The 70,502-nt window shown below is 44.6% G+C and overlaps 1 protein-coding gene, 2 long non-coding RNA genes, 1 other non-coding gene and 2 pseudogenes across 4 annotated transcripts; 3 read left to right on the forward strand and 3 right to left on the reverse strand.

The window, feature by feature from the left end:
* The first annotated feature begins 17,503 nt into the window (after positions 1 to 17,503).
* Positions 17,504 to 18,607, forward strand: LOC116560474. The gene is made up of 2 exons (XR_004272983.1): positions 17,504 to 18,115; positions 18,360 to 18,607. It is a non-coding gene; the product is annotated as an uncharacterized LOC116560474 (long non-coding RNA).
* A 1,290-nt stretch (positions 18,608 to 19,897) lies between these two features.
* On the forward strand, positions 19,898 to 20,001 carry LOC116560688. Its single transcript, XR_004273083.1, has one exon. It is a non-coding gene; the product is annotated as a small nucleolar RNA U13 (small nucleolar RNA).
* A 3,465-nt stretch (positions 20,002 to 23,466) lies between these two features.
* Positions 23,467 to 25,547, reverse strand: PCBP1 (poly(rC) binding protein 1). Its single transcript, XM_032291848.1, has one exon. The coding sequence runs from the start codon at positions 24,926 to 24,928 to the stop codon at positions 23,858 to 23,860; it is 1,071 nt and encodes a 356-aa protein (XP_032147739.1). The 5' UTR covers positions 24,929 to 25,547; the 3' UTR covers positions 23,467 to 23,857.
* Positions 25,548 to 37,233: 11,686 nt separating this feature from the next.
* Positions 37,234 to 38,763, reverse strand: LOC116560473 (annotated as a pseudogene).
* Positions 38,764 to 57,781: 19,018 nt separating this feature from the next.
* Positions 57,782 to 59,697, forward strand: LOC116560475. The gene is made up of 2 exons (XR_004272984.1): positions 57,782 to 57,854; positions 59,581 to 59,697. It is a non-coding gene; the product is annotated as an uncharacterized LOC116560475 (long non-coding RNA).
* A 2,447-nt stretch (positions 59,698 to 62,144) lies between these two features.
* LOC116560717 lies at positions 62,145 to 62,242 on the reverse strand (annotated as a pseudogene).
* Between the last annotated feature and the right edge of the window lie 8,260 nt (positions 62,243 to 70,502).

Raw genomic sequence — 70,502 nt, forward strand, 5'->3', positions numbered from 1 at the left:
TTCCCTTCTCCTGATTGTAACCTGTGTCTTAAAAAATAAAATAAAAGGCCGGGTATGGAGGCTCACCCCTGTAATCCCAGCAGTTTGGGATGCCAAGGCGGGTGGATCACGAGGTCAGGAGTTTAAGACCAGCCTGACCAACATGTTGAAACCCCAACTCTACTAAAAATACAAAATTTAGTTGGGTGTGGTGGCACACACCTGTAGTCCCAGCTACTTGGGAGGCTGAGGCAGGAGAATCGCTTGAACCTGGGAGGCAGAGGTTGCAGTGAGCCGAGATTGCGCCACTGCACTCCAGCCTGGGCGACAGAATGCATCTCAATAAAATAAAATAAAATAAATATACAACGTAAGTGTTTCTGAGGATGGATTTTTAACTTGAATGTTTTCAGCCCAGCTCCTTGTATTGGCAGCCTCTATTGTATTAGGACATATGTCTGTGGTGCCCCCCAATTAGACCCTAAGGTCTTTGCCATTAGGGAGGAAGTTTGGCCTAATGGCTAACAGGGAGTTCTGGAAGCCAACAGACAGGGGTTCTGACCTAGGGCAAGTTACTAAATCAGTGCTAAGTATCTCACAAGTAGTCAACCTTATAAAAACTGGAGCTGCTGTTATTTTTATATATAGCTTTGTATTTCATGTTTCCTTGGGCAAAGTGGTTGTCCAATAAAAGTTCATTGGCTGATGGGCTTAGTGCAGCACTATCCAATATAAATATAAAAAGCCATATATATAATTTCAAATTTTCTAGTGGCCATATTGTAAAAAGTAAAATGAAACAAGGGAAATTAATTTTTTTTTTTTTTTTTTTTGAGACGGAGTTTTGCTCTTGTTACCCAGGCTGGAGTGCAATGGCGTGATCTCGGCTCACCACCACCTCTGCCTCCTGGGTTCAGGCAATTCTCCTGCCCCAGCCTCCTGAGTCGCTGGGATTACAGGCACGTGCCACCATGCCTAGCTAATTTTTTGTATTTTTAGTAGAGATGGGGTTTCACCATGTTGACCAGGATGGTCTCGATCTCTTGAGCTTGTGATCCACCCGCCTCGGCCTCCCAAAGTGCTGGGATTACAGGCTTGAGCCACCGCGCCCGGCCGGGAAATTAATTTTAATAGTACAGTTCCTTTAACTCCATATCCAAATACATTTCAACATGTAGTCAGTATTTTTAAAGTATTAATACATTATTGATTTTGGCCAGGTAGGGTGGTTAATACCTATAATCCCAGCACTTTGGAAGGCCAAGGCAGGAGGATCACTTGAGCCCAGGAGCTCCAGAGCAGCCTGGACATCATAGCAAGAACCTATCTCTGCAAAAATATAGAAGATTAGCTTGGCATTGTGGCACGTGCCTGTGGTCCCAGCTGCTCAGGAGGCTGAGGCAGGAGGAACACTTGAGCCCAGAGGTTTGAGGCTGCAGTGACCCGTGATCATGTAAGACCCCCATCTCAAAAAAAAAAAAAATATATATATATATATATATATATATGGAGAGAGAGAGCTTTTTTTTTTTTTTCTTTTTGAGACAGAGTCTCTCTTTGTCACCCAGGCTAGAGTGCAGTGGCACCATCTCAGCTCACTGCAACCTCCACCTCCCAGTTCAAGCGATTCTCCTGCCTCAGCCTCCCAAGTGGCTGAGAGTACGGGCGCCCGCCACCACTCCCATCTAATTCTTGTAATTTTAGTAGAGATGGGGTGTTGCCATGTTAGCCAGGCTAGTCTCGAACTCCTGACCTCAGGTGATTCACCCACCTTGGACTCCCAAAGTACTGGGATTACAGGCGTGAGCCACAGCACCCAGCCTATAATGAGCTATTTTAAAATCTTTCCCACCCCCGTACTAAGTTTAAGATCCAGCATATGTTTTACATCTTTATTCAGACTAACCATATTCCAAGTCTTCAACCGCCGCATGTGACAAGTGGCTGCTGTGTTGGACAGGACAGGTTAAATGTTTCCTTCATGTCCCCAAACCTGCACATTATAAGTTTCTACTAAATGTGCACCCCCTGGGCTGCCCTGTCTCTTGCTGAGGAACCCTCCTTACAGTTCATGCACATGCTCTGCTTAGGCCTTCTCTTTCAGCTTGGGCCCACTGGAAAAAGCCCACATTTTTTTAGCTTACTGTATCCCATCCTTGTGCAAACATTGCCATGCCTTTGCAAGATCCATTGGCTTCAACTTCACTTGGATTTATCTGCTTACACCAGATTTGGGACCATAGGAAGAAAGTTACATTTTTTTGTCTTAATTTATTTTTTTGAGACAGAGTCTTGTTCTGTCACCAGGCTGAAGTGCACTGGGATGATCTCAGCTCACTGCAACCTACACTTCCCGGGTTCAATTGATGTTCCTGCCTCAGCTTCTAGAGTAGCTGAGAGCATGCCCAGTTAATTTTTGTATTTTTAGTAGAGATGGGATTTCACCATGTGGGCCAGGATAGTCTCGATCTCTTGACCTCGTGATCTGCCAACCTTGGCCTCCCAAAGTGCTGGGATTTCTGGCGTAAGCCATTGCGCCTGGCCTTTTGTCTTACTTTTTTTTTTTTTTTTTTTTTTTTTGAGACGGAGTTTCGCTCTTGTTACTCAGGCTGGAGTGCAATGGCGCGATCCGGTTCACCGCAACCTCCGCCTCCTGGGTTCAGGCAATTCTCCTGCCTCATTACAGCCGAGGAGGTCAAGAGATTGTCTTACTTTTTACAAAAGTATTTGGTTGGCCCCAAAGGCAGCCTATGCAGGGGCAGAGTAGGAATGTTACAGGAGCCTCTGTACCTGTGACTCTTCCCACCCAGGCCCCGCCCCTCTGGGGGTGGCAGCCCTGTGGCCTTTGCAGCCAGGCAGCATGAGTCATTTTGGTCACTTGTTAAACCTTAGCTTCAGACTCAGAGCTGCTTTTGTTTTTCAGCTGAATAGGCAGCCCTGAAAACACACACACACACACACACACACACACACACACACACACACACACGAAGAGAACGAGGCTGAGGGCTTGGTTCTTAAGTGGGAGAACATACTGATTGTCATAATTAATATCACATTCCTGAACCTGGCCTTTCGCTGACACCCTAGGGGCCGATGGTCTCTGTCTGGGAAGCTCTCTATTCTTTCACTTAGGGCAGGAGGTTGGGGAAGAATTCAGATTCTGACCAAAGGAACAAGGCAGGAATTCATCCTCCTATCACTGAGGGGACGTCCACAACCCAGACAGGGCCCCACTCCTCCAGCCAGGGCAGCAGAGCCTCTCCTTGTCCTTGCACCCAGGGTTGGAGATTGTCTCCATACATCTCAATTAACGTCTTAACCCCAGTGGTTCTCAACCATGGCTGCATGTTAGACTCACCCAGGGAGCTTTAAAAATTCCCGATGTTCAGGTCAAAAACCAGACCAATTAACTCAGAACCTTTGAGGCCTTTACCCTTTGACCAGGTGGATTTATGACTTACAGGCTCAGACAGAGCCATAGGCTCCGTCCAGCAGTCCTTTAGTACCCTGGAGTCCAAGCCCCAACAGTTTCCAGGCCCAAGGACATTGAGTGGACACCCTCACTGTTCTCTGGGTCCCCTCTGTCCTTCCTCAGCCAGTCTGGTTGAGAAAGTGCAGAGAATGGAATACTCGTTTTTTCCCACTTCAGAGAAAGCTAGCAGTGTCCCCACCACGGCTGGCCACGCACTCTGTACTCTGCTCCGTATGCTTTTCCCTCTGTCTCTTTCTCAAAACTTTAGTCTGTTTTCTGGTCTTTTCTCCTTAAGCTTATGAACACCCTTGTGTCACTACCACCTAAAAATCCCAAATCCTTACCTCTACCCTGTCTCCCCTTCAACTTACCTCTTAGCTTAGCTGTTTCTTTTCTTCCTTTTCTTTTTTTTTTTTTTTTTTTTGAGACAAGGTCTCGCTCTGTTGCCCAGGCTAGAGTGCAGTGGTGCAATCACAGTCCACTGCAGCCTCAAACTCTCAGGCTAAAGCAAGCCTCCTGCCTCAGCCCCTGGAGTAGCTGGGACTACAGGTGCCAGCCACCGCACTCAGTTGATTTTTTTTTTGGAGACGGAGTCTCACTCTTTCGCCCAGGCTGGAGTGCAGCGGTGCAGTCTCGGCTGACTGCACCCTCTGCATCCTGGATTCAAGTGATTCTCCTGCCTCAGTCTCCCGAGTAGCTGGGATCACAGGTGCCCGCCACCACGCCCGGCTAATATTTGTATTTTTAGTAGAGACGGGGTTTCACCATGTTGGTCAGGCTCTTCTCGAACTCCTGACCTCAGGTGATTTGCCTGCCTCGGCCTCCCAGATTGCTAGGAATACAGGCGTGAGCCACAGTGCCCGGCCCTTCCTTACCTGTTTTCCGTCTCTCCGCTGTTTGCTATGTGGCTGTATAGATCACTTCCTCTCCCTTGAAATTCATCTTTGGTTCTGGTGACTCCGTTTTTTTACTAATTCCACTTATTTTTGTGATGTTTCTTCCTAGCTTCCTCTTCCTCAGCTAAGCCTTGAGATTACTGTTCCCCAGTTCTTATCTTTGGCCTTCTCTCCAGTTGGAATTTATCCATCCCAAGGCTTTAACTACTATCTATCTGATGTTAACTCCCAAATCGTTGTCGCTAGTTCAGATTTCTTTTATGTCCATCCAACTACTGGACACTTCCACACTAATATCTTTCTAATCCTGTCCAAAATGGAACCCATTATTTTCTTCCCATCAGATTCGTTCTCCTTCTAGTCATCAGACTTGACAATGAAACACTTAGAAGCATTACCATAAAAGTTAGGAATAAGAAAAGGTGCCTGCTGCCATCACTGTTATTTAGAATTATTCTGGAAGATCTATTCAATTAGATAAAATCTTGTTGTTTTTTTTTTCTTTTTCTTCTTTTTTTTTTTTTTAGATAAAATCTTATAAGAAAAAGAAATAAGGCTGAGCATGGTGGCTCATGCCTGTATTCTTAGTAATCTGGGAGGCTGAGGCAGGAGGATTGCCTGATGTCAGGAGTTTGGGACCATCCTGGCCAACATGGAGAAACCCCGTCTCTACTAAAAATACAAAAATGAGCCAGGCATGGTGGTGCGTGCCTGTATTTCCAGCTCCTTGGAAGCTGAGGCAGGAGAATTGCTTGAACCTGGTACACGGAGGTTGCAGTGAGCCAAGATTGTGCCACCGCACTGCAGCCTGGGTGACAGAGTGAGACTCCATCTCCAAAAAAAAAAAAGCAACACTTGCTAGAAAGATACCAATATTTGTAGTTGTGGAAAATACCAGAGAATCACATGAAAAACAGAACTAATCAAAGAACAAAAACTAATAAAAAAAACAGTAAGGTTTCCTGTTATAAATTAATAACACTAAGATAATAGCATTGCTTCATGCCATTATTCCTTCATTCATATAAAAACTTTTATTGAGAACCTACAATGTGGAGGCACTGTTTCTTAGGCTCTGTGGCTATTTTTTTTGAGACAGAGTCTTGCTCTGTTGCCAGGTACCAGGCTGGAGTGCAGTGGCACAATCTCGGCTCACTGCAACTTCCGCCTCCCAGGTTCAAGCAATTCTCCTGCCTCAGCCTCCTGAATAGCTGGGACTACAGGCGCACGCCACCATGCCCAGCTAATTTTTGTATTTGTCAGTAGAGACAGGGTTTCACCATGTTGGTCAGGAGGGTTTCAATTTCTTGACCTTGTGATCCGCCTCAGCCACCTAAAGTGCTGGGATTACAGGGCTCTGTGGCTATTATGAACAAAAGTTATGTGGTCTCTGCTCTCATGAAGTTTACATTCTAGTAATAAGAAACAAAGCTGGGCACGGTGGTTCATATCTGTAATCCCAACACTTTGGGAGGCAGAGGCGGGAGGATCACTTGAGGTCAGGAGTTCAAGACCAGCCTGGCCAACATGGTGAAACCCCATCTCTACTAAAAATATAAAAATTAGCCCGGCATGGTGGCACACACCTGTAATCCCAGCAACTCGGGAGGCTGAGGCAGGAGAAATTGCTTCAACCTGGGAGGTGAAGGTTGCAGTGAGCCAAGATTGCACTATTGCACTCCAGCCTCGGTGACAGAGTGGGAAATAAGATATTGTATTGGAAAAATTTCCACTTCTTTTACTTTTTTATTTTCTTAATTAATTAATTAATTAATTATTTTGAGACAGAGTCTCGCTCTGTCGCCCAGGCTGCAGTGCAATGGCACAATCTCAGCTTGCTGCAACCTCTGGTTCCTGGGTTCAAGAGATTCTTCCACCTCAGCCTCCTCAATACTGGGATTACAGGCACCCACCATCATGCCTGGCTAATTTTTGTATTTTTGTAGAGACAGGGTTTCTCCATGTTGGCCAGGCTTGTCTTTAACTCCTGACCTCAAGTGATCCACCCACCTCAGCCTCCCAAAATGCTGGATTACAGGCATGAGCCACCTCGCCCAGCTATTTATTTATTTTTTTTGAGACAGTCTCTCTCTGTCACCCAGGCTGGAGTGCAGTGGTGCAATCTCAGCTCACTGCAACCTCCACCTCCTGGTAAATTTAAGCCATTCTCCTACCTCAGCTTCCCTAGCAGCTGGGATTAGAGATGCCCACCACCATGCCCAGATAATTTTTGTATTTTTAGTAGAGATGGGGTTTCACCATGTTGGCCAGGCTGGTCTCAAACTCCTGACCTCAAGTGATCCACCCACCTTGGCCTCCAAAAGTGCTGGGATTACAGGCGTGAGTCACCACATCCTGCCAAAACTTCCACTTCTAATAACAACCACAAATAAAAAATATGCAGGAAAAAACTCAACCAGTAACATGAACGACATTGTAAAGAAACCATTCAGAGCCATAAAGGGAATCTTTAAAAATGAAAAGAGGCTGGGCACGGTGGCTCATGCCTGTTATCCTGGTACTTTGGGAGGCCGAGGCAGGAGGATCACGAAGTTGGGAGTTCAAGACCAGACAGGATGGTGAAACCCCGTCTCTACTAAAAATACAAAAAAATTGGCTGGTGAAGTGGCTCATGACTGTAAACCTGGCACTTTGGGAGGCCGAGGCAGGTGGATCCTCTGAGGTCAGGAGTTCGAGACCAGCCTAGCCAACATGGTGAATCCTGGTCTCTACTAAAAATACAAAAATCAGCCAGTCATAGTGGTGGGTGCCTGTAATCCCAGCTACTCAGGAGGCTGAGGCAGGGGAATCACTTGAACCTGGAATGCAGAGGTTGCAGTGTGCCAAGATTGCACCATTGTACTTCAGCCTGGGCTGAACAGAGTCAGACTCCGTCTCAAAAAAAGAAAAAAACAATTTGCCGGTCATGGTGGTACACACCTGTAATCCGGCTACTCAGGAGGCTGAGGCAGAGAATTGCATGAACTCGGGAGGCAGCGATTGCAGTGAGCCAAGATCATGCCACTGCATTCCAGCTCCGGTAACAGAGAAAGACTCCATCTCAAAAAATAAATAAATAAAATAAAATAAATACTATGTACTTAGGTTGGAAAATGTAGTATGAATTTTAAATTTTAATTAATTTATTTTGGCAGTACTTTGATGTAATAAGAATCAAAAGTTTAAATGAAAAAAATAATTTTATTTTGTATTTAAAAATATTTTCTGATATATTCTGAGGCAGACTTCTGTTTGAGCCCGCATTTTGGGTAAAAAGTTTCTTATACTGTAAAACTTCCGTTTGAGGAAATAATTTTAAAATGTTGAAAAATGATAAAAGGCTAGTACTACCGGTCATTACCATTTAGTCCTCAGAATGAATAACCAAACAGTGTGGAGCTGGCACAGGAAAAGACAGATATGTCAATAACACAGAAAAGTCTAGAATAAAAAAGGTGTTATAAAAGCATCACACATCAATAGGGAAAAGGATAGACTACTTAGGGAAAGACAAAATCTTTCATCTTGATGACAAATCTCATTAAGGTAGTTGCTTGCAGTTCTAATCGGGCTGTGTTGCCTAGTCTAGGTTTTACCAAGAGTTCTGCATTTGATTAGAAATGTCTTCCTGGGGCCCGGGATGGGGAGACAGATTTACTCAGGCCACATATTTTCCCTTCCTGGATTATTCAATAAAAATCACTGGGACAACAAACTCACATTTTGGGTAAAAAAATTATTAGCTCTTCCCGTTGTATATAATATATACCCAAGTAAATTTCAGATGGTTTAGAGTTAAATGGTATATATATATATATAAAAGAAACACAAAATACTAGGAGGAAAGAAGAGGAAATTTTGAAAAAAAATTATTGAAGTTAGGGAAGGACTTTCCAAGCCTGACTTTCAAGACAGAAATGATAAAGCTAAAGATTGATAGATTTAGCTACTTAATCATTAGATACTTCTGCAGAGCAGAAGTTAAAAGAAAACTGATGCATTAAAAAAGTGCACTATATAAGATAAAGGGTTAATATTTTACTATATAATGAGATGCTCAATCAGTAGGAAAAATATGAACACCCCAATAGAAAAAGGTGACAAAGATATGAATAGACAGACAATTCACCAAAGGAGAAATGCAAACAGCTGAGAGATACATAACATTTCTTTTTACTCACCAGTAATCCAAAAAATGAAAATTAAAACAATGCTATTCCATTCTTTTCACCTGCCAGACTGACGAAGAAAAATCTCTAGTGTGCTTAAGGATGTGGGAAACGACACTGACATGGAGAAAATCCCAGCTAATTGGGCCTAGTCACGCTGGACACAAATTCTACTTTATAATGCTTTCCTATTTCAGAAAGCAGTCAAGCAGTAGAGGCATTTGCTGGTGAGATCTGCAGAAAATTGAGAAAGGAGGAGACCTCTATAGCTAAACTATAATTCTATAAATTTGTGGTTAGCAAGAATATCCTGTCAGACTGTTAATTCTAGTTTCCTTTTCTTATTCTAAAACGTCTATTCTGAAGAAATGGGTCATGAGGGCTTAGCCTATTTTCCCCTAACAAAGCTTTAACATCTTGGATACCCAAATCCCGTGCTAAAATTTTGGGTATAAACTGGCTCCATCTTAGGGTACAGTGAGACAGCCCCCTGTTGGGCATCACAGCATTGGCTTGAGGCCAAGAGGCCCACCCAGATGGGCCACTTCCTCCCCTGTGAGGAACCGGGAACTCACAGGTCTCCAGTCTTCTAATCCTGATCTGACACAGGTACAATAAACTTCATGTTTGTCATCTTGTTCTCGGTGGTGAGCTACAAAAATTAGCTGGGTGTGGTGTTGGGTGCCTGTAGTCCCAGCTACTCAGGAGGCTGAGGCAGGAGAATCCTTCGAACCTGGGAGGCAGAGGTTACAGCGAGCCGAGAACAAGCCACTGCACTCTGCACTCCAGCCCGGGGTAAAAAACCAAAACGCAATTTCAAAAAAAAAAAAAAAAAAAAAACGGAAAGAAAAAGAATGCTCTTGCAATAAATAAGACAAAATGCCCATAATCAGGAAGAAAGGATGCAAAGGATATAAAGAGGCAGTTTATAAAAGAAAAAATATAAATTCAAAAATCATGAACCTTTCAGAATGCAAATTAAAATCACAAAGAGATCCTGCTTTTTGCTTAACAAATTAGCAAAGGCTAAAAAAAAAAAAAAAAGCAATATGATGCCCAGTGTTGGTGAAGGCACAGAAGCACAGTGATAAGAGGACACTTTGGTAAATCTTTCTGTAGAGAAGTGTTTCTCAAAGAGTAGTCGGGGCCTGTAGGGCTTCCTGAGATCCTTTCAGGGGTCTGAGAGGTCAAAACTATTTTCATAGTAATACGAAGATGTGGTTGGCTGTGGTGGCTCACGCCTATAATCCCATCACTTTGGGAGGTTGAGGCGAGTGGATCACCTGAGATCAAGAGTTCGAGATCAGCCTGGCCAACATGGTGCGACCCTGTCTTTACTAAAAAAAAAAAAAAAAAAAAAAATTCAGCTGGGTATGGCGGTGCACACCTGTAGTCCCAGCTACTTGGGACACTGAGGTAGGAGAATCGCTTGAACCTGGGAGGCAGAGGTTGCAGTGAGCTGAGATTGCACCACTGCACTCCAGCCTGGAAGACAGACAAGACTCCATCTCAAAAAAGAAACTAAGATGTTGTTTGCCTTTTTCACTCTCATTCGATTACTGGCATAGAATGTAATTATCCAGAGGTTAGATGATTTGTGATATCACATGTGATTAATGCAGAAACAAACATGAGAGTGTATTCTACTGTCAGACATTAAGGAGATTTGCAAAAATGTAAATGCCACTAAATATTTTCTCACACTAAGTAATTTTTGTTTTGGAAAATTGTTTCCTTTTTTTTTTTGAGATGGAGTCTCGCTCTTGTTACCCAGGCTGGAGTGCAATGGCACAATCTTGGCTCACCACAACCTCCACCTCCTGGGTTCAAGCGATTCTCCCGCCTCATACTCCTGAGTAGCTGGGATCACAGGCATGCGCCACCATGCCTGGCTAATTTTGTATTTTTAGTAGAGACAGGGTTTCTCCATGTTGGTCAGGCTGGTCTCAAATTCCCAACCTCAGGTGATCTGCCTACCCCAGCCTCCAAAAGTGCTGGGATTACAGGCATGAGCCACTGCGCCCAGCCAGAAAACAGTTGTTTGTTTATTTTGAGATGGAGTTTTGCTTTTGTTGCCCAGACTGGAGTGCAATGGCATGATCTCAGCTCACCACAATCTCTGCCTCCTGTATTCAAGTGATTCTCCTGCCTAAGCCTCCTGAGTAGCTGGGTTACAGGCATGTGCCACTATACTTGGCTAATTTCCCATTTTTAGTGGAGACGGGGTTTCTCCATGTTGGACAGGTTGTTCTTGAACTCCCGATCTCAGGTGATCCGCCCGCCTCAGCCACCCAAAGTGCTGGAATTACAGGCGAAAGCCACCATGCCCAGCCAAATAACTTTTAAGAAAATGAGGCAGTGGATCACGAGGTCAGGAGTTCGAGACCAGCCTGACCAACATGGTGAAACCCTGTCTCTACTAAAAATACAAAAATTAGCCAGACGTGGTGGCATGTGTCTGTAATCTCAGCTACTCAAGAGGCTGAGGCAGGAGAATTGATCCAACCCAGGAGGCAGAGGTTGCAGTGAGCCAAGATCGTGCCACTGCACTCCATCCTGGGCAACAGAGCGATTCCATCTCAAAAACAAAAACAGAATGCAACAATCTTGCATGTTCTTCACATGTACCCCAAAACCTAAAATGCAATAAAATAAATAAATGGGGGGAAAAAAAACAGAAACAAAAACCAAGGCTGGGTGCTATGACTCAGGTTTGTAATCCCAGCACTCTGGGAGGCCAAAGTAGGTGGATCACCTGAAGTCAGGAGTTCAAGACCAGCCTGGCCAACATGGCAAAACCCAGTCTACTAAAAACACAAAAATTAGCACACACCAGTAATCCTATCTACTCGGGAGGCTGAGGCAGGAGAGTCACCTGAACCTGGGAGGCAGAGGTTGCAGTAAGTGGAGACTGCGCCACTGCACTGCACTTTATCCTGGATGACAGGATGAGACTCCATTTCAAGAAAAGAAAAAAAAAAAAAAAAAAAAAGAAAAGAATCAAGGCCAGGTTTTGTGGCTCACACCTGTAATCCCAGCACTTTGGGTGGCTGAGGCGGGCCAGTCACTTGAAGTCAGGAGTTCTAGACCAGCCTGGCCCACGTGGAGAAACCTCATCTCTACTAAAAATACAAATATCTGGGTGTGGTGGCGGGTGCCTGTAGTTCTAGCTACTAGGGAGGCTGAGGCAGGAGAATCTCTTGAACTCAGGTAAGCTGATATTGCGCCACTGCACTCCAGCCTGGGTGACAGAGCGAGACTGAGTTAAAAAAAAAAAGAAAAATGTACAAACAAATGTACATAAACAGGAGAGAGGTTTAAAAAATGACATATGATTAACAAATAAAAAGACCACAAAATTGTAGTATTTATTGTAGTGAAAATGTTCACAGATTTTTAAGGTAAAAAATGGGGAAAAAATAGAAGATAATGAAAGAATAGTCTTTTCAACAAATGATGTTGGCACAACTGGATATCCACATGCAACAGAACGAATTTGGACTCTTACGCCATATACAAAAATTAACATAAAATGAATCAAAGACTTAAAGCTGAGATCATGAAGATTTATATTTTTATTTTCTTTCTTTGTGTTTTCGTCTAAGAGTTTTGTAGTTCTAGTTCTTACACTATAAAACTCATAAAAGAAAACATGAGTATAAATCTTCATGACCTAAATTAGGCAATGGTTTCTTACATATGACAATAAAAGCACAAGCAGCCACTACCAAAAAAAAAAAAAGAAGAAAAGAAAAGGGAAAAAGAAAAAATTGGTCTTTATTAAAATTAAAAACGTTTGTGCTTCAAGGACATTATCAAGAAAGTTATGACAACTCACAGAATGGGAGAAAATATTTACAAATTATATGTCTAATAAGGTTCTAGCACATAGAATATATAAAGAACTCTTATAATTCAACACTAAAATAGGCAAAGGATTTTATTTATTTATTTATTTTTTGAGATGGAGTCTTGCTCTGTTGCCCAGACTGGAGTGTGCTGACATGATCTCGGTTCACTGCACTCTCCATTTCCTGGGTTCAAGCAATTCTTCTGCCTCAGCCTCCTGAGTAGCTGGGACTACAGGCACATACCATGGCACTTAGCTAATTTTTTTTTTTTTTTTTTTTTTTTACTTTTAGCATTTTTAGTAGAGATGGGTTTTCACTATGTTGCCCAACCTGGGGAGGATGTTAATAAACATTTCTCCAAAGAATATACATAAATTGGCTGGGCATGGTGGCTTATGCCTATAATCCCAGCACTTTGGGAGGTTGAGGTGGGTGGATCACCTGAGGTCAGGAGTTTGAGACCAGCCTGGTCAACATGGTAAAACCCCGTCTCCACTAAAAATACAAAAATTAGCTGGGTGTGGTGGAAGGTGCCTGTAATCCCAGCTACTTGGGAGGCTAAGACAGGAGAATCGCTTGAACCTGGCAGGCAGAGGTTGCAGTGAGCTGAGATTGTGCCTTTGTCCTCCAGCCTTGTGGACAATAGTGAGACTGAGTAAAAAAAAAAAAAAAAAAAAAAAAGGTATATAAATGGCCAATAAGCAAATGAAAAGACACTCAATTAGGGAACTGCAGGTCAAAACCACAGTGAGGTGTCACTTTATACCCCCAAAAATGGCTACAGGAAAAAAAAGAAAAAAGAAAAAAAAGTGGTGGGGCATGGTGGCTTAAGCTTGTAATCCCAGCACTTTGGGAGACTAAGGTAGGCGGATCATTTAAGCCAGGAGTTTGAGACCAGCCTGGGCAACATGGCAAAACCTCAACTCTATTAAAAATTCAAAAAATTAGGCCAGGCGTGGTGGCTCATGCCTGTAATCCCAGTACTTTGGAAGGCTAAGGTGGGCGATCACCAGGTCAAGTGATAGAGACCATCCTGGCCAACATGGTGAAACCCTATCTCTACTAAAAAAGCAAAAATTAGCTGGGCGAGGTGGCTCACACCTGTAATCCCAGCACTTTGGGAGGCTGAGGTGGGTGGATCACCTGAGGTTCTGAGTTCGATACCAGCCTGACCAACATGGAGAAACCCTGTCTCTACTAAAATATAAAACTAGTGGGCTGTGGTAGCATATGCCTGTAATCCCAGCTACTGGGGAGGCTGAGGAAGGAGAATCGCTTGAACCTGGGAGGCAGAGACAGACTGTGCCATTGCACTCAAGCCTGGGCAAGAAGAGCGAAACTCCATCTCAAAAAAAAAGAAAGAAAGAAGTCCAGGCAAGGTGGCTCACGCCTGTAATCCCAGCACACTTTGGGAGGCCGAGGCGGGAGGATCACCTGAGGTCAGGAGTTCGAGACCAGCCTGGCTAACATGGTGAAATCCCATCTAAAAAAAAAAGAAAGAAAGAAAAGTACTGAATCATGCTGCTACAACATGGACAAACCTTGAAAACTTATATTAAATGAAAGAAGTCAGACACAAAAGGCCACCTATTATATAATTCTATTTATATGAAATGTGCAGAATAAACAAATTCATAGAGCCAGAAAGTAGACTAGTGCTTGCCAGAGACTCGAGGGTGGAGACGGGAGGTGACGGAGGATGGAAGGGACTGGTAATAGATGAAAAGGTTACTTTTCGGGGTGATGAAAATGATTGACATAAGATAGTGGTGATGATTACACAATCTTGTGAATATACTAAAAACCACTAAACTGTACATTTTAAAATGGCGAATTTGGCTGGGCACGGTGGCTCACACCTGTAATCCCAGCACTTGGTAGGCCAAGGTGGGCGGATCACTTGAGGTCAGGAGTTCGAGATCAGCCTGGCCAACATGGTAAAATCCCATCTCTCCTAAAAATACAAAAATTAGCTAGATGGGGTGGTGAGCAGCTGTAATCGCAGCTACTCAGGAGGGTGAGGCAGGAGAATTGCTTGAACCTGGGAGGTGGAGATTGCAGTGAGCCAAGATTGCACCACTGCACTCCAGCCTGGGTGATGGAGCGAGACTCTGTCTCACCATCCTGAAAAGCAGCGATTTCTGCATATATATATATATTTATATACTCTCTCTCTCGCTCTCTCTCTCTCTCTATATATATATATGTGCATATATATAGACACATAAACTATGTCTATATATATTGAAAAGTAGTATATTTATATATGCATACAACAAAGAATAGAGGATGTTAATAGCAACAAGAATTTTTTTTTTTTTTTTTTTGAGGGGGAGTTTTGCTCTGTCCCCCAGGCTGGAGTGCAATGGTGCAATCTCGGCTTACTGCGACCTCTGCCTCCCAGGTTCAAGCAATTCTCCTGCCTCAGCCTCCGGAAGCTGGGACTACAGGCTCACGCTGCCACACCCAGCTAATTTTTGTATTTTAGTAGAGAGAGGGTTTCACCATGTTGCCCAGGCTGGTCTCAAACGCCTGAGCTCAGGCAATCTGCCCACCTCGGCCTCCCAGAGTGCTAGGATTATGGGCGTGAGCCACTGTGCCTGGCCTACCAATAAGGATTTTTATATGTGTTAGATATTCATGTACGCTCTATAAAGATATATATTGCTTTCTTTTTATTTTTTATTTATTCTTTTTTTTTGGGACAGGGTCTCTCTCACCCAGGCTGGAGTGCAGTGGTGTGGTCACAGCTCATTACAGCCTGGACCTCCTGGACTCAGGTGATCCTCCCACCTCAGCCTTCTAAGTAGCTGGGACTATAGGTGTGTACTACCAAGTCCAGCTATTTTTTTTTTTTTTTTTTTTTTTTGTATTTTTGGTAGAGACAGGGTTTTGGCATGTTGCCCAGGCTAGTCTCAAACTCATAGGCTCAAGCAATCTTCACACCTTGGCTTCCCAAAGTGCTGGGATTACAGGCATGAGCCACCATTCCTGGCCTTTAAATTTTTTGTTGTTGTTGTTGTTTTTGTTTTTTGAGACAGAGTCTTGCTCTGTCGCACCAGGCTGGAGTGCTGTGGTCCGATCTTGGCTTACTGCAACCTCTGCCTCCTGGGTTCACGAGATTCTCCTGCCCTCAGCCTCCCAAGTAGCTGGGAATACAGGTGCTCGCCACCACACCCAGCTAATTTTTTTGTATTGTTAGTAGAGACAGGGTTTCATCATGTTGTCTAGGATGGTCTTGATCTCCTGACCTTGTAATCCACCCTCCTTGGCTCCAAAAGTGCTGGGATTACAGGCATGAGCCACGGTGCCCGGCTTTTTTTTTTTTTTTTTTTTTTTTTAATATAATAGAGACAAGGTCTATTCCTGGCCTTAACTGATCTTCTTGCCGTGGCCTCCCAAAGCGCTGGGATTATAGGCATAAACCACTGTTCCTGGCCTTTAAATTTTTGTTTTTGTTTCTTTTTTTTTTTTTTTCTGAGACGCAGTTTCGCTGTTGTTACCCAGGCTGGAGTGCAATGGCGCGATCTCGGCTCATCGCAACCTCCGCTTCCTGGGTTCAGGCAATTCTCCTGCCTCAGCCTCCTGAGTAACTGGGATTACAGGCACGTGTCACCATGCCCAGCTGATTTTTTGTATTTTTAGTAGAGACGGGGTTTCACCATGTTGACCAGGATGGTCTTGATCTCTTGACCTCGTGATCCACCCGCCTCGGCCTCCCAAAGTGCTGGGATTACAGGCTTGAGCCACCACGCCCGGCCCGTTTTTCTTAACTATAATAGAGACAAGGTCTCACTATGTTGCCCAGACTGGTCTCTAACTCCTGGCCTCAACTGATCCTCCTGCCTTCACCTTCCAAAGTGCTGGGAGTATAGGTGTCAATCCACCATGCCAGGCTTCATATATTGCTTCCTTGATTGAAAAATTGGGCAGGCTGGGCATGGTGGCTTACACATATAATCCTAGCACTTTGAGAGGCTGAGGCAGGTGGATCGCTTAAGCCCAGAAGTTCGAGACCAGCCTGGGTAACATGGTAAAACCCTGTCTCTATAAAAAGTACAGAAAAACCCAGCCACTGTGGTGCCTCACAACTGTAGTCCCAACTACTCGGGAGGCTGAGGTGGGAGGATTGCTTGAACCTGGGAGGCGGAGGTTACAGTGAACCTAGATTGTGCCACTGAACTCCAGCCAGTGTGACAGAGTGACGCCCTGCCTCTAAATAAACAAGAAAAAAGGCTGGCGAGGTGGCTCACGGCTGTAATTCTAGCATTTTGGGAGGCCGAGGCAGGTGGATCACCCGAGGTCAGGAGTTTGAGAACAGCCTGGCCAATATCATGAAACCCCATCTCTACTAAAAATACAAAAATTAGCCAGGCGTGGTGGCACATGCCTGTATTTCCAGCTACTTGGGAGACAGAGACAGGAGAATTGCTTGAACCTGGGAGGCAGAGGTTTCAGTGAGCCAAGATCATGCCACTGCATTCCAGTCTGGCGACAGAGTGAGCCTCTGTCTCAAAAAAGAAAAAAAAATAATAAATTAAAATTAAAAATAAATAAATAAAATAAGAAAAAGTCTAAAGTGACAGGCACGATAGATCAGGTATGTTCCGAGCAAATCTCTCTGAAGTTCTTCCTTTCTACTTCCTCCTCAATCAAGTGCCCATGAATAGTTACCCAAAATGCCAAGCTGGGGCTTGTTGCTGCCAGTTTTTTGTCAACTTCCGCTTTTCTCTCTTAGAGTGCTTACAGAAGGCCTGTGTGTCAGAAGTCAGCCCTGTGGCAGGAGGCAGAAGCTGGGATGGGTGCCCACAAAGGAAGCCTTATTTTCCAAAGCAGCCAGAGAATCATGGGTCCGAACTTACCCCGTCTTCTCAGATGGAGGACTAAGACCCAGAAAGATGGAGGAATTTGTCCAAGCTCTCCCAGTGAGCTGATACCAGAGCCAGGACTAGAACTCAGGTCTCCCAGTCTCAGCACAGAGTGATTTTCCTTGCAGAATGTTGCTGCTGAAACATTAGACTCCCCCAGTCCCCAATCCCCTCCTTTGCCTCACGCAAATATAGACACACACACGCACACACACACACTCGTACATGACCAGCTGGGGAGCCCTAGCACCCCAGGCAGGTAAGGAAGAAAAGCACAGCCAGGATCAGAAGGGTGAAGAAATAATGATGTCCCACAGGCAAGGATGCCCACACAGAATGGCTTTGGGGGAACTGCCAGTTATTTTGTACGGAAAGCTGAAGGTAGTGGCAGGAGAGTGGTGGGCCTTGCACTGGTGAGGCTGGGGGGGATCAGATGTTCAAGGGCCTGGAAAGCTGTGCTGAACAGTTTGGGTTTTCTTTCATAGACCACTGGGGTGAGGAGGGACTGGAAAGCCTTTGATCGGGGGACACATGTGTTTAGATTTGAATATTAGGAAGGCCCCTCAGGTGGCCAGGCTAGGTGAAGTGACCCGAGGACTTGGTAGTGGAAGGCTTCTCTTGCTGCGACTGCCTATGTGTACGTCTGGCTGGGCACTGTCTCACTAGCAGGAGGTGGCCGGCAGGGATGCTGGACAGTATGTAGTTCACCACTTGGGATAGCCAAGAGTAGCAAGGGTGAGGTGGGTTCAACTCACGAACTTCATGCTCTTGGTAAATACTGCTTACTTTTCAGAGTAAGCAGCTGCTCTAGGGGTGAACCCAAGGGTGGTGATTCACTGTCCAAACTACTGGCTGGAGGGGAGCACATGGTGGTCATGTACGCGCGCGCACGCGCACATGTGTGTGTATGTGTGTCTATATTTGCGTGGGGCAAAGGAGGGGATTGGGGACTGGGGGAGTCTAAACACATGATACAACTACTATGGCTGTGACACAACAGGTGTTTGTCAACCTGTTTGGGTTCTTCCCAACTATGGCAGTGGCTGTGGCCTAACAGCTGGTAGCAGGAACAAGGCTGTGACAAGAAACAGCAACTGCATAGGGGCCTCATCAATTTCCAGCCCTCCATCCAGAAGAGAACAGGACATGCTCAAGCTGCGCCAAAGAGAAAGGACAAAGGAGAGGAATTCTGAGATGCAAGTTCCTATGGAAGAGGGGACAGAGTTCAATTCCAACAGTCCAACAGACTAGGGCTAGAGCCATAGTCTTCTGTTACCTGTACCTTTAACATTCAGCTTACTATTGATTCCTTATTATCTGCCTTTAGTGAGGTTCCTTTCAAAACCAATAAAACAAAACAATCTTGTCCTCAATTCTCCCAGTCAAGTTTTTGACTTATTTCTTTCCCTCCTTTGCACCATCAAGTATTTGAGCAGTGGATACCCTTGCCTCCCTTCCCTCACCCACCATGCCCTCCTCTCCTGCTGCAAATTACCTTCCCCACATCACTCTTCTGAAATTCTGCTTCCCAAGCATACTCATTCCAGTGAAATTGTTTTCTCCAGAATTCCTTTGGTGTCTGAAAGGACGGGGGTGAAGGGGTAAAAAAACTATAAAGATTGGCCAGGCATGGTGGTTCATGCCTGTAATCCCAGCACTTTGGGAGGCCGAGACAAGCGGATAACCTGAGGTCAGAGGTTTGAGACCAGCCTGGCTAACATGGTGAAACCTCATCTCTACTAAAAATACAAAAATTAGCCAAATGTGGTGGTGTGCACCTGTAATCCCCACTACTTGGGAGGCTGAGGCAGAATTGCTGGAACCCGGGAGGCAGAGGTTGCAGTGAGCCAGGATTGCACCACTGCACTCGGGCCTGGGACATAGAGCTAGACTCATTCTGAAAAACGACAATGACAACAACAATGACAACAACAAAACTATTAAGATTTAGATACTGGGCTGGGAGTGGTGGCTCACGCCTGTAATCCCAGCACTTTGGGAAGCCGAGGTGGGTGGATCACGAGGTTAGGAGTTCAAGGCCACCTGGACAAGATGGTGAAACCCCGTCTCTACTAAAAATACAAAAATTAGCTGGGTGTGCTGGCAGGCACCTGTAATCCCAGCTACTCTGGGTGGCTGAGGCAGAGAACTGCTTGAACCCGTGAGGTGGAGGTTGCAGTGAGCTGAGATTGCACCACTGCACTCCAACCTGGCCAACAGAGAAAGACTCCATCTAAAAAAAATAATTCCAGCACTTTGGGAAGCTACGGCGGGTGGATTGCTTGAGCCCAGGAGTTCAAGACCAGCCTGAGCAACATAGTGAGACCCTGTTTCTACAAAAAAATACAAAAATTAGCCAGGCATGTTGGCACACACTTGTAGTCCCAGCTACCCAGGAGGCTGAGGTGGGAGGATCAGCTAAATCTGGGAGGTTGAGGTTGCAGTGAGCCGTGACTATGCCACTGAACTCCAGTGTGCATGACAGAGTGATAACTTGTCTCAAAATAAATAAAATAATTTAGGCCAGTTAAGGTGGCTCACAACTGTAATCCCAGCACTTTTGGAGGCTGAGGCCAGGCAGATCACCTGAGGTCAGAGGTTCAAGACCAGCCTGGCCAACATGGTGAAACCCCGTTTCTACTAAAAATACAAAAATTAGATCCTGTTGTAGTTCATGAGCATAACGATTGGGTGTTCATGTGCTTGTGTAAGATGTGCCACCCTTAAACCTTGTTACAACGTTGGCACATTACCCATCTGACATGAAAAAAATAAAAATACAAAAATTAGCTGGGCGTGGCGGCAAGAACCTGTCATCTCAGCTACTTGGGAGGCTGAGGCAGGAGAACTGCTTGAAGCCAGGAGGCAGAGGTTGCAGTGAGCTGAGGCACTTGTCTGGGTAAGAGTGAGACTCTGCCTCAGAATAAATAAATAAATAAATAAAGATTTCAATTAGAAAAATTTCTCTTGTCTGATTCATAAGAGATTTCACTTGTTTTTAAATATTTAATTTTTGTTTATATTTAATATTTAAATTTTGTGTTTATAATGCATATCATATGTAGAATTCTGCTTATATATAGCTTATAGATAAGCATGAGGATTAGCCTACATATATAATTTATAAGTAAACAAACATGTTATAAAGGTATATGCTAAAGACTTGCTATTGAAGGCCTACACTTTAAGAAAATGTTTGGAGACCACTGATTTTCAGTACGAAGCTCAAAGCCTTTGTTATGGCATTCAAGGCTGGTGATAATTTAGCCCCAGATAATTTTATGGCTTTTTCCACCTCCTCTGCCTCCCACTATCAAAGATCATATTCTAACTGTAATCAGCTACTAGACATCTTCCAAGTGCACCACAACAGCACGCTGTAGTTCAGAGTACTTTGCCCACAGTAGGTGTTCGATCAAGTCCATGGAATAACCACCTTACAGCATTATTGTCACTCCGTCAGCCCTGGACTGTTCCTCCCTGACTTCTCTCAAGGGCACCCTCCTGATATCTCTCCTGCTGCTTCAACTATTCCTTCGGTCCTCACTGGCTGCCTCTTCCATACACACTTTACAAATATTTGAGTCCCTGCTGTGGGTCAAGTATGGTGACAGGTACTAGAATATGCAGTGACCAAGAAAACCAGTTTCTTTGACCCAATAAGATACCCCAAAACTTCATCTCTAGTCCCTTCCCCTCATTTACCTCTGTCCTTATGCAGCTCTGACTTCGAGTCAGAGTCTTGTCTCCTGTTTCTAGCTATTTGTGGAATATTTCTGTCTGCATCTACTTCTATCACCATGCCTGAATTCACTGTTCCCTGTCTTTACATGTTTCTCTGGCCTCCACACCTAGTTTCATTTCATTTTTATTTTTTATTTTTACCTAGTTTCAATTTCTCTGCATTGACTAGCTCCTTTCCTTGCATTCCTATTGATATTGCTTGCCAGCCTGTATTAGAGCCTGCTTCTTCCTTGAGGGACTTTGGCAACTGCTATTCCTGCCTTTCATCTCTCCAAGTAGCAATTCATTTTGCCTTGCTGCCTTAAATCATTATTTTACAAATTACTGCCAGCTTTCCCCAATATAAGATGCAGTGAGGAAGAGGTTCAGGAAAGTTTGAGGCCCACTTTTCTTTTTTGAGACAGGTTCTTGCTCTCTTGCCCAGGTTGACTGCACTGGTGTGATCATAGCTCAATGCAGCCTTGACCTACCTTCCAGGTGCAGGGTGATCTTCTACCTCAGCCTCCCAAGTAGCTGGGACTACAGGTGCACACCACCACACTTGGCTAATACTTTTCTTTTTTTTTTTTTTCTTGTAGAGACAAGGTTTTGCCATGTTGCCCAGGTTCGTCTCAAACTCCTGAGTTCAAATGATCTGCCCACTTCGGCCTCCCAAAGTGTTGGAATTATAGGCATGAGCCACCACACCCAGCCTAATTTTTCGTATTAAGGCCTGCTTTTCATAAGGTGTTTGAACTGCTTCACCCAGCGTTTCAGGGGTTCTTTACAGACTATTCAGCTTGGTGTTTGAGGGTTCAAGCTTACTATCCACTCCTGCCTTGATATGGATTTGTGCTCATTGTTCCCAGAAAGCACGGTTCCCACTTCTGGGTCTTCACTAGGTCCCCCTCCCTCCCCACCTGTCTTGGCCTCTCAGTTCAACTCATTTAATACACATTGCTCTGTTCCTTACCTTTTAATCTTGTCTTCTCTGCCCAGATGTTGTGGCCTACCCTCGGCCCCCAGAAATGGGCCTTTTGGCTCTTTATAATCCAGAGCACACTGAAATTTAGTGTTCTAAGCACTGTTCTGTCCTACATACATGCTTTCATCTTATTTTCACAAGCCTAGGAGGTACTTTTAACATCTTTGTTTACAGAGATTAAATAATTTGCCCAAAGCCATGAATGAGAGGCAGAACTCAAATGTGAGAGCAAATTTGGGTTCCTTTCAGTGACTGCTTGCCTAATCCTGCATGGCCACAGTGTGAGGTGCATGGCAGGCCCCAATCTTAACCTCCACTCTCAGAACCAGGGATGTACCTCAGGAAGATGTCCTGTAGAGAATAAGCCTCAACAAATATTTACTGCAGATAATACTTCCCTCCCACAAGAACTCCTCTTTGCCATGAGTGATCTCCCATATCGGCTGGGGTTTGAACTACCCACTTTGGCACCTAGTGGTCTATTGTTTGATTCTATTGTTTTTTCTTTCCCTCATCTCAGGCTCTATTTTCGTGTACTATTGTTTCTAATGTTGCCTTTGCCTAGCAGAGTTTTCCTTCTCTCATCAGGTCAGGTCCCTCCCATTGGCTGATGTGGGTGAGGTTGCTCCGCCTTCACAGCAGGATCTTCCTCCACTGATGACAATCAGTGGCATTCAAATCTAAGACTCCTTTGGGAGTGTTAAAAATGCAGCTGATTAGTTTTGGGGTGGGACACAGGAATCTGCATCTTTTAACACCCAGATCTTCTTAGGTTATAGTCACTACATCAGTCTACATTCCTGCCTGTTAAGACTGACCCATTAAGGCAGGATTATTTCCTGGTATAGCGATTCTCTAAACATTGCACACAGCTGAAGAACTGGAAACTGGGCCTCTTTTGTTTCTGGAACACCACTTGGCAGGTGTAATAACATCCTCTGACAGGCTGCTTGCCACAGGTGCATGCTTGACACGTGCGTCTTGTTGGTACCATCCCCTCCCCCTTCCCACCCCTGCTGCCCAACCAAGACCCCTCCATTCCCACCACCACCCTGCAGCTGTTGCCCTTCTCCAAGCCCCCAATACCACCCCCCCATTGCCCTCCCTTCTCTTCCTTTCCCTCCCCCATAACCCTTCCCCAGGCTCCTCCCACCTCAGAATATTTTTTTTGTTCCTAAGTTTATCATGTGAGGTGGGGGTGGGGGGACTGGTTAGATGGAGAGGACGCTCTGCCATTCGGAGGTCCTACTGAGTGGGCACACCTTTTCCCCTCGAGAAAACCCTGTTACTACCAGATAAATGGGGAGGCCTCTCGCTGGAACTTGAAACCCTCTGTCTCTGGAAACATCCCAAAGCAAGCCCAGCCTGCCATGTTCCTTTGTTGGGGCACAGAGGGAATGGAATCTTACCGATAAGGTGAGAAGAGCTTGAGAGAATACCAAGGACGGGCCCACCCTTCGCCCTCCTCCCTCCAAACACCTCAGGCTAAAAGAGGAGAAAAAAAAGCACCAACAAAAGAGTTTAAGACAGCAATTCCCAGCTTTTTCAAATATGAAGCATTTTTTAACCAATCCGTTTTTTTAATTCTTAAATTCTTGACATTACAGAACTAAACTGAAATTTATTAACATTCCACTCTTACATTTCTTATCGACAAACAAGAAATAAAATTCATGAGCCAAAAAACCCAAAACAAAACTAAAAACAGGGAAAAGCTTATAAAACTAAATATGGATCCCAGCATTAACAGCTGAACAGAGAAGGTGATTTTTAAATTCTTAGCGGATGATAAAGTTGTGTAGAAACTGAACACTTACAAATTATTTAAAACCTGGAATCACTGACCAGAAATTACACAGTTGGATCATGGGAAAACAGCAGAAAGGGGTTATCGAGGGAACCTACACTGTTCTAGCTGCACCCCATGCCCTTCTCAGAGGAAAGCCTGGCATTGATTAGATACTGGGCCAGACTAATACTGGCAGCAGAGCCAGTGATAGTAACCTGCCTACCAGAGGAGCCTTCCACTGGGTTGGCAATTTTGATCTGGGCCCCGGACATCTGGCGAATCTCATTAATGTTGGCGCCTTGGCGCCCGATTATGCAGCCAATTAAGTTATTTGGAATGGTGAGTTCATGGGTGGTTTGAGTAGATGCATCCAAACTTGCCCAATAGCCTTTCACCTCTGGAGAGCTGGAGTCAATTCCGGCGAATCCGGTCCCGCCGTGCATCATGGCAAAGTGAGACTGTTGTCTTGCCACCTGGTTCAGCTTGGCCAGATCGAGCGGAGAAATGGTGTGTTGTCCTTGAATCGAGTAGGCATCTAGAGGTGGTCCCTCCAGGTCATGGGTGGCGTGGGGGTAGCCCGCAGCGTCGCTGCACCGATCTTGGCCGCCCGCGCAGATGACTGGGGAGCTGGCCGGCATGGGCTGGTACGGAATGGTCATGACTCTCCCTTGCGGAGACTGGGAGAGCGTCTCCAGCATGACCAGGCAGATCTGCTTGACACACTCGGTAACAGACTGCGGCACGCCAGCGATGGTGATGGCCCGCTCGGTGGAGTTGGGCAGCATATCCCCCGCCACCTGGACCTGCGCCCCCGTACTCTCGCGGATCTCTTTGATCTTACACCCGCCTTTCCCAATCAGGGAGCCGCACTGGGTGGCCGGCACCACCAGCCTCAGGGTGACCGGGGGCCTGCTGGCCGCGGTGCTGTTGGTCATGGAGCTGTTGATATCTTCCTCCAGCTTGTCGATGATCATAGCGAAAGCCTTAAAGATGGCATTGGTGGGGCCGGTCAGAGTGATGATTCTCTCCGGACAATTTCCCTCCGAGATGTTGATCCGCGCGCCACTCTCCTCGCGGATCCTCTTAACCGACTCCCCTTTCTTCCCAATGATGCTTCCTACTTCCTTTCCGTGCATAAGAAGCCGAATGGTGAGAGTCACATTTAGTCCACTTTCAGTCACACCGGCATCCATGGCGAGCGGCGGGCGGCGTTCGGGGGAGTTGGGCTCGTTACGTGGTCAAGTCTTTGGCGGCTGGCGGGGGGAGGGGAGGTGTAGGCCCAAAACTGCCGGCGCGAGGCGAGCGAGGGCCGCGGGAGCGAGCGGGAGCGGGCGGGAGGCCGCAGCGTAGTCTCAGGGGCGGGCGGCGGCGGCGGAGGGGGCGAGCGGGGCCGGGAGCGGCGGGCTGGCGGGTGGGCGAGGGCGCGGCGGTGGCGACTCCGGCGGCAGCCTCGGCGGTCTGGGCGGGGCGGGAAGCCCGCTTTCAACCCCGCGTACCCTCTGACCCCGGAAGTGCTTGCTGCGCAGGACCCCTTGAAAAAAATGAGGACCCGTCTTTTTTAGGTCACAAGATTGCGCCAACCCTCACATGGTCCTTAAAAAAAAGCCCTTCTGACACTGCAGTAGTGAGAACGAAGCGCATTATGGGGGGAAGCTGCGAGTCCGGCAAAGTTTTAAAATGGATACGTATTTTATTAACTCTAACGGCACTGGCAGGTGACTGAAATTACTAGTGTTGTGTATGGTAGACAGACATTATTTTCCTGCTCTACATAAGCGATTACTGCGCGGAGCGACACGGGCAGCCCCGGCGGAAACTGCAGGCACCAGCCGGGACGCCGCGGGTTTAAAACGTGCGCGTGAGGTGATCAGAGCGCGTGCGCGAGGGTGTGGAGGGGACGGGAGGGGCACCCGCCGTCTTCCGGGGGGGAGGGGCGGCGAGGCGAGGCCTGCGGAGCGGGTGCGCGCGGGCGCCCCGCATCAACCCCCACCCCCCACCCCGGCCCCTGCTCTCCGGAGGCGGTCGGTGAGCAAAGACCGAAACCGACTCACGGCCGCCGCCCGAATAGCGGCTCTGCTGTTTGTGGGGCGTGCTAGAAACGTGGTCCTAAAAAGAATGGCGTCCATTTACATAATGCTTTGTTTGCGTTTCACAAGTTTCGGTTAAAGCCACAGAAACCCCACCTTCTGCCCTTGTGTGGTTTCCACCGCGGCACCCTTGTCCGATATTAGAAACAATAGTGTGCGCCTGTGGAGGCCTCTTTTGTTCAGGGGGTGCCGACTAGGGCTTCAGGGCGTTTCTGCGGCCTTTCCCGCGCGGCTTGGGCTCCCACAGCTGTCTTTTAGGCCCATGGGCGCAGCCACCGCGCCCCGCTCTCCGGGGGCGGCCCCACCAGGGCCCGCCATCTTGGAAGGCCTTTGCTGCCGGTTCCTCCCGCTGAGGAAGTGTCACTCGAGACGCTGGCCTATGACTTGTGGTTTCTGCCCTTTCCCCTTGGCCTAAGCCAGACCAGAAAAGGCCCCGTGCGCAACGTGCTTCAGAATTCCTCAGGGAAAGCGGCCAACGTGGCGCTACTCCGCCTCCCCCGTTCTTTCCCCGCGGGGCGGCCGCCATGTTTCTTGAAGACAAAATGGCGACACGTGGCTAGCGTTTGTCGCCAACGAGAAATTGGGGTCCGCCCGAAAGCTCTAGAATGCACCCCCCTTCCTCCCCCGGGCCTTCCCCGCTCCGCGAGTCTTATGACCCCTCCGGGATTAAAAAAAATTCCGCAGCCTGGTCTGAAGCTCGGAGGCCTAATTTTAACGCGTTTTCCTCTCTTTAATTTGAAACGGGAACGCAAATAACTAAAATGTAGGCACAATATTTAGCCTCTCGCCCTTTTAAAGCTTAATAATGGATAATAGGGGGCAGTATCAAAGGATAATTTGGGTCCCCACTGTACCAAAGCATTTAGAAACCTCTGCTTAATTTAAGGAATGAGATAAATTACTGCTTTTCTAGACTTTCTAGCATGGTCCATTGTGCTGGGGAGAACAAGAGATGGTTTATAAAGCTTTTAAAAGCAAGACAACTTCCGTGAAGAGACTAGAATGCCTCTGACTTTTTCACAGGCCAGTTGGCCGGTGAATCTTATTAACAGTTTAACACAATTAGTGTTCACTTTTAGTTTAGAGGGGACAGGTGTTTATTGTGCATTGGCCAGTGTCAGCATATTCGATGCCAGGCATTTCACCGCATCTTATGTTTAATTTTTACCATGAGCCTCTGAGGTAGGTGTTCTTATCTCTCTCTCTTTTTTAAACAGAGGAAGACACTTAAAGATGAAGTGCCTAATTCAAGGTCACACAGTGTCGGGAATGGACCTCCAGATTTCCTTACTGGTGAGCACATTTTCCAGATTTTTGTGTAAATCAGAGTTTTGGAATTTAAATGCTATTTTAAACGTTTAGGTGAGCTTGTCATTTAAATGAACCCTTCAGGTAATCTTTTGTTGTGTAGTCAGCCCCTTTTTGTATCTGTTTGGCGGCTCCAGCTTTTCTTGATATGAGGTACACCTGTAATGGGCGGTCTCAAATGCCCTTATGCTGTGTCTGGTGAGGATAGGGAGGGGGAAGTGATTCAGCCCGCCCAGAGACTCAGGTATCTGTCAGTCTGGCCTTGGCTGTGGCACTTTTGAGTCTACCTGGCTCCGGGGGAGCAAACAGTTCTCTATATGACTCATTTGGTTCCCTCAGCTCCCCACGGGCTTCACCCTTGCCTTCCCCACCCCAACACCCCAACCAGGTAATAATAAATACACTCTGGCACCAAACCTCCATTTCTCTGCAGAGATTGACAGAGCATGACAGAGTGTTAGGTCAGTCAGTCTGTGGCCTCTTCAGTGGGCCAAATAGGCACCTGAGCAGGGCTCTGATTGGATGTGATACACAAAAGAAGGGCTTTTTGCCTTTAACTTACGTTGCTATCAGATACATTTTCCAAAGTGCTTTCATATTAGTTTATATAACCCTACAACCACATTTAACAGATATAGCACAGTAAGAGTGCTTACCGTCTGCTAGGCGTTGTTCTAAGCCTTATGTATTCAGTGTCTCATTTTTTAAAAAACCACTGTAAGAAACAAATTTTACATTATGGATTAAGACATTTATGTGCACACATATAACAAAATTTTTGCAAAACAATAATTACTACATGCAGTGTTCTTGGGTAATTTCTAGTCTTTATATATAAAAAAGGACACATTGGCCAGGTGTGGTGGCTCATGCCTGTAATCCCAGCACTTTGGGAGGCTGAATCGGGTGGATCACCTGAGGTCAAGAGTTCAAAACCAGCCTGGCCAACATGGTCAAACCCCATCTCTACTAAAAATACAAAAAACATTAGCCAGGCGTTGGGTGCACACCTGTAATCCCAGGTTCTAGGGAGGCTGAAGCAGGAGAATTGCTTGAACCCAGGTGGCAGAGGTTGCAGTGAGCTGAGACTGTACACCACCTCATTCTAGCCTGGGTAACAGTGTGAGACTTATCTCCAAAAAAAAAAAGGGCACATTATAAGTAAAGTGATAGGGGACGGTCGCTTATGCCTCTAATCCCAGCTCTTTGGGAGGCCTCTGCCGGTGGATGATGAGGTCATGAGATTGAGACCAGCCTAGCTCACATATGAAACCCCATCTTCACTAAAAATACAAAAAATCAGCTGGGCCTGGTGGCACGTGCCTGTAGTCCCAGCTATTTGGGAGGCTGAGGCAGGAGAATCACTTGAACCTGGGAGATAGAGGTTGCAGTGAGCCAAGATTGCGCCACTGCACTCCCGCCTGGGTGACAGAGCGAGACTCTGTCTCAAAAAAAAAAATAAAGTGATTAAAAACCCATTAGTATTGACTGCTTATTCACATTTAATCCTCATAAAATCTCCTGAAATGGGTGATGATATTAGGTCAGTTTTACAGAGGTACAGATTGGTGAAGGGGTAAAGCAGGATTTGAATTTAGTCAATCTGAGTCCAGAGATACCTACTTAACCACTAAACTGGATTTCGTCTCTGCAGAGCGTCTTGCCTCATAGGGAGACATAATAGATGAGGGAATTAAAAATATTAGCAAGTGTTAGAAACTCAGGTCACAACAAAAGGACTAAATCGCATATAATCAAGGAATGTTCAAACAAAGCCTTCTGGCCTTGTAAATCTAATCTATTTCTCTTCCCTAGAGAAAATTTTATCTATCAGGTCTTTATTCCCAAGACTACCTACTGAAATATTTCCATAATTTTCTGTTATGTACCTTTGGGACTTAGTGCACCTCCTCAGTGAAGCCTTACCTTTCCCAGCTCCCCCAGCTCTCAGCCTCCCTGCTTCCCCCAGAATCTTACAGTTCCTTGTAGTCCACATTTGGTTGTTGGTTAAATTGTAATGTGTCTTGGGGTTGATAACATGTCATACAGGAACCTTGGGTGATGCTGTGATCTGGCAAAGAGGTCACTGGACTTTGGAATCTGAGGCTTTGGGCCCTAGTCTTAGCTCTACCTGTGACTAGCTCTGAGACTCCTACAACCCACTTCATCTGTCAGGGTCTCAGTTCTCCCACTGAGAAGAGATTAAATGATTCATGATGTTCAGGAAGTGATGATATTTGACCGGGTTATTTATCCCTGGGTGGTGGGATGATTATGTAAATATTTTCCTCATTTTTGGTAAAATCTCCACTCCCTTCCTCAGACTTGCATTATCTTATGGATACCTGAGTGAATTCTACACCATCCATTTTATAGATGAAACCACTGAGACATGGAGCAACTGGCTGAGTAGTCACTGCTCCACCCTTGGAGCCTCACACATAACTCGTCTCCTCTTACTCAGTGACCACAGGTTGGTTGAGGGGGTTAACAAGGCTAAGAAGGTGTGTCAGGTTTGGACTTTGGAAGTTGAACCACAGGATTTATGCTCTAGTCAGAGGAATGATTGTTACTTCCTCTTATGTTAAGTTGATATGTCACATAAAACCTTTCAGAATGATTTCACATTACTTGTTTAATCATCTCAGGCAACTTTGCCAACTTTCTTATTATGCCCATTTTATGGAAGAGCCATTTTTGGATCAGTGGAGTGAAGCGACTAGCTCAAGGTTACACAGGCTTCTTGACTCCTAGTTGTGGATTGCACCTTTCCATAGCTTCTGATGCTTGTGATATATATATGGACTTTAACGTATGGGATAACTTTACCGTAAACTCAAAAAGCTTTCCAACCAGTCATCATTTTTCTGCCCCCAAGCAGCCAATGCATTTCCCTTAAGTTCCTAACTCTTGTTTTAGAAAATCTCTTCTCTCTTTTCTCTGATGTTTACATTTATGGGTTTGGAAGGGGTGGGAAGGATTCCTCAATAAGACTCTTAAGTTCCCTTGGAGCAGGGACCACATTTTTTTTTTCTCTAATCTACCTGGTTCAGCAAGCATACTACAGCTATTTAATTTTGATTTTTATTTATTTTTTGAGAAAAGGTCTCGCTCTGTCACCCAGGCTGTAGTGTAGTGCCTCCGTCATAACTCATTGCCACCTCAATCTCCTGGGCTCAAGTAATCCTCCCACCTCAGCCTTCTTAGTAACTGGTACTACAGGTGTGTGCCCACCATGCGGCTGATTTTTTAATTTTAATTTTTAGAAGAGATGAGGTCCTGCTATGTTGCTCAGGTTGGTTTTGAATTCCTGAGCTCAAGTGATTCTTCTGCCTCAGCCTCCCAGAGTCCTGGGATTATGGATGTGAGTCACCATGCCTGGCCTATAGCAATTTAATTTTCCATATTGGCCGAGTGCAGTGGATGAGGTGGTGAGGTGGGTAGAGTTCGAGACCAGCCTGACCAACATGGCAAAACCCTGTCTCTACTAAAAATACACAAAAAAATTTAACTGAGCATGGTGGTATGTGCCTGTAATCCCAGCTACTCGGGAGGCTGAGGCATGTGAATGTGAACCTGGGAGATGGAGGTTGAGGTGAACTGAGATGGTACTACTGCCCTCTAGCCTGGGCGACAGAGCAAGAATCCATCTTAAAAAAAAAAGCGCTGCTAACATGTAACATTTTTTTTTTTTCTTGAATCCAGAAGTCATTACACACTTTTTTTTAAAAAGTGGTTTCTTTTTCTCTCTCCCTTAAGATTTATCTTTCTCTTTTTCTTTTAAAGTAATAGTAGGCTGGGCATGGTGGTTCACACCTGTAATCCCAGCATTTTGGAAGGTTGATGCGGGAGAATTACTGGAGTCCGGGAGTTGGAGACCAGCCTGGGCAACATAGTTAGACCCTGTCTGTACAAAAAAATTAAAAAATTTAAAAAATTAACTGGGTATGTGGCATGCACCTGTAGTCCCAGCTACTTGTAAGACTGAGGTGGGACAATCACTTGAGCTCAGGAGTTAGACGCTGCAGTGAGCCATGATCGTGTCACTTCACTCCAGTCTGGACAACAGAGCGAAACTCTATCTGAAAAAAGAAAAATAATAAGAAATAAAGTAGGAGTAAATTGAGAGAGATTTCCCCCTGTTACTTTCTAGGCTACTACAGCTAGAAATACATCTTTAAAAAATTTTTTTTCTTTTGGAAAACGGAGCTTTATTTCTCATAAAGAGTTGCAGCCTGCATGGCGGCCATTCTGCCAGGCTGGGAAGTATAGCCTCCAGCCAGAAACCAGAAACAGGCACTTCAAAGCAATTTATCTTTTTTTTTTTGAGACAGAGTCTTGGTTTGTCGACAGGCACTAGGCTGGAGTGCAGTGGTGGGATCTCGGCTCACTGCAACCTTCGTCTCCCGGGTTCAGGCAATTCTCCTGCCTCAGCCTCCCGAGTAGCTGGGACTACAGGTGCATGCCACGACACCCACCTAATTTTTGTATTTTTAGTAGAGACAGGGTTTCATCATGTTGGCCAGGATAGTCTTGATCTCTTGACCTTGTGATCCGCCTGCCTTGGCCTCCTAAAGTGCTGGGATTACAGGCTTGAGCCACCGCACCTGGCCCCAAGCAATATATCTTACCCATTTTGTAGTTAACAGTTTGACCTCATGTGCTGGTGACCCTACACTGCTGTTTTGAGATCACTTGGTTCTCTGAGAAATATAAAAAATGTGTTGGGGTTGGTATAGTTGGGTGTGGTGGCTCACACCTGTAATCCCTGCACTTTGGGAGGCCGAGGCAGGAGGATTGTTTGAGCCTACGAATTCAAGACCAGCCTGGGCAATATAGGGAGACCCTATCTCTGCTAAAAAAATTTAAAATTTAGCTAGGCATGGTGATATGTGTCTGTAATCCCTGCTACTGGACAGGTTGAGGCAAGGAGTTTCAAACTAGCAGACTGTAAGGTGGAGGGCACGGAAGGGTATTCCAGGCAGAGGAAGCAAAGGCCTGAAGCCAAAGAGAGCACAGTCCATTCAGAAGTTGTAGGCATTTCAGGAAGATATGAAGGATGTTCACATTATCCAGATTTTGGTTATTGTTTTACTACTTCACTAGCATAGACTATTGAGACTTGACTATACTTGCTGCAGCACAGAAAGTTAAAGACCTTACTTTATAGCAGTAATTCTAAGGTGAAGACATCAGAAATTGTACTTCTTGTCTAGAGATTCTAAGGAGAAATTGTAAATTAAACCTAACCTTTGAGTTAGCAAATGATCAATAACTCTCTGTCCCATAAGAGAAAGAAGGGGCAGTTGGGTGCAGTGGCTCATGCCTGTAATCCCAGTACTTTGGGAGGCTGAGGTGGGTGGATCACCTGAGCTCAGGAGTCTGAGACCAGCCTGGCCAACATGGTGAAATGCTGTTTCTACTAAAAATACAAAAATTAGCTGCTGTGGTGGCGGGCGCCTGTAATCCCAGCTACTCAGGAGGCTGAGGTGGGATGATCGCTTCCCTTGGATACCTTCTCTGTCTATACACTTTTCCTAGGTGCTCTTTTTCAGTACTTTATTTTTTAGAGACAAGTTCTCTGTTGCTTGGGCTGAAGTGCAGTGGCATGATCATAGTTGACGGTGTACAGCCCTGAATTCCTGGTCTCAAGCAATCCTCCCACCCCTCCTCAGTAGCTAGTACTACAGGTGCCCACCACCACATCTGGCTAAGTTATTATTATTTGTAGAGACAGGGTCTCACTATGTTGCTCAGCTGGACTTGATCAAGACTTTAAATGCCATTATTTCCTGACAATTCATGAGTTTACATTATTAGCTTGAATGTCCTTCCCTGAACTCAAGACTTACATCCAGCTATTCACTGGATATCTCCTTTTGGGTGTCTAGTAGCCTATTGAACTTATTAAAAAACTTCAGAACATCTCCTCTCAAATCTGCTTCTCTGGAGGGTCCTCCCTATCTCAGAGTTGTTATTCTTCTCTATATTGAATATATAGAGTGTCTCCCTTAACTCTGTTTTTTCGTTCTCCTCATCCAGTCCATCAGTAGGTCCTGTCAGCTTCACCTTAAAATATATCAAGTATTTAAACACTTCCTACCATCTGCCCTATTGCTACTGGAATAGCTAAATGGTCTTCCTCCTTTTGCTCTTTGCCCCCTCAATCTAATTTTAACAGTGACCAGGATTATTCTTTTAAGTGTGTATCAGATCAAGTCACTGCTTTGCTGAAAACTGTCACCTGGGTGCTGAGATTAAAATCCCACCTGGTTTAAAAGGTAGTATCTCTACCATGGTCTGCAAGACCATATAGGATCTGCACCACCGTCTCCCAGCTGCTCTGACTTCATTTCCTACCACTTTCCCTGGTGCTGTAGCCACACTGGCCTCCTTTGCAGTTGCTCCAGCATGCCAGGCCTTGGGGCCTTTGTAGTTTTTTTTTCTGCCAGGAACATCATTTTTCCAGACGTCAGTGTGGCCTTCTCCCTTATCTCCTTCAGGTTTCTGCTCAACTGTCACCTAATCAGTAAAATATACCTTAATTGCCTTGTTTAAAATAAAAACCATCTCTCTGCCCTCTACTTTCTCTGGTCCCATTCCCTGTTTTATTTTTATGCATAGCACTTACTATTTGACATACTGTTTATTCATTCATTGTTCATTATTTAGCAAATACTTGTTTTGAGTGCTGCCTACTGCATGCCAGGCATTGTGTTCTAGGGACTCTCTATCATAGTTTATTACATGTCACCCTCCACTAGAATGTAAATTTCATGATGGTTAGAACTTTGTTTTCCTCATTGCTATAACCTTACTCCTAGAACAGTGCCTAGAACATGGAGCTGAATGAATAAATTTATTTAATTTTAATTTGTTTTTTTTGAGACAGAGTTTTGCTCTTGTCCAGGCTGGAGTGCAGTGGCACAGTCTTAGCTTACTGCAGCCTCTGCCTTCAGGGCTCAAGTGATTTTCCTGCCTCAGCCTCCTGTGTATCTGGGACCACGGGCACACGCCATCACACCTGGCTAATTTTTTGTATTTTTAGTAGAGGTGGATTTCACCATATTGGCCAGGCTGGTCTCGAGCTCCTGACCTCAGGTGATTTGCCAACCTCGGCCTCCCAAATCCCAAAGTGCTGGGATTGTAGGCATGAGCCACTGCTCCTAGCCCCATCAACCCTGGCTTTTTTGTTTGTTTGTTTTGAGATGCCTCACACTGTCACCCAGGCTGGAGTGCAGTGGCGTGATCTCAGCTCACTGCAACCTCCGCTTCCCAGGTTCAAGTGATTCCCCTGCCTCAGCCTCCCAAGTAGCTGGGATTACAGGCGCCCGCCACCATGCCCGGCTAATTTTGTATTTTTTTTTAGTAGAGACAGGGTTTCACTATGTTGGCCAGGCTGGTCTCAAACTCCTGACCTCAGGTGATCCACCTACCTTGGCCTCCCAAAGTGCTGGGATTACAGGCATGAGCCACTGCGTTGGCTGACCCTGGCTTTTTAAATAATTAGTTAAAAAGCCTGTTATTAGTCTTTATTTAATTTTTTAGGTACTTTCTAGGTACATTCTCGCACAGCCACCTCCTCTCAAGATAAGTGAAAGAGTTTACCAGCTCAACCTTCCGTCCTGCATATCTGAAAGTTATCTTTCAGTAACCCTGGACACCCACTTAACTGTGTAGCCTTTAATCTCTGTGAACCCCCTCTGCACCTGTCAAATGGAGGTAATGACAAATAACACCAATCTTTCTTCTTGAGAACATTGAATAGGACTAATAGACCAGTTTTGAGAACAGGAGAGTAGAATGAGGAAGGGAGGTAGAGGACTGACAGTTTCTTTTTAAAGTAAATACTATTTGTCTCTGCCTTATTTTAGAAAAAAAAAAAAGTTTTATAAGTGTATGTTTCTTTTTTTCTAAGAGATTAATAAAGATTTTATTTTTAAAAAGAAAGATTTTAGAATATTGCTTTTTATAGAATGATATGTTTTTTTTTTTTTTTTTTTGAGACGGAGTTTCACTCTTTTTACCCAGGCTAGAGTGCAATGGCGCAATCTCGGCTCACCGCAACCTCCGCCTCCTGGGTTCAGGCAATTCTCCTGCCTCAGCCTCCTGAGTAGCTGGGATTACAGGCACGTGCCACCATGCCCAGCTAATTTTTTGTATTTTTAGTAGAGACGGGGTTTCACCATGTTTACCAGGATGGTCTCGATCTCTTGACCTCGTGATCCACCCGCCTCAGCCTCCCAAAGTGCTGGGATTACAGGCTTGAGCCACCGCGCCCGGCTAGAATGATATGTTTTTAATAAATATTTTCCTTATTCTCCACCCAGGTACTTATCCTGGATTACATGAGGGAAATTAAATAAAAATACTACAACCCTACTCCGAGCTACTCAATGAGGTGGTAGCTAGGTAAGAAAACAATCCTTTCCTTTTAGATGAAGTTGGAACTTAGGAGATAGTAATTTTTGGGAGAGACTTAAAGGAATTGATAATGGTGATAACAAAAATAATAGGAATGGCCAGCTTTGATGAACCTGGCACTGTGATAAGCACTTTATGCGGGTTGCCATCTTCTAACAACCATATGATGCTAGTACTCTGAGAAGTAGAGCTGTGTAGTAGGAGTAAAGAACATAGACTCTGGGGTCAGACCTCCTGCATTGACATCTAAGTTTTGCCAGTAACTGACTGCGTGGCCTTGAACAAGAAAACTCTGCCTCATCTGTACAGATAGTCCTGATTTACAGAGTGGTTTGCCTTACAATTTTCAACATTACGATGGTGCAAAAGCCATATGTGTTAATTAGAAACTACACTAGAGATTCTGAATTTTGATCTTTTCGTGGCCTAGCGACACGTGGTATGATATGTTCTTATGATGCCTGGCTGCAGCAACAAGCAACTCCTAGTCAGCCATGCAATCATGAAGGCAAACAACCAATACTGCATACTCTACTGTGTTTAATAAATTACGTGAGATATTCAAGTTTATAATAGGCATTGTGTTGGATGATTTTACCCAGCTCTAGGCTAATGTAAGTGTTCTGAGTGTGTTTAAGATAGACTAGGCTAAGCTATGATGTTTGGTAGGCTAAGTGTATTAAATGTGTATTTGACTTAAGGTATTTGGGATGTAGCCTCATCGTAAGTCAAGGAGCATCTATATCTGTACCATGAGAATAATAATAATACCTGCCTCCTAAGATGGTGGTGATAGTTAAATGACATAAGCTATGTAAAGTGCTTAGCATAGTTCTTGGCACATAGAAAGTGCTTACCCAATGTCAGCTGTTATCATAAAAATCAAAATAGTTGTTATTCTCATTTAAAGGTGGAGAAACAAAGGCTTAGAGGAATAAGACAAATAAACGAATTTGCCTAAGTCACACAGCATATGAATGATGGAACCAGTTTGCACCCAGGCAGTCAAACTCCAGAGCTTTTGCACTTAACCACTGCATCACCTTAGTAGGTTGAGGGAAAGACTGGGAAAAACTGCATCTTGTCAAACTTGAGTATAGGGTAAAGGTCAGGCTTGAGTTCTGACTTAACGTTCATTGTGATCTTAAGCATCTTATCAATATAGCATGAGCCTTGATTATTCTCTGAATTGATTGTTCCCTAGATCCAAAGACATGAAAGATAGGTTAGTTATGTTCTTCTTCTGCAGAGGGGTTGATTGTTTCCTGGGCCAGGAAATGGAGCTAAGAAAACATTATATCTCAGTGCTTTTTAGACCAGAAATAGCGTGTCTAGCCTCTTGTTATCAATGCTTATTTTCTTTTTTATTTTTTTTGAGACGAGGTCTGACTCTGTCACCCAGGCTAGAGTGCAGTGGCACGACCTTGGCTCACTGTAAGCTCTGCCTCTCTGGTTCAAGCAATTCTCCTGCCTCAGACTCCTGAGTAGTTGGGATTACAGGAGCATGCCACCACGCCTGGCTAATTTTTGTATTTTTAGTAGAGACAGGGTTTCAATATGTTTGTCAGGCTGGTCTTGAACTCCTGACCTTGTGATCTGCTTGCATCGGCCTTCCAGAGTGCTGGGATTACAGGCGTGAGCCACCACATCCGGCCTTGCTTGTTTATTTATTTTTTTTATTTTCCAAGCGATGCCCGCCGTGATGGGGGCCACAAACCTTTCCTTTATCGCAAACGTGTCCCAGTCCCAGGAGGCTTGGGAAGAGTCGGAACCAGGGGAACCCAGCGATGGGATTCCACCAAAAATGAACCGTCCTGCTGTCCTGCCAGGGTCCCCAACCACAGGATGTAGCCATGGGACAGCCATTGAGGGCCTGGGAGAATGGCGGCAGGGCAGTGAGGCCAGGACAGGGACGGTCTGGCCCAAGGCAGGAGCAGGGCTGGAACTCGTCCCCAACATCCCTGGACCCCAGCAGGTGCCCTGTATTGGAAGCAAGAGGGCTGGGGGGGGGTAGATGGACAAGAGCCAGAATGATCCTGCCCCCACCAGCATTGTCAGGCACTGGCCCAGTGGCCCCAGATCCTGGCAGCTGGCGTCTTCCACTGCCTTCCCCCTGCTGCTCGTGGAGACACTCAGTGCGCTGGGGAGGCCTCGGTGATGGCCCTCTCCACATACAAGTACCAGGGCTGGATGCACGTGTGCTGCATCAGGTCATCAAAGGCATCCAGCCCCTCCATCACTTGAAGCACGCCATATACCACCGGCCTCTGGCCCCCCATGAAGGGCTGGTCCTTGCCCACAGCAGCCACCAACTTGTTGGCAGACTCATAAAGGTCCTCATGCACGTCGTCCTGGAGGTGGTTGCTCTTGAATCGCTTGCTGATGAGCTACATGGCCACCGCACCCATGTACTTGGCCATGGTGCCCTCCACGGCTCCAAACTTGCCCTCGAGGACAGTGTAGTCAAAGGATGCCAGAGCCTCAGTGGGCGTGTGGTACACGTTGGGGGAGATCAGGTGCACCAGCCAGTCGTCCACCCACTGCCGCCACTTCATCTCCTCTGTCCTGGCCTCCTCCTCGTCCAGCACGAGCCAGTACTTATTGCTGAACTCGGTCACCTCCTTGCCCTGGTCATTCACAGTCTTCATGGCTGGGTGGTAGGTGATGATCTCTTCCAGGGGCTGCCCTGACACCAGGTACGTCTTGAGGGCACTGATGATGACAGAGGAGTCGTTCAGTTGTTGCGAGTTTTCTCCCACTTGGGCCACCAGGATGGCCACCTTTCTGTAGGAGGAGAACTTGATCTCAGCCCTGCGCACAGGGTTGACCCTCCACCACCTGGTAGGGCAGGGTGTGGAAGTCGAGGAAGGCTCGAACCTTGCTGCAGCACGGACATGTCTTGTACTGGCACAGGGTCAGCTGCAGGTGGCTGGACAGGGAGAGCTACTTGGCTGAGTGCTCGGCATGGAGGTCCTGGGCGCACAAGTGCCACCACGCAGTGTGGTGCAGCCCTCGGGCTCCCCTTACAGGCGGCGGCCACGGAGCCCTGGCCGCCCGCTGCCCTGTCGAAGCCAGCCCAGTTCTGTATGGGGAGCAGCAGCTGGGGGCGGCCGCCCAGCCTCCTGGCCAAGGCGCACCCGCTGGGCCACAATGCCCATGCCACCCGAGCAGCCGGGGCCATGTTCGTTCCTGCTTGTTTATTTTTTTTACCTGACTAGTAATGATAAGAAGCAGAACAGTGTACACATTGAGAATTTTCTTTTTCTCTTTTTTTTTTTTGAGATGGAGTTTTAACTCTTGTTGTCCAGGCTGGAGTGCAATAGCACAATCTCGGCTCACCGCAACCTCCACCTCCCGGGTTCAGGTGATTCTCCTGCTTCAGCCCCCCGAGTAGCTGGGATTACAAGCATGTGGCATCATGCCAGCTAATTTTGTATTTTTAATAGAGATTGGGGTTCTCCATGTTGGTCAGGCTAGTCTCGAACTCCCGACCTCAGGTGATCCATCCAGTTTGGCCTGTACTGGGATTACAGGCGTGAGCCACTACACCCCACTACACATTGAGAATTTTCTACATGCTATGTACTTTATATGGATTATCTCATTTAATCGTTAAAAATAACCTAATCAGTGACTCTTACCGTGTGTGTGGTGTGTGTGTGTGTGTGTGTGTGTGTGTGTGTGTGTGTGTGTGTGTGTTTGAGTTGGAGTCTTGCTCTGTTGCCCAGGTTGCAGTGCAGTGGCATGATCTCGGCTCACTGCAACCTGCACCTCCCGGGTTCAAGTGATTCTCTTGCCTCAGCCTCCTGAGTAGCTGGGATTACAGGTGCATGCCACTACACCTGGCTAAGTCTTTATATTTTTAGTAGAGGCAGGGTTTCACCATGTTGGTCAGGCTGGTCTTGAACTCCTGACCTTGTGATCCGCCTGTCTTGGCCTCCCAAAGTGCTAGAATTATAAGCATGAGCCACCGCACCTGGCCTTGTTTTAAAGAGTTGAAGAGCAGTTTTAGGAAGCTTACTTCAAGTTGCACAGTTAATAAGTAGTAGAGCAGGGATTTAAAAAAGACAGTCCATCCTGAGTTCATGCTTGCCTTTTTTTTTTTTTTTTGGTGAGATTGAGGTTCGCTTTCGTTGCCCAGGCTGGAGTACAGTGGCATGATCTTGACTCACTGCAACCTCTGGCCGACTCCCTGGTTCAAGTGATTCTCCTGCCTCAGCCTCCCATGTAGCTGGGATTACAGGCATACACCTCCACGACCAGCTAATTTTCATATTTTTAGTAGAGACGGGGTTTTACCATGTTGGCCAGGATGGCCAGATCACGATCTCTTGACCTTGTGATCTGCCCACCTCGGCCTCCCAAAGTGCTGGAATTACAGGCATGAGCCACAATGCCCGGCCACCTTTTTTTTTTTTTTTTTTTTTTTTTTGAGACGAAGTCTTGCTCTATCGCTAGGCTGGAGTGCAATGGCACGACCTCGGCTCACTGCAACCTTGGCCTCCTGGGTTCAAGTGATTGGTCTGCCTCAGCCTCCCGAGTAGCTAGGACCACAGGCTTGTGCCACCATACTCAGCTAATTTTTGTATTTTTAGTAGAAACAGGGTTTCACCGTGTTGGCCAGGATGGTCTCCATCTCTTGACCTCATAATCTGCTGGCCTTGGCCTCCCAAAGTGCTGGGATTACGCATGTGAGCCACAGCGCCCAGCCCCCCAAGTTCATGTTCTTAACCTCTGCACTCTACTGCTTGTAGTCTTTTCTTTCCTCTGTTAAGTAGGTAATATGGACTGTGTGGCTTAAGAGATAGTAGGGCCAGTTCTGTTTTTCTCATATGAAAAATGGGAAGATTTTGACCACTGGACTGGGAATAAAGAGGACTGTGATCTTGTCTTGGCTCTGCCACCAACTTGCCATATTTAGGCCTTCACTTTTTTTAGTTTTATTGTCATCATTCATTAAACAAAGGGGTTGCTCTCGATGGCCTCTAAGGTCTCTTTGAACTCTGATGATCTGTAATTGATCATAGGAAGTAAGAGTAACACTTGCTTAGCTCCTTGAGTTTGGGGCAGTGGTATTTATGAGTTCCTAGGGAGTCTGCCTTGTGCAGGCAAGATGTCAGATTCTAAAGCAAGGGATGAGCTGCCTCCGTGAAGAAGGTAGATCTAGGTTTTTTTTTGAGGCTGGTTGCCAAGGGAACCCAGCCTCTGGCCACAGCAGTCAGGAATGGTTTGGTTGAGGCTTAGGTACAGATAATGAAAATAAGCCACACATTTAGGTTTCATTCCTTGCCCTGTCTTCCATCTCCACCTTTCCTTTTTAGGCTGCTAGTTTTAAACACGTTCATTTGTCAGTTACTGTTTTAAGTATTTAGCTAAGTATTATATCATTTTACTTTTCATAGTAATGAGGTAGGTACTATTATTCTAAATTTATGGATAGTGAAACGGAGACAAATAGAATTAAGTAATTTGTACACATTTATTCAAGACAAAGTAGTATCAAAACTGTACTTTCAGCTACTAAGTTGTCCTGCCTGGTTGGATCTTTAAAAAAATAGGAGGAGGACTCCTTAGTTATTAGTGGTTTTTGTTTGTTTTGTTTTTATTTAGAATAAAAACTCTTAGAGCTGAAAAGAGCCTTTGAAGTAATTTAATGCAGTCCCCTTGTCTCCAGTCTGCCATCCAATTACAGGAATGCTTTCTATCATTCTGACAAATGATCTTTCAGGTTCTCTTTGAATACCTCCATTAATGGGGGAGCTTACCACTTCTTTAGGATATTGTTGTTGAAAAGCTCTCATCGGTAGAAATATAATCATAATTTTTTGAGACAGGGTCTTGCTCTGTCATACAGGCTGGAGTGCAGTGTTGGATTATAGCTCACTGTAGCCTTAACCTCCCTGGTACAAAGGATTCTCCCCCACAGCTTCTCCCGAGTAGCTGGGACTACAGGTGCATGCCGCCATGCCTGGCTATTTTTATTTTTTATTTATTTTTTAGTTTTTTTAAATAAAGACAGGATTTCACTATATTTTCCAGACTGGTCTTGAATCCCTGGGCTCAAGCAATTCTTCTGCCTTGACCTCCTAAAGTGCTGGGATTATAGGCATGAGCCACCATGCCTGGAAAAAATTATTTTTTATTTGTTTTTATTTTATTTTACTTTTTTGAGATGGAGTCTCGCCCTGTCGCCTAGTCTGGAGTGCAGTGGCACAATCTCGGCTCACTGCAACCTCTGCCACCCGAGTTCAAGCGATTCTTCTGCCTCAGCTTCTCCAGAAGCTGGGACTACTAGTGCCCACCATCACACCCAGCTAATTTTTGTATTTTTAGTAGAGATGGGGTTTTACTGTGTTGGCCAGGCTGGTCTTGAACTCCTGACCTCAAGTGATCTGCCTGCCTCAGCTTCCCAAAGTGCTGGGATTACAAGCATATGCCATTGCGTCTCACCTATTTTTTTTTTTTTTTTTTTTGAGATGGAGTCTCGCTCTGTTGACCATGCTGGAGTGCAATGGCGCCATCTTAGCTCATCACAACATCTGCCTCCCAGGTTCAAGCAATTCTCCTGTCTCAGTCTCCCAAGTAGCTGGGATTACAGGTGCCCACCACCACGCACAGATATTTTTGTATTTTTTAGTAGAGACAGGGTTTTATTATTTGGCCAGGCTTGTCTCGTCCTGACTTCAAGTGATCTGCCTGCCTCAGCCTCCCAGAGTGCTGGATTACAGGCATGAGTCACTGTTTCAGCTGCCTGGCCTATTTTTTATTTTTAAGAGACAGGGTCTTGCTCTGTCACCCAGGCTAGAGTGCAGTGGTGTGATCATAGCTTACTGCAGCCTTGAACTCCTGGGCTCAAGTGATCCTCCTGCCTCAGTCTCCTGAGTAGCTGGGACTACAGGCATGTACCACCACACCTGGCTAATATAAAATATTTCCTGTAGTGGCTGGGCATGGTGGCTCACACCTGTAATCCCGGCACTTTGGGAGGCCAAAGCTGGTGGATCACTTGAGGCCAGGAGTTTGAGACTAAACTGGCCAATGTGGCGAAACCTCATCACTACTAAAAATACAAATTAGCTGGTAATGGTATTTCACATCTGTAATCCTAGCTACTTGGGAGGCTGAGGCTCGAGAATTGCTTGAACCCAGGAGGCAGAGGTAGCAGTGAGCCGAGATTGTGCCACTGCACTCTATCCTGGGCGACAGAGCAAGACTCTGTCTCAAAAATAAAAAAGAAAAATTTCTGTAGAGACTGGATCTTGCTGGGTTGCCCGGGCGGTCTCGGACTCCTGGCCTCAAGCAGTCATCCTGCCTTAGACTTCCAGTGCTGGGATTACAGGCATGAGCCACAGTGCCCTGCTGACAATTATTTCATGTTTTGAATTGAAATCTAATTGAGTCTTCTCATAAATTTAATTTTAAAAATTTATTTATGGCCGGGCGCGGTGGCTCAAGCCTGTAATCCCAGCACTGTGGGAGGCCGAGGCGGGTGGATCACGAGGTCAAGAGATCGAGACCATCCTGGTCAACATGGTGAAACCCCGTCTCTACTAAAAATACAAAAAATTAGCTGGGCATAGTGGCGCATGCCTGTAATCCCAGCGACTCAGGAGGCTGGGGCAGGAGAATTGCCTGAACCCGGGAGGCGGAGGTTGCGGTGAGCCGAGATCGCGCCATTGCACTCCAGCCTGGGTAACAAGAGCGAAACTCCGTCTCAAAAAAAAAAAAAAAAAAATTTATTTATGTTTGAGACGGAGTCCCACTCTGTCACCCAGCTTGGAGTGCAGTGGCACGATCTCAGCTCACTGCAACCTCCACCTCACGGGTTTAAGCGATTCTCCTGCTTTGGCTTCCCAAGTAGCTGGGATTACAGGCATGTGCCACCACACCCGGTAATTTTTGTGTTTTTAGTAGAGACAGGGTTTCACCATGTTGGCCAGGCTGGTCTTGAATTCCTGACCTCAGGTGATCCTCCCGCCTTAGCCTCCCAAAGTGTTGGGATTACAGGTGTGAACCACTGTACCCAGCCTAATTTTAGACAAGTACCCTGGAACTATACAGAATAAATATAATACATCTTCCATATGCCAACTTGTGAACCTTTGAAGACAGTCTTTCTAAGACATATTTGGAGTTTATCCTAATTCTAAACTTGTTTTCAATTCAGATCAGTCTGCACAAAAGCAATTTCTACCTCTCTCTACTTTGTAAATGCAGCCTTACAAATCTGTGCTTCACTTCTTATGATTATTTAGGTACAAAGTAAGTAGGCTTTCCCTTCCTCCTTGAAGAATGAATGGATGGTGAGCTAAGTCTTTACAATTGCCTATGAGTTTGGAGGGTTTGCAGTCTACCACTCTTGTAATCATTGGAAGGTCAGGCTGCTGCCCTGCTGCATACTCCATCAGAGCTCACAAAATGGCTGGAAGTTTATCTGGGCACTTGACAAACTGCATTTACTTCATCAGGCCACTAGGTGATGAACAACTCACAAACCCAGACTGCTAGGGACTGTTGTGTACAGGACAGTTTCTGTTTTTACTTGGAAGGGCCATTTGAAGTCATCTGGTCCAAACTCATTAAAAGGTTTTTGTTGGGGAGGGGAAACATATGTTTCTTATATAGTTTGTCTTTCCTGGCTTTGTTAAAATTAAATATTAATTGCCTAGGTCTTTTTTTTTTTTTTTTTTTTGATACAGAGTCTTAGTCTGTTACCCAGGCTGGAGTGCAGTGGGCAATCTTAACTCACTGCAACCTCCGCCTCTGGGATTCAAGTGATTTTCTTGCCTCAGCCTCCCGAGTAGCTGGGACTACAAGAATGTGCTACTGCAACCAGCTAATTTTTGTATTTTCTTTTAATAGAGACAGGGTTTCACCATGTTGACCAGGCTGGTCTTGAACTACTGACCTCATGATCCGCCTGTCTCGGCCTCCCAAAGTACTGGGATTATAGGCGTAAGCCAACGTTCCTGGCCAACTAGGACATTTCTTTGAGTGATTTTCTTAGAATTGGGGGATGGGTGGTACTTTAAAAGTCTTATGTGTCTCATTTCTTTTTAATCTTCATCTATGAATGATGTTGTGGTTAGGTTTAGAATTCTTGGAATACTAGTCCTAGTCTCAACAGAGTCTAAGTAGCTTTCCACTGTCTTGAGTTTCTTGTGATACAGATGAGAAGTTCAATGGGATTTTTTTCTTTGTAAGTAATAATCTGTTCTCTCTTTCTGGAAGTTTGTGAATTTTTCTTTATGCTTGGAGTTTTCTATGGTATGCTTAGATATCTGTCTTTTTTTTTTTTTTTTTTGAGACAGAGTTTCACTGTTGTTGCTGTCTGGAGTGCAGTGGCATGATCCCAGCTCACTGCAACCTCTGCCTCCTGGTTCAAACGATCCTTCTGCCTCAGCCTCCCAAGTAGCTGGGATTACAGACCTGGGCTACCACACCCAGCTTTTTTGTATTTTTAGTAGAGATGGGGTTTTGCCATGTTGGCTAGGCTGAAGTGTGTGTCTTTTTTTTGTTGTTGTTGTTGAGATGGAGTCTCTCTCTGTTACCCAGGCTGGATTGTAATGGCACGATCTTGGCTTACTGCAACTTCCACCTCCCGGGTTCAAGAGATTCTCGTACCTCAGCCTCCTGAGTAGCTGGAATTACAGGCATGCACCACCACACCCTGCTAATTTTTGTATTTTTAGTAGAGACAGAGTTTCACTATGTTGGTCAGACTGGTCTTGAACTTCTGACCCCGTGATCTGCCTGCCTCAGCCTCCCAGAGTGCTGGGATTACAGGCGTGAGCCACTGTGCCCGGCTTTGTAAGTCTTTTTAAAATAAACCCTGTTGGCACTTGATGAACGTTTTAGACTTAAACACTTAAAAGTCTTTTCTCAGTTTAAGGTGTTTTATTGCTTCCCCTTCTTCTGTTTTCAACCTCCTTACTTTTAGACGAGGAAATTGAAACTGAGCTCAAAAAGGTGAAGTGACTTGTCCAAGGTCATATAGCTAGTTAACAGATGAACCTCAAGCAAATGGCCTGGCTCCTTTGATGAACTAGACATTTATGTATTGAATATTGCTCCAGTGAGAGGGCCATTATGAACAACTTAGAAACTTTTTAGTGAGACAGGAATTTTGCCAAGGCTTTGTGGGGAGATGAAGAAGGAAGAGGGGATAAAATTCATTATTTGTGGCTCATATGAAGGGCTAAAGAAGTCGCAGGTCCCCTGTATCCCAGTTACTGGAGCTATTGCAAAGCTTCAAAACGTAATAAAACCAGGAAGTTGCTAGAGCACTTGGAGAATTAGATTTTTAGCCGTCAGTAGTTGGATAAATGTGGTCATGCCCTATTGTAACTATCAGAAAACATATAAATGGCTTCTGAAGGCTTGGAGACAGACATCATAAACCATGTCTTATCAGTAGTCTGGTTTCTGTTTTGAGTTCCAACCTGGGATACTTTTGGGAACCACCTGTTCCTAGCTTTGTTGATCTTTGGATTTCCCCAGCTCTTCAGTCCCTTTCAGTTTTGAAATGAAACCTACCCCAGAGGGCGAGGTCAGGTACCAAGAGGACTTTGACAGCTCACCTTGGGTTTTTTTTTTCCCAGAGCCATCTAGTATGTGACTCTGTGAGGTGTGAGGCTCAACAGGCTGTGATATAGATTAATTGATGGTGAATCAGCTGTTGGGTAAGGCCTGGGCTGTGTCATTTTTGGGTAATCAGGAAAACATGACCAAATACATTGTCTTTTGCCTACGAAAGTTGAAACTTAAGGGCGCAATCACCAGAGAGCTGCCTATGATCTCTGCCTTTGGTTTACTGACAAAGGAAAGGCTTTAATTTGTCTTCACCTCTCCTGATTTGTAGATCCTCCCTATCTCCTTTCTATTCACATCTCTAGCTTCCTGCTGCCTCTCCAGCTACTAAACCTTTACGTAACGTGCCTTTGGAATTGCTGCTTTGGAAGTGACTCTTCTAGATACTCCTAGAAACCCCCATCCTCCAACCAGACTCTCAGAATGCAGCTTGCCGCCTCCTTTTTCTGTAAACCTAGTTTCCATCAGATTGCAGCACTTTTCTTGGAATCTTTACAAGTGAAACTAGCTTTTTCTTCAGCCCACCCTTTACCACTTCACCCCTGACTTTGCCTGACTCTCCCCCAGCCCCATTCCTCAGCATTTCAGAGCTGCTTCCAGACCACCAGATACTTTCAGATACCTTTTTCTCTGAAATTTCTGCTGGCCAGCAAGGCCAGTTGATCACTATCCTTGAAGCTGGCATCTATACCCATTTCCCCTTGGTGTCTGATCTCCCCTCCTGGGTCTATAGCCCAGGCTCAGGGATTGGTGGCCTGGGCTTGCCTGGAGCCAAGGATTTGGGATAGAGTATGGAATTAGGGGGCTTGGTGTTGACATTTCACAGGTAGTCAGATGAGAAGCCAGAGTATGTGAACATCAAGGCCAGTGGAGGATGGGAAGGACAGAGAATTTAGTATCTGAAGCAAAAGATGTCCTTTGTAATCTCCCTCTTCTGCCCATTCTTTTTGAAAAATTATTTAATTTACGGAGAATATAATAAATGATTTTTTTTTTTTTTTTTGGATTGCAGGTTCGCTCTTGTTGCCCAGTCTGGAGTGCAATGGCATGATCTCAGCTCACTGTAACCTCTGCCTCCTGGGTTCAAGCAATTCTCCTACCTCAGCCTCCCAAGTAACTGGGATTATAGGCATGTGCCACCACACCCGGCTAATTTTCTATTTTTAGTATAGATGGGGTTTCTCCATGTTGCTCAGGCTAGTCTCGAACTCCTGACCTCAAGTGATCCATCTGCCTTGCCTCCCAAAGTGCTGGGATTACAGGTGTGAAGATTTTTAAAAAGTATTAAAACATTGTAGATCATATTTTGACTATTTCTGTCTCCCCATTTCAGTTATTTCTGTATTTAGAGGTGATTTGTTGGTGGTTTGGAATGTACCTGCCATACTTTTTTTCTGTGTGTTTGCTTATGTATGTATGAACTCAGAAAAAACTTAAAGTATTATTTTTGTTTTATTTATTTCATTATGCAAATGATATAACATTTTATGTACCATTCTGGTATTTTCTTCCTTGATTTAATAACATACTTTGACAGTATTCCATGTTAGTACATAAAAGCATATCTTATCCTTTATAGAATAGATATGCTATATTTTATTTGGCTATTTTTCTATTGAGACATTAAGGTATTTCCCGTTTTTGGGTGATCTTTGGTAGCTTCAGTTTGCCATCTACACATGGATGGTTTCCAAATCTCTAGCCCAGATCTCTAGACCTGGTTATCCAACTGCTTGCGACTCTGCTGAGATGTCTTGCAGCCCCCAGCTTTTTCTACTTGCTCCTTCTCCGGTGCTCATACACATTATAGTCAGCATGCAGTAATGATTAATTATTCCCCAAACTCAGTAGTGATTAATTATTCCTTCCTTCCATTCCCACATCTGACAACCAGTCAATCAGTAGGACTTGCCCTCCCTACCTCCTCAATATTTCTTGAATTCAGTCACTTTCTCTCTCCATTGCTACTACTTTGTACCTTAGTTTTTAAATTTGTGAAAGAGTATTTGTGAGGATTAAGTGAATTAAAATATGTAAAATGCTTAGAATAATAGATTGGTACCTACTAATTGGTATTTGAATGTTAGTTGTTACTGTTATTATCTTAATTTACATAATCCATTATCATCTCTGCTTCCAGTCTTAATTTTATTCACCCCTACCTCCATTCCATTCTCCTCACTACAGCCAGAGTGATCTTTATAAAATGGAAGAATAGGCCAGGTGTGGTGTCTCATGCCAGTAATCCCAGCACTTTGGGAGGCCGAGGTTGAGCCCAGGAGTGCAAGGCAACATGGTGAGACCCTGTCTCTACAGAAAATAAAAAATTAGCCAAGTGTGGTGCTGTTGCACACCTGTAGTTCCAGCTACTTGGGAGGCTGAGGTGGGAGGATTGCTTGAGCTTGGGCAAAGGTGGAAGTTGCAATGAGCTGTGATGATGCTACTGCACTCTAGCCTTGGTGACAGAGTGAGACCTTGTTTCAAAAAAATAAAATAAAATGTAAGAATGATTGCTTAAATGATTCCCCTGCTTAAAATGATGTCAGTGAGGCTGGGCAAGGTGGCTCACGCCTGTAATCCCAGCACTTTGGAAGGCCGAGGCGGATGGATCATCTGAGGTCGGGAGTTCAAGACCAGCTTGGCCAACATGGTGAAACTTCATCTCTACTAAAAATATAAAAAATTAGCTGGGCGTGGTGGCAGGTGCCTGTAATTCCAGCTACTTGGGAGGCTAAGGCAGGAGAATCGCTTGAACCTGGGAGGTAGGGGTTGCAGTGAGCCAAGATTGCACCATTGCACTCCAGCCTGGGCGACAAGAATGAAACTCTGTCTTAAAAAAGAAATGTCACTGATACTTCCATTTAACTACTTAGTTTTTTGGAGACAGAATCTTGCTCTATCTCCTGGGCTAGAGTACAGTACTGTGATGTCAGCTCACTGCAACCTCTGTCTCCTGGGTTCAAGCAGTTCTCTTGCCGTGCCTTTCAAAGTGCTGGGATTACAGTGTGCCACCACGCCCGGCTGATTTTGTATATTTAGTAGAGATGGGCTTTCACCATGTTGGTCAGGCTGGTCACGAACTCATAGTCTCAAGTGATCCACCCACCTCAGCTTCCTGAAATGCTGGGATTACAGACGTAAGCCACTGTGCCCAGCCTCCACTTAGCTTTTAATGACTTTTTAAAAATTGAGATACCTGATTTTTCTTTTCTTTCCTTTTTAAATTTTTTTTTAGAGTCAAAAGTCTAGGTCTGTCACCCAGGCTGTAGTGCAGTGGTGTGATCATAACCCACTATACCCTTCTGGGCTCAAGGGATTTTCCTGCCTCACCCTCCCCAGTAGCCGGGACTAAAGGCATGCACCACCATACCTGGCTAATTAAAAAAAATTTTTTTTTGTACAAACTAGGTCTCACAGCTGGTCTCAGTGCCACCACACCCTGCCCCTGCTTTCCTTTCTTTTTTTTTCTTTTGAGACAGTCTTGCTCTGTCTCCCAGGCTGGAATGCAGTGGCATGATCTCAGCTCACTACAACGTCTGCCTCCTGGGTTCAAGCAACTCCCTGCCTCAGCCTCCTGAGTAGCTGAGATTACAGGCATGTGCCACCATGCCTGGCTAATTTTTGTATTTTTAGTAGAGACGGGGTTTCACCATCTTGGCCAGGCTGGTCTTGAACTTCTGACCTCGTGATCCACCTGCCTCAGCCTCCCAAAGTGCTGGGATTACAGGCATGAGCCATGGCGCCCACCCCCTGCCCCTGCTTTTAAATGTCATCTCTTCAGACAGGTCTTCCCTCACTATCTAATGATTTGAAAGTGCCTACTCATTTGCTTTTATTACAACACCTTATTTTAATTCTTTGATCTCACTTATCAATATCTGATAATTTTCTGGTTTACTTATATTTATTTATAGTCCTCTCCAATTAGAAGAGAATAGGGGTATTGTCTGGTTGTGTTTTTTTGTTTTGTTTTGTTTTTGTGTTTTTGAGGTGGAATCTCGCTCTGCTGCCCAGGCTGGAGTGCAGTGGTGCAATCTTGGCTTACTGCAACCTCTGTCTCCCAAATTCAAGCGATTCTTGTGCTTCAGCCTCTGCAGTAACTGGAATTACAGGCGCGCGTCACCATGCCCAGCTAATTTTTGCATTTTTAGTAGGAACAAGGTTTCACCATGTTGGCTAGGCTGGTCTTGAGCTCCTGACCTCAAGTGATCTGCCTGCTTTGGCCTCCCAAAGTGCTGGGATTACGGGCATGAGCCACTGTGCCTGGCTGATATTGTCTTGTTTTATTCATTATTGTACTCCTAGCACCTAGGACAATATCTGACACATTATTGACGGTAAATACTTGTGAAGTGAATAGTAAAACAACTTCATTTGTTTTTTGAGGCCCTTTTGGCCTCTCCGGCATCATCTGCATCAGTCCCCTATCTTGACCTTCCCATCTTCCAGCTTATGACATCTCTTTAGATGTGTTTTCTTGCTGTAGGGCCTTTGTATGTGCTCTTAACTGTGCCTAGAACACCCTTCCTCACATGCCCTGCCACTGCCTGGATATCTCCTATTCATCATTCAAGTTACAACAGCTTAAGTATGACTTCACCTGGTTAGCCTCAATCCTGAAGCTCTGCATGCATTGCCATTAATTGTCATATGTATTGTAATTATTTTCTTGTCTGTGTCCTTCACTAGACTGTAAGTTATGTGGTGCAAAACCTTATGTTGTGCTTACTGTGAATTTCTAGTCAAAGCTTATCAGCAGCATCTAGAAGGATCTTTGAGGTGGGGCACTAGGGAGGGGGATCGAGTATCGGGGGCAGCACCTGAGGTCCAGGAAGGTGTACTTTAGGATGTCAAGGTGAGGTTTAAACGGTGGCCCTTGGTTCACTGTTATTCTTTCTATTTCATCCATCTTTGGTGATTCCCATGTTTGCCTGGAAGAACCATCTAAAATACTTGAGTCATATCCATGAAACCAGGGTATGCCTGACACAAAGACTTGCTCATGAAGCAGGGGTGTGTGTCCTGAGGATAAAGGTTAAGAATCAGGGTAAGCATATTATTAACTTCAGGTAGTTGAGGGCAGAATAACTGATAGTGGAGTAGAATTCTAAGCAAAGAAATAAGCAAAATGTCTGAAGGATAAGATGAGGCAAGGCTGAAGCAGGAAGCTAAATCATTAAGTCATAAGCCTGGAGCATCTGGATAGTGAGTAGAATGTAAAAAGGAATAGGGCAAACAGTTCAGGATTAGGGTTGTAAATAATCTTGGGGATTTCTTAAATCATCTTCTAGCATTCTTACCTCTTTAGTTTGGAACCAGCTTTTGGATTATAGAAAGGATCAGATAGTTGACATACAAGGATTTCAGTAAGATATATATTACTTTCTTTGTATTTTATGGACTCTTTACTTTAAAATCCTCAGAAATCCTACCTTAACTTTTCCTCCACCTCAATTTCTGCTGCCAAGAGCCTGTCATCCGTTCTTTTAAATATATCAGGTTTGCCAGGCGTGGCCGCTCACGCCTGTAATCCCAGCACTTTGGGAGGCTGAGGCAGGGGGATCACGAGGTTGGGAGTTCGAGACCAGCTTGGCCAACATGACAAAACCCCATCTCTACTAAAAATACAAAAATTAACTGGGCGTGGTGGTAGGCGCTTATAATCTCAGCTACTCAGGAGACTGAGGCAGGAGAATCATTTTAACCTGGGAGGCGGAGGTTACAGTGAGCTGAGATCGTGCCATTGCACTCCTGACTGGGCAACAGAGCATGACTCTGTCTTAAAAAATAAAAAACAAACAAATAAATACATCAGGTTCAGTTCCCTTATTTTTATTTTTATTTATTTATTTTTTGGGGACGGAGTTTCGCTCTTGTTACCCAGGCTGGAGTGCAATGGCGCAATCTCGGCTCACCACAACCTCCGCCTCCTGGGTTCAGGCAATTCTCCTGCCTCAGCCTCCTGAGTAGCGGGGATTACAGGCACGTGTCGCCACGCCCAGCTAATTTTTTGTATTTTTAGTAGAGACGGGGTTTCACTGTGTTGACCAGGATGGTCTCGATCTCTTGACCTCGTGATCCACCCGCCTCGGCCTCCCAAAGTGCTGGGATTACAGGCTTGAGCCACCGCGCCCAGCCCAGTTCCCTTATTTTTTTAACAAGTTGTGTATACAGGAGCCTGCAACAGTCTTGGAGCGCCCTTCAGATAGGGTGAAGGGAGAGTGAGCTCTCTTCAGACTACCTCCTTCCACTGAACCAGCTGTGTAGGAGCTGGCTGCAGCACCTTGGAAGTTCAGGACTCTGTTCAACATGAATCTGTGGAATTTCTCTCTGAATTTTGGGGAATGAGTATTCTGTATGGTATGGGTCACTGAGGCATAGTAAAAAGTAGTGGAAGACTGGCTGGACATGCATGAATAGTGGGATCTGAAGGTATGTAGGAGTGGGCATCAAAGTTTTTTTGACCTGGCTCTTAAATTTTGACAGGGTTTGGGGGCACTGATGTGCCAAGTAGAGAATCTCAAGGAGTAGTGCTAGTCCCTGGCCCTTAGAGGTGTCTTTGTATGTAGCTTGGAGCTCTTTTGCAGACTGATGGGGATTCATGAAGATAGAATACTTACTAAAGAGGAGTGTGTTCCTCTTGAAGATGGGATAGAGTGGTTATTTGCACAGACTGGGCAGTCTGTGGCCTGGTATCTAGTCTCTGTGAGGTGAGGCACCTGCATTCCCTTCCTAAGGCTGGGCTGGGAAAACCAGCTTAAGAGAACTGGAGGTCATGATCATTGTTAGTGATTTCCTTAAGACTGCTCACTGTCTTTGCTTGCTCGCTCTGTTCTCTTAAGTCACATGCTGTAATGTCCTGCCATCTATTTTCTGCTTTGGGACCTTCAAATTCCATAATTCATTCAGACTTCTCTTTCTAGAGACAAGGTCTCACTATGTTGCCCAAGCTGGAATGTAGTGGCTGTTCATAGGCATGATCATAGCACACTACAGCCTTGAACTTTAGCTCAAATGATCTTCCTGTCTCAGTCTTCCAAGTAGCTAGGATATAGGTATGTGCCATCATACCTAGACTGCTCTGTCTAGATTACTTACCCAATGCCCAGCTTCACTCTGGCTTTACATAGTACTGTAATTATGACATTGACAGCCAGCTTCAAGTAAAGGCCTTTCTTCCTTAGCCCTGTTCGTAGAGCTATGGTTTTGAAGTTTTAGTGCATCAGAATTACCCATGAGGGTGAGAGAAGGGGTGCTGGATACTTGTTTAAAATGCAGATCCCTGGTGTCAACTGCTAGATACTCTAATTCACTAGGTATGGGATGGTAACCAGGAATCTGCAGTTTCATCAGCCTCCCAGGTAATTCTGACACTAGTCTTCATCTCCAGACCATATTTGGAGAAACTTTGACTTAAAGGCCTCTGTCATTTCTTTACCCTTAAAGGGGCAGGGAAGATATTGAGTTCTTTACTTGGATCCTGAAAGCTTGTGAACTTGAGTCTTTTGCCTATCATGCAATGGGGACAGTGGGTAACTGTCTCTGTGTATGGGCACCTATTTTCTTGTTACCATAGTAGGAGCAGAGCCCAGATTAGATGGAAGGGCTTATGATTCCCCAAGGCAGGTCAGTGACTTTGGGGTTTACAGGGATCTTTTTCTTGGATTAAAAAAGCAGGCCTGAATGTAGACCTGAGGACTGCTAATCAGTCACACTTCAGACCTGTCTCTGGAGTTTTTCTCATCACCATATACCTTAATCCTGTCCTAGTATAGGCCTTCCTCATTTGGTCTCCACATTGTCCTAATTCCCCATTGTGACCATTCTCCATGATTTTTTCACTCATCCCACAAAAGAACCTGATCTTTTCTTTCTCCTCTTAAAATTCTCTATTGCATTCCTATTACTTAGACAATCAAGTCATGATGTCTTAGGTTGGAATAAAGTCTTGCACAGTTTGGCCCAAATTGTGGCCTGAAAGGCCCTGCAATATCTGGTCCCTGCATGTTTGTCAAGTCTCATTCCAGGCTCCTCCTCCTCTACTGCTGGCACCTTCATCTGCTCATAGTTCGTTGACCCCTTCTCCAATGGTTTCTGGCCTTAGGTCCTTTGCAGTGCTGTATAGCCTCTGCCTGGAACACTCTTTTATTTTATTTTATTTTTATTTGAGACAGAGTCTTGCTCTGTTGCCCAAGCTGGAGTGCAGTGGTGTTATCTTGGCTCACTGCAACCTCTGCCTCCTGGGTTTAAGCAATTTTCCTGCCTCAGCCTCCTGAGTAGCTGGGTCTACAAGTGCATGCCACCACGCCTGGCTAATTTTTATATTTTTAGTAAAGATGGGGTTTCACTATGTTGGCCAGGCTGGTCTTGAACTCCCGACCTCAGGTGATCTTCCTGCCTTGGCCTCCCCAAGTGCTGGGATTACAGGTGTGAGCCAGCACACCTGGCCTGTGGAACACTCTTTACTGTGCTTTTTGCCTCAATTAACTATCCATTGCCTCTTTTTTTGTTTTTTTTTTTTGAGATGCAGTGGTCCAGCCTGGAGTGCAGCAGCACAGTCTCGGCTCACTACAACCTCCGCTTCCCGGGTTCAAGCGATTCTCCTGTCTTAGCCTCTCAATTAGCTGGAATTACAGGTACCGTACCTGCCACCACGCCTGGCTAATTTTGTATTATTTTTTTAGTAGAGTTGGGGTTTCACAATGTTGGCCAGGCTAGTCTCAAACTCCTGACCTCAAGTGATCCATCCACTTCAGCCTTCCAAAGTGCTGGGATTACAGGTGTGAGCCACTGTGCCAGCAGCTCTGCTCTTTGTATATACTGTTGCCTCTGTGAGAAACATCCCCTCTCTTGTCAATTTGGCAGATTCCTTCTTGTTCGTTACTACTTCCTTAAGCATTTCTTTGACTTCTGAGGCAGTGCTGGTTCAACAGAGGTAGCACTTTGTTCCTCTCTTATACACCTTTTTTTTTTGAGACAGAACCTAACTCTTGCCCAGGCTGGAGTGCAGTGACTCGATCTTGGCTTACTGTAACCTCTGCCACCTGGGTTCAAGCAATTCTCATGGCTCAGCCTCCCAAGTAGCTGGAATTAGAGTTGTGCACCACCACACCTGACTAATTTTTGTATTTTTAGTGAAGATGGGTTTTACTATGTTGGCCAGACTGGTCTTGAACTCCTGACCTCAGGTGATCCACTTGCTTCAGCCTCCCAAAGTGCTGGGATTATAGGCATGAGCCACCATGACCGGCCTCATAGGCTTTTCAACTGTATGTTGTGATTTCACCTGTGTAAGAGATAGATGGTAATAACTCTCTTTTACAGGTGACAACCCAGAGGTGCCAAGACAGGGGTCCCCAACCCATCTGTGGCCCATCAGGAACGGGTTGCACAGCAGGAGGTGAGTGGTGGGCGAGTGAGCAAAACTTCATCTGTATTTTTACAGCCATCACTTGCATTGCTGCCTGATCCTGTCAGATCAGTGGCAGCATTAGATTCTCATAGGAGCGGGAACCTATTGTGAACTGAGCAAGTGAGGGATCTAGGTTGCATGCTCCTTGTGAGAATCTAATGCCTGATGATCTGTCACTGTCTCTTATCTCCCCAACATGGAATCATCTGATTGCAGGAAAACAAGCTCAGGGCTCCCACTGATTGTACATTATGGTGAGTTGTATAATTATTTCATTATATATCACAACATCATAATAATATAAATAAAGTACACAGTAAATGTAATGTACTTGAATCATCCTGAAACCATTCCCTCCCCTCTGTCCATGGAAAAATTGTCTTCCATGAAACTGGTCCTTGATGCCAAAAAGCTTGGGGACGGCTGCTCTAACAGATTAATTAACTTGGAAATGGCAGAACTCATATTTGAACCCTGATGTATAGAAGAGCCCTCATTTCTACCTCACTATGCTCCCTCTAAGAAAACCAATCAGTGTGTATACCTATGTAACAAACCTGCACGTTCTGCACATGTATCCCAGAACTTAAAGTATAATAATAATAATAATAAAATAAATTCAATTTACCATAAAAAAAAAAACCCAGCAGACTGAAAGACACTGAGGTGAAAGAGTGCTTTTAAAAAAATTAGTTAGGTAATAAAACTTAAAGGTCGGGTATAGGGGCTCATTCCTGTAATCCCAGCAGTTTGGGAGGCTGAGGTGGGTGTATCACCTGAGATCAGGAGTTTGAGACTAGCCTGGCCAACATAGTGAAACCCCATCTCTACTAAAAATACAAAAAATTAGCTGGGCATGGTGGCGGGTTCTTGTAATCCCAGCTACTCAGGAGGCTGAGGCAGGAGAATTGCTTGAACCCAGGAGGTGGAGGTTGCAGTGAGCCGAGATCGCACCATTGCATTCCAGTCTGGGTGATAGTGCGAGACTCCATTGCAAACAAAAAATAAAAAACAAAAAAAACTTAAAAAAAATATTTCCTCAGAGCCCAGGCACAGTAGCTCACGCCTGTAATCCCAGCACTTTGGGAGGCTGAGGCAGGTGATCACTTGAGGCCAGGAGTTCCCAGACCCGCCTGGCCCACATGGCAAAACACTTGTCTCTACAAAAAATACAAAAATTAGCTGGGTGCAGTGGCACACACCTGTAGTCCCAGCTACTTGGGAGGCTGAGGCAGGAGAACCGCTTGAACCTGGGAAGTGGAGGTTAACTCTAGCCTGGGTGACAGAGTGAGACTCTGTCTCAAAAAAAAAAAATTTCCTCAGAGTTAAATACAGTAAAATGAATACTTTTCACAAGCCATTAATAAAGACAGCAGAATTATAAAAGGTGACCATAGCATTGAGAGGATGATGTGTATTTCATGTATTTCCTTGATCATATCCGTGATTCCTTGTGGTACCGGTAAAGCCAACACATACAGCCTAGTAGAAATGAGTTTGGCTGGGCACGTTGGCTCATGCCTGTAATCCCAGCTCTTTGGGACTCAGAGACAGCCGAGATTGCACTACTATACTCCAGCCTGGGTGACAGCGTGAGACCCTGTCTCTAAAAAGGAATGAGCTGAGGTGAAATGTTATTTCAAGTCAAAGCAAAGAAAACATCAATCATTAAGTTTCTTGTAGGATATATAAGGAGTGAAATCTGAACTTTTTTTTTTTTGAGTCAGGGTCTAGCTATCACTGTCACTCAGGCTGGAGTGCAGTGGTGCAATCTCCACTTACTGCAGCTTCAACCTCCCAAGCTCCTGCCATCCTCCCACATCAGTCTCCCATGTAGCTAGGACTGCAGGCTTGTGCCACTATGCCTGGCTAATTTCTGTTTATTTTTTTGCAGAGATGGGGTCTCACTATGTTGCCCAAATTGGTCTCTAAGTGGCCTCAAGCAGTACTCTCGCCTCGGCCTCTGAAAGTGCTGGGATTATAGGCATGAGCCACCATGCTTGGCCTGAATGTATTTGTTTAGGGAAAAGCTGTGCAAAATTGATGTGCAAAGCCCTTAATATGTTTTACTTTAAAAATACATTTTATTGGCTGGGTGAGGTGGCTCATAATCCCAGCACTTTGGGAGGCTGAGGTGGGCGAATCACCTGAGGTCAGGAGTTTGAGACCACCCTGGCCAACATGGTAAAATCCTGTCTCTACTAAAAATACAATTAGCTGGACCTGGTGGTGCATACCTGTAATCCCAGCTACTTGGGAGGCTGAGGCAGGAGAATTGTTGAAACCCAGGAAACAGAAGTTGTAGGGAGCCGAAATACCCCACTGCACTACAGCCTGGGCAAGAGAGTGAGAACTTATCCCCCTGCTCCCCAAAACAACAACAGCAGCAACAACAACAAAAAGTAATGGATGGTTGGATGCAGGAAAAGAAAAATGTCACAGGTATACACAAACACACTGATATGTATGGAACAATCTCCAAAATATGTAATTAAGAGAAAACTAAAGAAAGGTGCAGAATAGTATTTATGACTAGTGTAGTAGTGTTAGCATTTGTATAAAAAAAGGGGAGAAACTGTGTACTTGTTATATACCCATACTATTTCTGAACGTTTTCTTTTTCTTTCTTTTCTTCTTTTTTTAATAGAGACAGGGTTTCACCATGTTGCCCAGGCTGGTCTAGAACTCGTGGACTCAAGCAATCCACCTGCCTTGGCCTCTCAAAGTGCTGGAATTATAGGCGTGAGCCACCATGCCTGGCCTTTTTACTTTTTAATATCTTACTCTGTTGCTGAATTTTTTTTTCCCAAATGAACGTTAGTGTTTTATTTTTTTGAGACAGTCTTGCTCTGTTGCCCAGGCTGGAGGGCAGTGACGCAATCTTGGCTCACCGCATCCTCCGCCTCCTAGATTCAAGTGATCTTCCTGTCTCAGCCTCCCAAGTAGATGGGATTACAGGTGCATGCCACACTGCCCAGCTAAGTTTTGTATTTTTAATAGAGATGGGGTTGCACCATGTTAGTCAGGCTGGTCTTGAACTCCTGACCTCGTGATCTGCCTGCCTCAGCCTCCCAAAGTGCTGGGATTAAAGGTATGAGCCACCGTGCCCCACCCAAACATTACCTTTTTTTTTTTTTGAAACGGAATCTCGCTCTGTTGCCCATGCTGGAGTACAGTGGCTCAGTCTTGTCTCAATGTATCCTTCCACCTCCTGGGTTCAAGCGACTCTCCTGCCTCAGCCTCCTGAGTAGCTGGAATCACAGGCATGTGCCACCATGCCCAGCTGATTTTTTTTTTTTTAATTTTTAGTAGAGATGGGGTTTTGCCACGTTGGCTAGGCTGGTCTCGAACTTTTGACCTCATAATCCACCCATAATCAGCCTCCCAAAGTGCTGGGATTACAGGCATGAGCCACCGTGGTCAGCCAGCCATTTTAAGTCTGTTTGAAATTGTGGTTAAAAAAAACCATAAAACTTGCCATTTTAACCATTTTTAAGTTTATGTTTTAGTAGTCTTAGGTATATGCATATTTTGTGTAACAAATCTCCAGAACTTTTTCATCTTGCAAAACTGAAATTCCATACTCATTAAGCAACAACTCTTCTTGCCCCACTCCTCCTCTCTCTCTGGTAACCACCATTCTACTTTCTGTTTCTATGAATTTGATTACTATCTCATATAGAGTCATATAGTATTTTTGTGTGTGTCAGGGGCGTATTTTACTTAGCATAATGTGTAAGGGTTCATCCATGTTGTAGCATGTGACACAGGATTTCTTTCTGGTTTAAGGCAGAATAATGTATGCATCGGCCGGGCGCAGTGGCTCACGCCTATAATCCCAGCACTTTGGGAGGCCGAGGTGGGTGGACCACGAGGTCAAGAGATCGAGACCATCCTGGCCAACATGGTGAAACCCTGTCTCTACTAAAAATACAAAAATTAGGCGGGTGTGGTGGCACACGCCTGTGGTCCCAGCTACTTGGGAGGCTAAGGAGAAAGAATTGCTTGAACCCAGGAGACAGAGGCTGCAGTGAGCTGAGATCGAGCCACTGCACTCCAGCCTGGCGACAGAGCAAGACTCCCATTTCAAAAAAAAAAAAAAAAAAAAAGTATGCATCATAGTTTAGCCATTTGTTCATCAGTACATTGCCTTTTCAAAAATTTTATTTTTTTATTTTTGATTTTTTTGTAGAGACAGAGTCTTCTTGCTGTGTTGCCTAGGCTTGTCTTTGACTCCTCGCCTCAAGTGATCTTCCCATCTTGGCCTCTGAAGTGTTGGGATTACAGGCGTGTGCCATCACACCCAACCTGATACATTTCCTTTATAAATACTGTTTTTTTCCCCTGTATTTCTTCCATAAAAAAAAAAACCCAAAAACAATAAAATGGGCTACATGTGCAGAACGTACATGTTTGTTACATAGGTATACATATGCCATGGTGGTTTGCTGCACCTATTGACTCATCCTCTTAAGTTCCTTCCCCTCACCCCTGGATCCCCCAACAGCCCTGCTGTGTGTTGTTCCCCTCTCTGTGTCCATGTGTTCTCCATGTTCAACTCCCACTTAGGAGTGAGAACATGTGGTGTTTGGTATTATGTTCCTGTGTTAGTTTGCTGAGGATTATGGCTTCCAGGTTCATCCATGTCCCTGCAAAGGACATGATCTCATTCCCTTTTATGTCTGCATAGTATTCCATGGTATGTATGTACCATATTTTCTTTCTCCAGGCTATCATTGATAGACATTTGGATTGGCTCCATGTCTTTGCTTTTGTAAATAGTGCTGCAATAAACGTACGTGTGCATGTGTCTTTTTCTTTTTTGAGTAGAATCTCTTAATCTTTTTCTTTTTTTTTTTTTTTTTTTTGAGATGGAGTCTTGCTCTGTCTCCTAGGCTGGAGTGCAGTGGCACCATCTTGGCTCGCTGCAACCTCAACGTCCTGGGTTCCAGAGATTTTCCTGCCTCAGCCTCCTGAGTAGCTGGGATTACAGGCGTGCGCCACTGCCTGGCTAATTATATATTTTTAGTAGAGGGGGGTTTCTCTATGTTGGCCAGTCTGGTCTCAAACTCCTGACCTCAGTTGATATGCCTTTCTTGGCCTCCCACAGTGCTGGGATTACAGGTGTCAGCCACTGTGCCTGGCCTGCATGTGTCTTTATAGCAGCATGATTTATATTCCTTTGGGTATGTACCCAGTGATGGTCTTGATCCTTGAAAAATCGCCATGTAGTCTTCCACAATGGTTGAACTAATTTATATTCCCACCAACAGTGTCAAAGCATTCCTGTTTTTCCACAGCCTTGCTAGTGTCTTATTGTTTCCTGACTTTTTAATAATTGCCATTCTGACTGGTTCGAAATGGTATCTCATTGTGGTTTTTGATTTACATTTCTCTGATGATCAGTTGTTGAGCTTTTTTTTTTTAAATTTTTAATTTTTATTAAAAATTTTTTTTTTTTAAAGATGGGGTTTCACCATGTTGGTTAGGCTGGTCTTGACCTCCCGTACTCAGGTGATCTGCCCGCCTTGGCCTCTAAAGTGCTTGGATTACAGGCGTGAGCCACCACTCCCAGCCTGAGCTTTTTTAAAATACAGGTATTGATCTACTTACCACCTATGCAACTTACGACCATTCGACTTTACGACCACAATCGCTAGCCACGACTGCTCCGCGTCTGTCAGCGCAAACGTTGCCCAGCTGGGCATACGACAGTGCAGACCAGCTTCCAGCAGCACTACCATCTCTGCATGCATCATTTCAACTGTACATATAGCCTACTCAACTTACGACCAAATCGTGTTACGACCGGTCCGCGGTCCCAACCGTGGTCGTAAGTCAAGCACTAGCTGTATGTTTGTTGGCTGTGTAAATGTCTTCCTTTGAGAAGTGTCTGTTCACATCCTTTGCCCACTTTTTGATGGGGTTGTTTGTCTTTCTTGTAAATATGTTTACATTCCTTGTAAATTCTGGGTATAGACCTTTGTCAGATGAGCAGGTTGCAAAATTTTTTTCCTATTCTGGAGGTTGCCTGTTTGTTCTGATGATAGTTTATTTTGCCGTGCAGAAGCTCTTTAATTTAATTAGAGATCCCATTTGTTAACTTTGGCTTTTGTTACAATTGCTTTTGGTGTTTTTGTCATGAGATCTTTGCCCATGCCTATGTCCTGAATGGTATTGCCTAGGTTTTCTTCTAGGGTTTTTATAGTTTTGGGTTTTACATTTAAGTCTTTAATCCATCTTGAGTTAATTTTTGTGTAAGGTGTAAGGAAAGGGTCCAATTTCAGTTTTCTGCTTGTGGTTAGCCAGTTTTCTTAGCACCATTTACTGAATAGGAGATCCGTTCCCCATTGCTTGTTTTTGCCAGGTTTGTAGAAGATCAGATGGTTGTAGATGTGTGGCGTCATTTCTGAGGTCTCTGTTCTGCTCCGTTGGCCTATATGTCTGTCTGGTACCAGTACCATGTTGTTTTGGTTACTGTAGTTTTGTACTATAGTTTGAAGTCAGGTAGTGTGATGCCTCCAGCTTTGTTCATTTTGCTTAGGATTGTCTTGGCTATATGAAGTTTTCTTTGATTCTATATGAAATAAAAATGTGGAATGCTTCATGAATTTGTGTGTCATCCTTGCTCAGGGGCCATGCCAATCTTCTCTGTATTGTTCCAATCTGTTGCCCAGGATGGAGTACAGTGGCACAATCTTGACTCATTGCAACCTCTGCCTCCTGGGTTCAAACAATTCTCCTGCCTCAGCTTCCTGAGTAGCTGGGATTACAGGTGCCTGCCGCCATGCCTGGCTAATTTTTTTGTAGAGACGAGGTTTCACCATGTTGGCCAGGCTGGTCTCAAACTCTTGACCTCAGGTGATCCGCTAGTCTCGGCCTCCCAAAGTGCTGGGATTATAGGTGTGAGCCACCTTGCCTGGCCTGAACGTTTTTTAAAAGTACTTTTTTTTTGTTTGTTTGAGACAGAGTCTCATTCTGTCACCAGGCTGGAGTGCAGTGGCCCGATCTCGGCTCACTGCAGCCTCCACCTCCTGGGTTTAAGTGATTCACCTGTCTCAGCCTCCCATATAGCTGGGACTACATGTGCGCACTACTGTACCCAGCTAATTTTTGCATTTTTAGTAGAGATGGGGTTTCACCATGTTGGCCAAGATGGTTTTGATCTTTTGACCTTGTGATCCACTGGACTTGGCCTCCCAAAGTGCTGGGATTGCAGGCGTGAGCCACTGCACCCAGCCTTTAAAAGTACTTTGCTTCATTTTATAAATGTGATCCTGAAAAGTTGGAGATAAACATTGTATATATTTGTAAGTATAATACAGGGATAGTTTGAGGGGTGGTTAAATCATATCTTAGTTAACTTTAGAGCAAAGAGACTCTTTTTTGTCTTGTGAATGATCCCCAACTTTTTGTCTTGAATGTTGGTATTGGAGATTTTTCTTGAAGTCAAACATACCTCTTCTAAGAATGGAACCTTTTAAAAGGGAGAGATTTGGTTATTTGAAATTGAAGATAGCTGTGTATACCAGGACACCCCACCATTTGTCTTACTTTACCCACTTCTCCATTTGTTTTACCAGCATCTCTTGTTTTCCTGTTCCATGCACTAGAAATCTTGGAGCCGTCTTATTTTTATAATATATACTTCCTATGTGTTGATTTTGTTTTCCCTAATAGAGTAAATTTTTGAAGGTAGGAGGCATCTCTTAATATCCTTTAGTGATGAGCATAATAAGAGATTTTAATAAATACATATTTGGCAAAGATGAGAGAGGTGGAGAGAGAAAGAAGTTTCTCTGCTGAAAAAGTGTGATTACTTTTGGTTTTTGTCTACTTCATATGGTACCCATCACCAGTGGGGAATTTCTTCCACTTGCAGACCAAGTGTGTCCTCTGCCAAAGAAATGTGATTACTTTTGGTTTTTGTCTACCTCATGTGGTACTATATCACTAGCAGGGAATTTCTTCCATTTGCAGACCAAGTATGTTGGGGACTTGAGACGTGTATATGTTGTTTCCTGCTGAAAGCCCAGGTAAGATAGCAGAATCCAGATTGGGCCCTGAAGAATCTGACTTGATATCATGTAGAATGACTTCTGTGATAGCCCTGAGGAGAGAATCTCAGATTTCTATCCTCTTTTAAACATCAATCCTGAATATTTAACTGTCAGCAGGGCAGCTAGACCTGAACATGCTTTAGGTTTCTTTCTTTCTTTCTTTCTTTCTTTCTTTTTTTTGAGACAGATTTTTGCTCTTGTTTCCCAGGCTGGCATGCAATGGCATGATCTTAGATCACTGTAACCTCCACCTTCTGGGTTCAAGTGATTCTCCTGCCTCAGCCTCTGGAGTAGCTGAGATTACAGATCATGACTGGCTAATTTTTTGTATTTAGTAGAGACAGGGTTTCACCATGTTGATCTGACCAGTCTTAAACTACTGATGTCAGGTGATCCAATCATCTCGGCCTTCCAGAGTGCTGGGATTACAGGTGTGCAACACCGCATGTGGCCAGCTTTAGGCTTCTTAAACTCAGTAGCACATAGGAATGCTTGTTAAAAGTGATTTTGCAAAATATAAAATAAAAAGAAAAGTGATTTTGCTTTTTTTGCCAGTAGTATATGAAAGCACTTAATACAGGGCCTGGCTTATAGTTGGTGTCCAAGAGATGACAGAGAGTATGTGAGAAATATTTTCAAATAGTTGAATCTTTCCTAAGTGCCCTGCCCCCACTCATGTGCCCATACTCCCCACCCCAGGCTAAAGATACAGGTGACAACAACGTGGATTTCACCTTTGGGAAGTTTCCAGTTCCTTGTTTGTGGCTTTATGCTCAAACAAGAAGTGTAGTCTGTTCCTACATAACTAAGAGCAGATAGATCTGAACCCTATCTACCCTCACCCCAGACTGAAAGTATTTGAATCAAACTAACATGTCTGGTCACCCTAAACAGCTTTCTTGGTAGGGACCTAGTCTCGAGAATGTTAGTAGGGAAGTCTCTGAATCTGTGGGGTAACTGGGCAAGGCAGTAGATATGGGGATTGAGCATGAATTAATTTACCCAGGATAACTTATGAGTACAGGCATAGAGGAGAGGACAGGGTAGGGGCCAAAAAGGGCTTGACTCTGTCATTTCTGCACATAGAACGATGTAGGCCTTGTGTGCTAAGTGTAGAGCTCTGGCCTCCTGTGGCCTGTCACCGCCATATGATGAGTCAGTCTTGCTTCCAGCTGTCCCTGCAGGGCATCTTGGGTTTAGTAGGGGGTGAAATAGGGATTCTAAGTCAGGTAGCCTTTCTTCAAATCCTGCAGGTGTGCAGGGAGGAGTTGTGCCTCCCAGGACCTGTTTCCTATGTGTTGAAGTAGGAGGAATCCCATCTAGATTCTGTGGGGGTTTCCTTCCATCCTTACATCCCTTTTTCACACTGTCACTGGCCTGGCTTCTGGGCAGAAGAGAGAAAGGATGAGAGAAATAAAGAACTTGAGGAGGTGTATAGATTTGCTGTCCTTAAATTCTTTCTGGAAGAAAGTATAGGTATTGGGAGGAAGATCAGTGTATGGGTGGGTGAACACATACACTGCTTATACTCTTGCCTGGCACTCAGCCTGGACCCTTACTCAGTATTATTAATCTTGTTATATGCTGGTCCATTCTCCCAGTTGGAATATGAGCATATATATACGTGTAACCTTATATCAGTAGTCGTACCTTGTTACTGTTTTACCATCTTTTTTCTCTTGAAGACATTTTCATGTCAATACATACAGAATAAAGGGCTGATATTTCAGTGAGTGGATATGTCATACTGCTATTATTCTCTAATATTTAATCTATTTATCTTACCTGTTATCTATGGGGCTGCCTTTGACTCCCTTACTTAACAAGATAACAGTCCCCCTTTCTTCCCCCTCTCCCCGCCTATATTTTTCTCTGTAGCATTTAGCATCACTTGATATATACTTATTTTTTTGCTTATTGCCTAACTTTCCTCTGTTAGAATATAAGCTCCATGAAGACAGGGATTTTTCTTTTAAAAATTGTCTTATTATGCTAGAATCAGGCAGCATTTTCTTCTATACCATAGAATGAGTGTTCACCTGTTTTTTTTTTTTTTTTTTTTGGAGACAGAGTCTCGCTCTGTGACCCACGCTGGAGTGCAGTGGTATGATATGGATTCACTGTAACCTCAACCTCCTGGGCTCAAGTGATCCTCTTACCTCAGCCTCTCAGGTAATTGGGACTACAGCCATGTGCTACTTCACCCAGCTAATTTAAAAAAATTTTTAAAAGATCCAGTCTCACTGTGTTGCCTAAGCTTAAACTCCTAGGTTCAAGCAGTTCTCCCTCCTCAGCCTCCCAAAATGCTGGGATTACAGGTGTCAACCACCACACCTGGCCCTTTTTTCTTTTTTATCCGTGCTCTGTACCTGGTATTGAGAACCGTTCCTGGTGCATCATTGACGCTCAATAAATATTTGTTGAGTGAATTAATTTGTTGGATATTTGGTATATCCAACAAATTAATTCATTGGGCTTTTTATTTGCAATATTTTGATTATTATGAGCACTCTGTGCTAAACACTTGGTATATACATCTTTGCATGCTTCTCCACTGTCTCTTTAGGGTAAATTCCAAGAAATTCGTAAGCTAAGTTAAAGGGTATGCATATTTAAAATGTTAATTCATGGAGCCAAACTACCCTTGAGAACATAAACTTCTATTAGCAACATGTGAGATTGCCTGTTTCCCCATACTTTTAATAACATTGGGTGTTGTGTGTTTTTGTCTTCCTCATCTGACAGGTGAGACATGGTCTTGTAACACAGTGGTCAAGAATGTGACTTTGGAGCCAGCCTGTTGGGGGCTGAATTCTGACTCAGCCATTTGCTAACTGTGTGACCTTGGGTAATTCATTTACCTTCTCTGTCCTTCAATTTTATCTTGGTAAAGTAGGGATAATGATAGTACCTATTTATGGGGTTATTGTGAGGAATAAATCCAAGTGAAATGCTTAGAATAGTAACTGAAACATAGCACTCAATAAATATGATTTAATTTTCATTTCTTTGAATATTAAAGGTTGAATTTTCAAATGTATTTTGGACCTTTGTATTTTTTATTTAAATTAATTATTCATAACTTTTGCACCGTTTTTTTTTTTTTTTCCTTTCAGAGACAGGGTCTTGCTTTGTTGTCTAGGCTGGAGTGTAGTGGTATGATCATAGCTCACTGCAGCCTTGAACTCTTGGGCTCAAGAGATCCTCCTGCCTCAGCCTTGTGAGTAGCTGGGGACTACAGGTGCCTGCTACCACACCTGGCTAATTTTTTATTTTTTTGTAGTGATGGGTTCTTACAACCCAGACTGGTCTTGAACTTTAGCTTCAAGTGATCCTCCCACCTTGGTCTCCCAAAGCATTGAGGTTACAGGCATGAACCACTGCACCTTGCCTGCACATTTTTTCTAATAACTTTTTTTATTAATTTGTAAGAGTTTTTAACATGTTGACTATCATAAATGATAGGGCATTGTTCCCATTTTGTCATTTTTTTTTTCAATTTTGTTTATGCAGCTTTTTTTCTGTGTGCAAATTTTGCATTTTTAGGTAGTTAGAAAATCCCTTCCCTTATAGTTTTTTTCTGCTACTAGACCAATGTTTAGAAAAAGCATGTTCCCCAACCTCAAAATTATAAAAATAGTTACTTGTTCTTTTTGAGTACTGTGTGTGTTTAAATCTTTAATCTTTAAATTTAAATCTTTGATCCATCTGGTATTTATTTGGACATGAAGAGAGTGGTTAGGATCTGGCTGTGTTTCTTTTCTTTTCTTTTTTTAAGTCTCCCTGTTGCCTAGGCCAGAGTGCAGTGGTGCGATCTTGGCTCACTGCAACCTCCGCCTCCCGGGTTCAGGCGATTCTCCTGCCTCAGCCTCCCTAATAGCTGGGATTGAAGGGGCCCACTACCACGCCTGGCTAAATTTTTTTATTTTTAGTATATATGAGGTTTCAGTATGTTAGCCATGCTGGTCTCGAACTCCTGACCTTGTGATCTGCCCGCCTCAGCCTCCCAAAGTGCTGCAATTACAGGTGTGAGTCACAGTGCCCGGCCGTGTATTTTTTTTCCAGTTGGGTAGCTATCCTAAACTCATTTGTTAAAGAAGGAGAAGCAGGAGCCTTCAGTCTATTCTCCTCTTCCCTAATTTGAAAGTGGCTCGTTATTTTAAATATCACATCCTCAGAAATAGCAAATCCCATCTCAGAGAATGGATTTAATGTTTGGATACAGCCAAAAGTCATTTCATTACTAAACTCTGGGGTTGAATATACCATTTAGAGCAGTTTTGGATCAGAATTCACAGTCTGAATTATAAGTGATGAGACTGCTGTCTCTCTGCTGAAGCTTCTTAACTGGCTCTGAAGTCTCTTCCAAAGCAGATCTTAACAAGGGTACTGCTTTGAAAGGCCATTGTTCATTTGAATGATACTTTCTGTATTGTTCAAAAAAAAGTGCTTGTAGCAGGTATTTTCTCATTCCAGGTTGAGAGTATTGGTAGGATATTGATAAGGGGTACTGAATGGTAATAAACCTGTTGTGCTTTAGCTCTGCCCTAATCAGCTTATTTCAGAACTCTAGTTTAATTCAGTTTCTTGCCTCTGACTCAAAATGGAGGGAGGGTGGTTCTTATATAACAGAACACCCACATATCCCTTTGGCAGCAGCTACCTGCCAGAGATTGTGAAGAAGAGTAGCCAACCTTTACATAGCACATATTGTGTGCCAGTCATGGCCTAAGTATAATACCTTACATGTATAAACTTCTTACGAGTTGGTGCTCTGTACTGAATTGAATGGTATCCCCCAAAATTCATGTTCTGCCAGAACCTATGAATGTGAACTTATTTGGAAATAGAGTCCTTGCACATATAATCAAGTTGAGATGAAGTTTTACTGGTGAGTTCTAGTCCAGTGACTGGTGTTGTCATAAGAAGAGAGAGACATAGAGGGAAGATGGCCACATGAAGATGGAGGTAGAGATTGCAGTTATCCTTCTGCAAACTAAGGAATGGCTCTGGCCCTCCAAGGATTGTCAGCAATTACCAGAAACTAGACGAGACAAGGAAGGATCCTTCCCTAGAGCCTTCAGAGGGAGCATGGCCCTACTGACACCTGGATTTCAGACTTGTAGCTTCCAGAATTGTGAGAAAATAAATTTCTGTTGTTTTAAGCCATCCAGTTTGTGGTAATTTGTTATGGCAGTCCTAGGTAACTAATATACAGTCTTACCATCTTCATTTTCAGATAAAGGAAACTGAGGCTCAGAGAAGTCAAATACGAGATCTCTGTAGGCCCCTACTGTGCTGGCTGTGCATAGATTCTGTACCTCCTGCTGCTGCTGTTGTTGGCTCTCCACCTTTACTATGGCCATCACCTCCTGAGAGTGCTTGAGCTGAGCTGCTGGAATGACTTATTTTTATAACTTATCAGGCCATAGCCTTTCCCCACGTCTTGCCTGCTTCATACTGTAAATCAGAAACTCTTCTTAGAAGGCTTCTGACTGTAGCCTGACCATCTTACCCCCGATCTCTTCTCCAATCCCTCTTCCCTCCTTTTTTTCCCTTTCCTATTCTGTCTTTATTTTTACTTTTCATGCAGTGTCAGAGAAGTGTAGTGATAGTGTTGGGGGAGGATCCCCCAGTTGCATCTGGCAGTTGGTTTTATACTTCCCACTTCTGGCCTGCTGTATCTTCTAGAATTTCTGTTAATAGACAATTCAGATCTTCTGTTTTTCTTTGGAGCTTTCAAGATCTTGCACATAGCTTATAGTTACATGGCTATGAATAGAGAATGGGCACCTTCATGGTGGCACTGGCTGTGAGGGCACTTTTATTGATAAATTCAACCCACCACAATGGCTGTCTCTCCTGTCAAAGTGAGTGAAGGGATTAGAGTATTTTCTGAACCAGCTGATCTCCCTGAATAGCTTCTTGCCTGCCCCGGGGCTTTTCTGTTGGCATTTCATTGGTGGCTATGGAATCTTGCCTGTTTTCCAATATAGACCTTTGGCTTTAGATCCTGTTCATGTTCTTATCCACTCTCACGGGACTGAACTCTAGGAACCACGTCTCTTTTGTTTGCTGCTCTATCCCAGGATTGAGCAAAGCCCCGATTCTTACCCCTCAAGAAATATTTGTTGAATGAAGAAGTGAATATTGACCTGGAATCTTCAAACTCTTGGTTTTCCTTGCTTCTTCCTGAAGTCAGGGGCCGGAATAAGAATTTGTTTAACAGTCCTAAGCAATAGAAAAATTGTGATGCCCCTCATGCTTTCCTCCCTCAGTATGTATTTAAAAAGTCTAAATGCAAAATAAGTACAAAGAAACTCAGCAAATATAGAGAAAATGCAGCAAAATTCTGATTTTTACCATGGTTACCACTTTGATAAATATAAAGTAACTTAAAATTGTTGTTGTTGTTGTTCTTGTTTTCCCAGTTCTCTTCAGAACATGCTGTTGAGTAATCCTGCTTGGACCAGTCCTTCCCTCACCCTAGACTTCACCTTCAGTTCCCCTTTATACCACCTGCTGAAGCTGCCAGTCAGCCTTTTCCACCACCCTGCCTCCCCCAGGGGTGTTTGGCTTCTCAGACCCCAGACTGAGCTAGTGCTCTTGGCTCCCTAGGGTCTTGCCAGGGAAGTCATATATACTGCCAAAGAGTACCTAGTAGAACTCCCATGCTGAATTGTGATTTATAGTCAGCATAGCACATTGTGTCAGGTGATTATACTTAGGCTGCTTTTAGCTTTAAGAATCTGCTTCTAGCTGGGCATGGTGGCGCGTGCCTGTAATCCCAGCTACTCAGGAGGCTGAGGCAGGAGAATTGCTTGAACCCAGGAGGCGGAGGTTGCAGTGAGCTGAGATTGCACCATTGCACTCCAGCCTGGGTAAC

Source organism: Sapajus apella, unplaced genomic scaffold (genome assembly GCF_009761245.1).
Source record: "Sapajus apella isolate SASKATOON/1434 unplaced genomic scaffold, GSC_monkey_1.0 scaffold26, whole genome shotgun sequence".
NCBI classification, from domain to species: Eukaryota; Metazoa; Chordata; class Mammalia; order Primates; family Cebidae; genus Sapajus; species Sapajus apella.

Excerpts from the sequence above, each read along its gene's own strand:
- PCBP1 (XM_032291848.1), bottom strand. The coding sequence starts at position 24,928 with ATGGATGCCGGTGTGACTGAAAGTGGACTAAATGTGACTCTCACCATT.